At 55.0% G+C, this 70,448-nt stretch overlaps 1 protein-coding gene across 1 annotated transcript; it reads right to left on the bottom strand.

Moving 5' to 3' along the window:
• Positions 1-13,404: 13,404 nt before the first annotated feature.
• Positions 13,405-62,345, bottom strand: EFNB1 (ephrin B1). The gene is made up of 5 exons (XM_041485068.1): positions 62,126-62,345; positions 33,152-33,429; positions 19,887-19,979; positions 18,814-18,942; positions 13,405-17,861 (listed from the first exon to the last, which is right to left on the bottom strand). Exons 1-5 carry the CDS (start codon positions 62,239-62,241, stop codon positions 17,473-17,475), a joined length of 1,005 nt encoding a protein of 334 aa, XP_041341002.1. The 5' UTR covers positions 62,242-62,345; the 3' UTR covers positions 13,405-17,472.
• Between the last annotated feature and the right edge of the window lie 8,103 nt (positions 62,346-70,448).

Here is a 70,448-nt window from a genome sequence, read left to right as displayed (position 1 = left end):
GCGCCTGCAGCAGCCCAGGCTCAGCAGGGTCAGGTCCAAAGTTGCTCTGAGCATTCACTGCCCTAGTTCTGCTCTGCACATTTATCTCATTTGCAGCTGGGCAGCTGATCCAAATGTGAATGTACCCAAAACGGCCAGTTCAGCATCCCTGCTCCCTGCAATGGGGCTTTTCCTCGTGCCTGTGCTGCAGAGCAAGGGATTGGAGCTAACAGAGGGCTGGGGAAGGCCCAGGCAGAGATAAAACACTATTAAAAAATCCAAATGATCTAAATGTTAAGGGAGGAAAAACTTAATATATTAAATGTAAATCTATTTTTGTTACATCTGTTCAGATCCTTTAAGGAGCTTTAGGACAGCTGTTCCTATATCCCATTTAATCTTGATGTTATTGTAATGAGCTAAGGCTTGGGGGCTGAGCTGATTGTCTCTCCAGGCGAATTCCTGAGCACCAGTGAAAACGCTGCTGCCAGCCTGGAGCCACTTCCCCAGCTCCCATCCCAGGGATGGTGGGGTTTTTCCAGGCCAGGAGGGGCTTTGCCAGCCAGCAGCGCAGGGGGCACAGTGGGGACACTCCAGGCCTGGCTGATGGAAGTGGGGACCCCCCACCAGCACCTGGGGCTGAGCTCCAGCCCCACTCCTGCTCCTGCAGGCAGGGAGGGGAGGGCAAGGAAAGGAAAGCAGAGCTGCAGCCGGGTGCCTGTCCCAGCCTGCACACCCTGCACACCCTGGGGGGCCAGGCTGAGCCCCCCACCCTCCAGGCTCCCCTCCTTCCATCCTTCCTTCCATCCCTCCCTTGTTCTGTCGCCCCTCCTGGGCCAGGCTGCGGCCGCTCCTCCGATTTCCTTGTCCCGAGTTGTCACGTCCCCCTTTGCTCCTCAGCTCTTCCCCCACTTTGCTGGCAGAGTTATTCCTCTGACATGAGAGGCTTTGTTTTTAATTTCCTAAATTACAGCATAATTTAGGCTAATTATTGCTTTGTCCCTCTGATCTTATTAAACCTTTAATCCCTCGGTGATTCCCCACCCAGAGCAAAGTCTGCTTTTCTCACATTCATTCCTGCTCTGGGTCTGCTCTTGCCTCTTGCCCGGGGCAGCCTCACCTCCCAAACCGGCTGCCGATGCCCTGGATATTCCCTCCCTGTCTCCCTGTCCCTCCAGTGCCATGGGAAGCCCTTCCAGAGGCAGGGAGAGGCTTGGCATGAGGGCAGGAACCCCTCAGGAGGGCTGTGCCCCCCTAGGCCGGCCGATATTCCTGGCACTGTAGTTTTAAACCTCCCTGGCTTTTTTCCTGCAGGACGATGTCCCGCTGCCTTTTGATCCCGGGCTCTTTGGGGTGGCGCATCCCGCTGAGCTCCATGGAGACCTCACTCCTCCCAGGGGTCAAAGCCAGGCTGGACAGGGCTTGCTCCAGTGGAAGGTGTCCCGTGGCAGGGGGGGGAATGAGATGAGTTTTAAAGTCCCTTCAAACCAAAACCATTCTGAGATTCTATGATGGGCAACCCCATTTCCACCGTGGCAAGTCTACAAACAACCTTTAATAACCCCTTCCTGCCCCCCACCCAATCATTACTGACTTCCCAAAGTCTGGAAGGCTCCTGTGGGCACCATCTTCCCAAGCTACCCAAGGTTTTTCCATTCTGGGATGTGCAGAGAGTGTCACCCATCCGTGGGCACCTGAGCCACTGCTTCCCAAGGAACAAGCCATGGGACAAGGGAAACAGCCTTAAGCTGTGCCAGGGGAGGTTTAGCTGGATATTGGAAAATTCTGTCATGGAAAGTGTTGTCAGGGCCTGCCACAGGCTGCCCAGAGCAATGGGGGACGTAAGAGACCAGGGGGTGTGGCACTTGGGGACACAATCAGTGGTGGCCTTGGCAGCACCAGGGAATGGTTGGACTCGAGGATCTCAGGGAGCTTTTCCCTCAGGTGACCCCCAGCTGGATCCAGCCAAGGCGCCAGCACGGAATGCTCACCTTCATTTGCTTGGGCAAAACAGATGATGGAAATTTACTTTTTATAGCTACAAAGTTGAAGGATTTTCTGACCACAGGCTGCAAAAATCCCCTTAATGAAGCCCCAGAGCTCTCCAGGGCTTTGGGAAGAGCTCTGGCCCCTGGCCCCCCTTCTCCACTTGAAGTATTGTTTCTGTCTCGAGTCTCCTGCCAAGAATCTCTTCAGCTCTGCAGCTGGATTTGATACAGGGGTGGGGAGAGGAGCTTAATCACAGCACTAAAGAGAGAAGCAGTTCTGGGGGAGTCTTTCAAGGAGCAGAGTTGAAAGAGTCCCTGAGAGCGAAGGGGGCTCCCACTTGCACTGCCCAAACAGGGGAAAAACCCACCCCAGAATGGCCAAACAAAACCTCGCCCAGGCTTTGCTGGCCCTAATTCCCTGCAGCCCCTGGATTAAAAGCAGGCCATTAGAGCAGCTGTGGGAAGGGCTGAGGGCAGCCCTGCCCGTGGCACTGAGATGATGGTGGTAAATCACAGCCCCGCCGAGGCTCCTGTGCCTGGCCAGGAGCCCAAATCCCAGCTGGATGCGAGAGGCACCGCTGCAGCCCCCAGCCCTGGGAGAAGGCACAGCCACGGCCCCCTTCCAACATCCGTGGCCTGAGAGGATCAGGAGGAGGGTGGGGAAGTGCAGGGATCAGCTGGGACTGAGTGGTGGAAGCAGGACAGGGATGCTGTGACCTGGTTTTGAGGACTGAGCTGCTGCTGGGGCTCCGGAGAGAGCTGGAGCACTGCTGGCTTCCCACCTCCTGCTCACCTGGATGGGGCTTGGAGAATCTGGGATTCTGGGAGGGTCCCTGCCATGGCAGGGGGTGGAATGGGATGAGCTTTAAGGTCCCTCCCAATCCAAACTATTCCAGGATTCTACAGTTCTATGCCCTGGCATTGCCCAGTGCCCAGACAAAAGCTGCTGCCCAGAACTGCAGGATGGGATGGGGAACTCTGCTCCCTCCCCACAGCATGCCTGGCACTGGTAATGATTTTCAGCTGAAATGAGCTCCAGCTTTGGTGCTGCCATCACCCAGGGCCAGCAGCACCCAATCCCCAGAGAATCTGGGTCAGAACCCCTTTTCCTGCCCCCAAAATCTCTGAGAGACCAGGGCTGCCTTTCCCACAGCCACAATGTCCCTCTCTCCCCGTCCTGTGCAGCCCCTCCTGAGTTTTCTCTGTGTCCATCCTGCCCTGAGGGTACCAGGAGGGATCCATGCCAGCATCCTGCTCTGGCACCCTCCATCCTGGGAGCAGGAGCCCAGCAGCAGCAGGAGGGCAGGCTCAGAGGGTGACAGCAGAGCAGCACGTGGCTCTCCCACGTCCATTGTTGTGCCCCGGGAAGGATGTGACACCTTTGCAGCTTGCAAAAGCTGAGGAGGAACATGTTCCCTGTGGTCCCTGTGATGGGATTGCCACTGCCCCCCACAGGGGGATGTTGGGGGCTCGATGGCTGCGCTCTGAGAGTGTCACAGCTCCTCTTCTCCCAGGATGAGCAGAATCCCAGGGGGCCCCAAAGGGAGAGGACAGTCCGAGGAGGGAGAGGACAGTGCAGGGGCTCAGCCCCAGATCAATAGTAATAGTAATAGTAATAGTAATAGTAATAGTAATAGTAATAGTAATAGTAATAGTAATAATATTAATATTAATATTAATATTAATATTAATATTAATATTAATATTAATATTAATGATGATAATAATAATAATGATAATAATAATAATTAACAACTCCTTGCCTCAGGCATAGAAGGAAGTGCCTGTTGGATGCCACCAGCTGTGACTTCCAGATTTGCTCCATGGAGCTGCAGGGATCAGAGGAGAGGCTGAGATTCCCAGCAACCCTGAGTACAGTGAGCACAGAGCTGCGGGAGGTGAAGGAGCTGCCACATTTCCCAGGGCTGCTCCAGGTCTCTCACTCTCCTCACCACACGCTGCAGGCCTGGTGGGATCTGAGATTTGCCATGAAAGCTCCCAGCTGGATCTTCCCAGGACTCAGAACCCACAGGAGTGGCGGGTCCTTGATGCTCCAGCTGGGAGCTGGACCCACTGACAGATGGATGCACCCCATGGCCCAGATGGGGAGCACGGCACGAGGTGTCCATGTGGGAGCATCCTGCTCCTCACCTCGCCCAGGAATGTCAGCAGAGGTGGGGTGCCCCTGTCCTGGGACATGATTATTCCCCCTTCCCAGTGTCAAGAGGACCCAGCCCCCTCCCCCAACCCCTGTGCATGTGCAAGACATCCCAGGTGGGCAGCCAGGATCCAGCCCTCTCCAAACCAGGCTGATTCCCGTCGTCTTCCAGGTGGCCGAGCCACCAGCCAAGGAGGATGCTGAGATCTGCAGGACCCTTCTGCTCTTCCCGGAAGGAACCCGCAGCCTCCCACCAGGCCCGAGCATTTGGAGGCCGTGGAGGAGGAGGGCTGTGGGGGCTCTCCATGCCTGGTGCCATCCCCCTGTCCCCACCGTGGGGGACACAGCCCCTTCCCGTCCCCTGCCAGCTGATGGCTTGTCCCGTGGCCAGCGGGATGGGGCTGCCTCCAATGAATGTTTCATGCCAAGTCCAAGCAGGCATTGAGGATCTTCAGCTGGCCGTGAGCACCCCCCTCACCATTCCAGCTCCCTGCCCCCCGCTCCCTGCCTGCCGCCAGCCTGGGGTGGGAGGATGTGGGGACAGGGAGGATGGAAATGGCTACAAACACTTCCCTGGACCTGGAATGGCTTGGAGGTATCTCTATCCCAGTCTGGGGGGTGGTCCCTGCCTGGCTTGGGGTCTCTCCGGACCGGAGCTGTGCCAGGGCTCCAACATTCCAGGAGCAGGGACAATAGCGAGGAAGAGCCGGCTCTGCTGGCGCCGCGGATCCTGGGCTGCAGGACTCGCCACCCACGGCACAAAAGCAATTAAAAGTTGCACACAGAGGCCACAGTGAAGAATGAGGACACGTAGCTGTGTCACCACCGCTCCGTTCACGCCTGTCACACCAGCCCAGCCGGTCCCGGGGGACGCAGCCAGCACAGGGATGCCGGGGAGCTGCTGCTCCAGCAGGGCCAGGATTTGGGAAGCTGTGAGAAGCAGGGAAAAGGAGGAGTTTTGCACAAGCAAAACTTCCTCCCCCACCATCCTCTCCCTCAGCCACGGCTCGCTGCTCCCAGCCCATAAGGCCAGTGACCGGCAGCGCATCCGCAGTGACCGGCACAGCATCCCCATGGAAAACCCCACGGAGCGGAGCAGGAAGCGGAGCAGCCGGGCAGGATGAGGCAGGGGGGTGTCCGTGGGGGGGTCCCGGTGCCCGCAGCCCCCAGCACAGCCCATTGTGTAACGTGGCTGGGCCGTCAGGACGCATCTCGTCACCGGCGCGGCCGCGGAGCCGCAGGGGCGGCTGCCAGGATTCATCAGGAGCGCTGGCGGTGCCCGAGCCGGGCACGGCGTGGGCAGGGACACACGGGGGGAAGGGGAGCAGGGGATGAGCCTCAGCTCACACGGGAACCCCCCGTTTGCTCCCCATGGAGGATCACCCACCGCCCAGCTGGGTATCCACACAGAATTCTGGAATTACTTAGCTTGGAAAAGATCTCGGAGATCTTCCAGAGCGCCCTGAGGAGAGGGTGAGCGAGTGGTGGAGCAGGACACATCCATAGGGATCCCCTTCCCATGGCTCCCATGGCCTCCCCTTGGCTTTGCTGCTACAAAATCCTCCCAGCCTGGGCACACAAACCCTAAAAAACCTAAAAAACCCTCCAGCGCACACCCCAAAAACAACCCACCACCCCACAAAGGTCCATCCATGGGAAGTGACACCCCAAATCCCTCTTCCTTCTGGTGGGTAATGGGAAAGTTCTGGAGAAAAACCCACTGCAACAAGAGGTGTGAAAATAACAGATTTGGGGTTTCCTTCAGCAAGCAAATAATAACAAAACCCAAATCATTTCAAGGATCCCAGAACAAACAAGAAACACCACAAAAGCAAACGCCGTGGTCTGCACGAGGGTAAACAAACAATCCTACGTTAAATACAGCCAGAGAAAAGGCCAAGTTTGTTTGGGAAGGCAGAGTTAGGTTGGAAAAAATGTTTTTAGAAGTGCTCCCTATGGCTTCACCTGATCTCCCAGTTCTGACTCCAAAGGCAAAGCCAAAATATTTGATTTAAAAAATGTTGAAGTGAGACATTTTTATATTTTTAAAAATCCATTCTTTTGGCCACGAACCCAGAATGAATGAATAGTCCAGGCCAGTCCAAAACTGCATATTTTTGTTGAGCACAGCATTAATCGGACACGTTTCACCCCACTCTGGTAGAAACAAAGCCACCGCGGCAGAGCCAATCCCAGGTTTGGTGCTGGAGCTGGGGAGCAGGGCATGGGACACTGGGCAGGACCAGCATGCCCAGAGGACACTGTGAAATGGGAAATGTTAATTACGTGACTTCTAGGGCTAAACCATTCCTTTAAAAGCCTGCTGGAGGGGAAGGAATGGTTTCCCCATTTTGCAGATGGAGGGTGAGAGCCAAGCTCCCGCAGCACCCCCCAGCTCCGGGGTGAGCTGGGAGCATTCCCAGCTGCCTGCTCCTGCTCCTGGCAGGATGGATCCCACGCGGCTGAGGAGGCTTTACTGTACCAGCATCCCCTGACACTGGAGACAGGAGGGGCTCCACAGCCCAGGTGCCCATCCTGGCTGGAAAACCCCGCCGGCAGTGGGAGCAGCCCCGGTGCCAGGTGAGGATGATCCAGAGGGGCTCCAGAGCAGATCCTGCCGTGCTCCAGCTCCGTCCTCCCCGCCCGTCCTGCCAGGGCTGCGGGGCCTCCCCCGGCTGCGGCCACTCTCCGTGCTTGGCTGCACTCCCTGAAAGGGCCTTTCTCTCCCATTCAGGGCAGGATTCGCCCGCCCGTCCCTCCCGCCGCTCTCCCACAGCCAGCGGTGCCGCGGGAAGAGCAGAGGGAGCAGGGGATGTGGCAGGGCTGGAGCATCTCATGGATCATCCTATGGAGCATGCCATGGATCATCCTATGGAGCATCCCACAGATCACCCCATGGAGCATCTCATGGATCATCCTATGGAGCATCCCACAGATCACCCCATGGAGCATCTCATGGATCATCCTATGGAGCATCCCACAGATCACCCCATGGAGCATCTCATGGATCATCCTATGGAGCATCCCACAGATCACCCCATGGAGCATCTCATGGATCATCCTATGGAGCATCCCACAGATCACCCCATGGAGCATCTCATGGATCATCCCATGGATCATTCATGGATCGTCCCATGGATCATCCCATGGAGCATCACATGAATCACCCCATGGAGCATCTCTTGGAGCATCCCATGGAGAATCTCCAGGCAGAGCACACCCAAGACCCACTGCTGCTCCTGGAGAGCCCTTTTTTGGCTCCTGCCAAGCTCCCTGCCCATCCCCAGCTGAATGAGGGGGTTCCAACATCCAAATGGCATTCCTGGTGGGAATTCCTGCATTCCCCTCACCTGCAGAGGGGTTCTGTGCCTGGAAATCCACCTCCAGCAGCTGGGATCACCGGGAAGGTGCTAAACTGACTCTGAGAAATGCTGCAGGATTTTCTTCACTGAAAGTGTGGTCAGGCCCTGGAACAGGTTGCCCAGGGAAGTGATGGAATCACCATCCCTGGAAGTGTTCAAAAACATGTGGAAATGTCACCTGGGGATGCAGCAGTGCTGGGAGAATGGTTCCACGATCCCAGCGGGATTTTCCCACCTTAATGATTCTGTGATCCTATGATAAGACATGGAATAAAATCCCCACCCCCAGGCTTCTCTGCCTCTGCCTGAGCTGTGAGAGAGCTGTTCACAGCCTGGGATTTCCTGGGATTCGGGATGAGCCCCTCGGCCCCGCTGTCCCTGCACCGCCCACCCCACGGCTCCCAGCCCTCTGCACCCCCCAAGGACACCCAGGCTCATCTTTCCCGTTTATGAGGAGCTAATTACCCCTCTGTTGGTTTTGAGAAGGATCGCGGGATGTTTGGAGGCTCAGCCTTCCTTAACCCTTTCCCCCCAGGCTGGGACGGCTTTCCGGGTGACCCGGGGGGGCACAGACACTGCGCCTTTGTTCGGCTGCTCCGGCTGCCGGGATATCGGGATATCGCCTTACGAGCCGAGCGCTCCGGCCCCACTCCCGCGTCCAAGAGCAGCAAAGCCCGGCCGGCACCGGGATTATTGCTGGAAGCCCAGGGAGGGCGAGGAGAGGTGTCAGGCTCTGACTCAGGGATGCACACCCCAGCAGGACCCACCTCTGCCTGCTCAGAGCTGCCTTCTCCCGCTGGGATGAGGCTCAGCCCTTCCCGTCCATCCCCTGGGAAAACTTTTCTCCTGTCCCCTCAACCCTCGCTGTGATCCAGCTGCAGATCCCGCCAGCCTGGCCCTGCAAAGTCCATAATTAATGGCCAATCCCATTTTACATCAAGCAGTGGGAAGCCACAGTTCATCCTGCATCCTCCTCACAAGCTGCTCTCTCGCTTCCAGCCAGGACAAATTCATGGATGCAGGATGGGAGCTGCCATCCTTCCAAGATCCTGCAGCCGTGGCACTGGAGCGAGCTGGGCATTGGCACAGCTGCAGTTTGGGGGGCACCAGGGGGTCCCACGGGGACAGCAGCCATGGGAGCTCTCCACCCCATTTTTCCAAGGGCAGCTTTCCCTTCTGGGACTGGGGCAGCAGGAAAGCTCCTTTGCTGATGCAAAGGGAAATAACCCCACAAGCAGCTACCTCTGTGCTCCTGGCTGCAGGTTCACCCACTGGTTCATCTCCCCAGATATTCCCTGTATCCCTCCCCACCTCCATCTGCACCAGGAGAGGCCCATCTCCAGCTGGGGCACCCCTGGGCACCCTGGGAAGCCCTTTGCCTGCTGCTGGGCACGACTGGCACCCCACAGCACCCCATCCCCGGCTTCAGGGATGGTCCCACCCCAGCTCTCAGCAGGATTCAGGGCTTTCTCCACCCCTCTCCAGACACCAGCTGGGCCACGTCCCCACCTGAGCTCCCCCAGCCCCCAGGTGGAGGAGAGCAGAGCCCCCCTCCCAGCCCTTTGGAGTCTCCAGCTCGCTTTTCCTTCTGGCTCAGCTTCCCTACAAAGACCCCAGAGCCACAGCCAGAGCCAATTTCCAGCAGGAACCTGGCGCTGGGCTCGCTGGGGAGGATTACACCAGGCTGCAGGAATTAGGAGGGAGCTCGGCTGAAACCGAAGCCTCGCTCGGCCCTTCCCAGCCAGGGCAGGTCCAAGGCTGGAGGCAATCCTGGGATGGGAACAGGAGCTGCAGGAGGGGAGCAGCAGCCCAGCTTGTCCTGGCTCTGCCCAAATCCCATCCCTGAGCTCTGGGTGCTGGCCCTGGGACACAGGAGGTGACAAAGGCTCAGCCACATCCCGCCATGGGGAGGGGTGAAGCGATGGGAGCCTGGATCACACTTCCCCCTGGACACATCCACCCTGCAGTCACGGTGTCCTTATTCCCTGGGCCCTGGGGAGCAGGGCAGAAGCACAGAGTGACCAGTGAAATGGGGCAACCTCCCAGCCACATCCTGGGCTGGCTCAGAGGAGGGAGAACCCCTCACAGGGTCCTGGGATTAGTGAGAGGCAGAAAAAGCCACATCGGGATCCCAGGATTGCTGAAAGCAGGACAAGCCCCTGTCAGACTCCCGGGATTGGAGAGAGGCAGAACACCCCAACACTAGTGGGATCCTGGGTTGGCTCAGCAGCAGCTCTCAGGGTGGCCACAGCACTGATATTTCCCATTTTTCTCTCGTCCTCCATCCAAAACAAAAGGAAAAGCTCTGTGTTTCCTTCAGACCCCCTTCCAGCAGCTGGGGGACCCTCTCCAAGGGTTGTGTTTCAGGAACATTAAAACCTTGCACATAATTAACTGATGTTTGCTGTAGAGCCGTGTTCATTCCTTCTTAACGAACCAAAACCTACAGGATTTATCCTGAAGCTCCCTGTTTTATTGGGACAAACTTTCCTCCTCATCCCCCCATGGCTTCCTAGCACTCTCCTTTGCCTTTTCCAGCCCTGGGACCCCTCCAGCCCAGCCCTTTCCTCATGGTTATCCCAGCAGGTTGCTGGCAAAGGAGGGAGGTCATTCACGGGAGCCCCTGCACATCCCGGCTGGCTGGGATATGACCAGGGAAGAGCCTTTTCAGGATGCTGGAAGCGCTGCCAGGGGAAAAAGGCTGCAACCATCCCTGCTGGCTCTGGGCCTGCCTGCGGAGGAAAAACCTTGGCAGCGCGTGACGCTTTTCTCCGAGCACTTGAGCTCTGCTGGGTCCAACTGCGGGGCCTTTGTGCGAGCGGCGCCGGGCCCGCTCCACCCGGATCTGCTCTGCCTCGGGCACAGATGGCTGCCCTGGCACAGGGATGGGGCTGGCAGTGGCACAGGAACACAGGGAGAGCGCTGGAGCCCGACCCGCTGCCTTGCCAGCACCAGCTGTGCTCTTTTCCTCCTTCTCCTCACCCTTCTCCTCCTCTCATCCCAGTCTGACACAGAGACCACTGTCCACATTGCCACCTCCATCCCATCCTCTGCATGTCCCCGTCCCATCCCATCCCATCCCATCCCATCCCATCCCATCCCTGTGACAAACAGCCCCCCAGTGCATTCCCGTTATTGCTGTTATTACGGAGCCCACGGGACTCGTTGCATTCCACGACAGCCTAATGGATCTTCCAGGCTCCTCTCCCTGGAAACCAGGTGCAGGCGAGCCAGGGGATGCGGCAGAAAGCCTGGCTGTGGGAAAAGCCCAGCGCCTCAACCAGGAAAACCTGTTAGTTATTTTGGATACACTGTAGGGAAAACGAGGATAAACTTCCCAATCCTGGTGGCCGCAGCTGGTCCAGCCAAGGTTTATGAACAGGAATTGCTGTTATCCAGCCTCTTCCAGGATGGGGGGGTTCAGATGCTCCCCTTGGAGTGGAAATGCCAGAGGAGGAGGCTGAGTGTGCTGGGAAGGGTGGATGAGGCCAGAAATGGACTGCAGCAATGGGAGAACGGGGTGTGATATTGGAAAGGAAACCTGGGATATGTTGTCCTGCTCACCCTCAGCCTCACTGAGATCCAGAGAATACAGCCAAGGCTGGGAAGAGCAGAGGCTGGGGGCACTGGTGCTCCAGCTCCTTCCCTGCTGCCTCCCAGGGCCAGCTCATCCATGGATGGGCAGCAGCAACTGCAGCTCAGGGCCTTGTGGGGAGTGGGAAGCTCCAGGGATGGCAATGCCTTGGCAGTGCTGGGATTAGGAGGGAGAGGATGAGTGGAACAGGGAGAGCACCCTGTCAGCACCAGTGCCACCAGCACAGCCCCAGCACTGAGCCAGTGTTCAGGGAATCCTGGGGCTGTCCCTGCCTTGTGCTCCCCCTCTCCAGAGCTCACCCTGAGCCCCACAGCAGCCCCAATGTCCCTTCTCCAGCTGAGCCTGATCTCAGATTGGAGCTGGAAGTGCTGCAGATCCATCATTCCCTGCTCACCTTCCTCCAAGGGGCTTTGAGCTTCCCATCCCTTAACCAGGTCATACAGGTGCTTCCCATATGGGCTCCCCTTCCATGGGGGTTCCACCCTGGCCATGACACACAGTGGCACCGCTCCTGCACATGGGGTGACCCCGGCATCCTGATTCCCAAAATGCTCCTGCACCAGAGATATGGCAACCCCCGGTATCCCAATCCCTCCAAATGCTCCTGCACCAGGGACATGGTTACCCCCAGTATCCTGATTCCCAAAATGCTCCTGCACGAGGGACATGGTTACCCCCAGCATCCCAATCCCCCCAAACGCTCCAGCTCTGCCGGCCTGGCAGCCGCCCCACTCCCGAGTGGGATCCGGCCAAGGGCGAGTTAATAAACTCGACAAAAAGCTCCTTTATGTGAAATAATTAAAATAACTCCTCCAATCCTGATGGACATCCAAAACCATTGGCAGCTCTGCAGCTTTAATGAACTTTCCAGATCCAGAGGCTCCCGGGTAGGATCCTGCTGATCCCTCACTGCCAGCCGGCCCCTGGGAGCGGAGCGGAGACACCACTCAGCCTCGGCTTCCATGTCCCCGTGGGCACTGGCAGCAGGGTTTGGTGTCCTCTCCCACCACAGACAGGGACAAGGGTGCTCCCAACCAAACCTTTCCCAGCACAGGGACTACTGCAGGATCTCACACAGGAGGAGAAGCAGCTCCAGCACATCCCTGTCCTATGGAGCCCCTCTGCAGCTGCCTTGGACACACACGGAGCACCAGGAGTGACCCCGCAGGGCTCGCAGGCTCTGCAGCCCCCAGCCTGTGCTGGTCCCACCCAGAGCAGCCCCAGAGCCAGGGGGACCCTCCCGCTCCCAGCCGGGGGTGGGTTCCAGGAACCTGTTAAAGCACTTTTCCCTCTGCTGGCAGGTCCCAGCACGTTTGGCACTTCCAGTTCTCCCTGCAGGCATCAGGGCCCAGCGAAGCTGTTTGGAATTAAAAGCCTTATTTCATTCCCACTGGGATCAAAGCATGCAGAGAGGGAGGATTTTCAAACCAGCAAACCACATTTGAGCCCAGCTGGTGCACCCCAGGGCCCCCCTATCCCGACCCCCATCCCAGCATTCCCTGCTCTCTCCAGCAGGCTCTTGGCATGGTCCCGGAGGTTCTGCTTGAGCCCAAACAGCTCCAAACTATCCCACTGTGTTCCATGTCCAAGGCTCACCTCACCCCTCCAGGTTGGGTGAGTTTTCTCCAGCCTCTCTTGTCAGTGCCTCGGCCCCAGTTTAACTCTGAGATCCCAAAAACCAGACTCATTCCTCCCATACCCCTGCGGTCATCCCAGAATCCAGCACCCCCAATTCCTGACAGGACAACCTGGACTGGGACAGGTGTGGTTTGCACCAGGCAGGAACTTCCATGACTCCATCCTCTCCTAAAGCAACTCCAGGGTGAGGAGGAGCCAGCCTCACTCCCTTCCTGTGTTTCCCTGTGCCTGTCTGGTGGAGGCTCATTCCTGTCAGGAGTGGGACATCCCTGTCCTGTGCCACCAGCAGCTTCCAGGCTCTGCCAGCTCCAGAACACAGGAGCAGCCCTTCAAACATGAGGGGAATCCAGTGGTCTCCAGGAGCCTCCAGCTGCAGGCACAGAACCATGGAAACAGAAAATCATTTGGAGTGGAAAAGACCTTTAAGATCACAAGGTCCAACCGTATCTATGGAGTGCCCAACCATATCCATCCATATCCAACCCTGAGTTCATCCAATCCTGAATCCATGCTGTAAATATTGAACAACAATCTCCAAATTTCTCCTGACCAAACCAAACCCACCAGGTCCTTCCAGGACCAGCCAGTGAGGATCTGCCCCAGCCAACTCTTTCCAGATCTCTTCAGCTCAGGCTGCAGTTTCAAACCCAGGGCAGGAATAAAGCACACGGGAGACAGCCAGGATTCCATAGGAAAAAAACCCTTTTATTTAACAATATATCAGGTTCCATCACGGCTCCATGGAGTTCAGCTGCCACAGAGCTGTTACCGATGCCAATGATATGCTACTGGGCGGGAGAGCTGGGAGAAGGCGAAAGGAATCAAAACCAGGAACATGACACGAAGAAAGAAAATCTGCGGCGCCGGGAGCGCGGCCGAGGGGATCCCGGCACCGCCGGAGCCCCACCGGGAGCCGAGGAGGATCAACCAGCATGGGGATGCCAAGGCTGGAGCCAGGATGCGCTCTGCAGCCGAGGAGGTGCCAGCACAGAGGGGTCTGGTTCCCTCTGTGCCCGGTTCCCCGCACGGTGCCCAACCACTCCTGCTCGGCCCAAGCCCCATCCCGAGTGCCCCGCACCAGGACCGCATCCAGGCTCCAGCTCCGTATCCACCCTTGGCTAAGGGCAGTGGAGGGTGGACAGGGAAAATCCGGCAGCCTGGCTGCTCTGGCAGAGGCACAGGGGTGGGGCAGCGGCAGCCCCGGCTGGTTGATGGCAGGGCCAGGCCCCTCGGGACAGGGACGGTGCGGATGTGACGCTGTGGGATGTGGAGGTGGCACAGCTCTGAAATGTGGGAGCGCGGTAAGGACGTGCCGGGGCGCGGCGCTGCCGGGATGGAGAGAGGGATGTCCATCCCTGCTCCAGCACCTCTGGAACCTCCCAGAAAGCCTCTGTCAATATAATGCAGGTTCACAGCCCAGCTCCTGGGAGCAACTGGGAGAACTGGGGGCTCCCTGATGCCTTCCAGCTGCCCACGACAAGTGCCACGTGACACCAGAGATGGCTCCAGGCGTGGCCACCACCCCTGGGCAGGGACCCTGCACTGAGGTGGGCATGGCTGAGGAGAAGCCAGCCCAGCCCTGGCACCAAGAAGAGATGGGGCCATGGTGAGCTGGCAGTTGGCAACCAAAATAGGCAAACACAAAACGGGAGAGTTGGGAAAGGGATCTGCACCAGGAGCAGCTCCACAGGCCCGGAAAAGCAGAGCAGGATCTCAGGATGTTGCATTGAGTTCTGTATCCCCAAGTCAGGGATTTTTTGGTTAAAGATAAGAAAGCAGATAAATTTGATGTCCCTTTAGATCACCACGTCTCTGCCCATGGCCAGGACAGGGCTCAGAGCTCTGAGACTCAATGGGAATGAGCCACAGATTCTGGAATGGAATAGAATCCCAGATTCCTGCCTCACTCTCTGCTTGGAGCCCATCTGATCCTGCATTATATCGAGGGCAGGTCCCCAGTCCCGATCCCGGCAGTTCCCACACTCCAGCACAGCCCACAGGCTCCAGGCTGAGCTCTATGACAATGTTTTACACCCGTTCTTGTGGTTAAAATTTCTTTTTTTTTCATCTTTTTTTTTTAAGTTCTCATTTGTTTTTCTAAGAAAAAGCAACCAGAAAATAATTCGGAGTTTATACAAAACATCTTTACATTATTTCTTCCAAAAAAGACTAGTATTTACACAAACAAAAGGAAGGGGGGGAGGAAACAAAAAAATAAAAAAAAAATTAAAAAGGAAAAAATCAACCAAATTTCAATGCTTTCCAAGAAAAGAACCCGAGGGACACACTCTGATCCAGGACCCAGCAGCCCGAGGTGCTCAGCAAAAACCAAGAGTTCTGATTTCACCCTTTCTTCACATATTTACAATGTTTTGCAGCTGTTCCCAGCAGCAGGAGTGGGACTGATGGAGACCTCAGCTGGGGACAGCCACCATGAGAAGCCACCAGCACTGTCAGATCACTTTTGGTACAATCTGTGGCCAGACTCTGTCCCTTCTCCACCAAAACCAAACCAAAACTACATTGTCCCCTCACTTCCCCCTCCACTCCAGTCACTATTCCTAACAGATTCCACTGTCACTGTCACCATCACCACTGCCACCACCACCCAGCCAGGGCTCTTCCCACTTCGGGAAACAGAGGCTAAGGTTTGGCAGAGGGAAGAGGGAAAGGGGATTTTTTTAAGACACAATTCTCTGGGATTTCCCCATCGGGGAATGGGGGTCCTGGTGGGGGCGGCTCCCAGGCCAGGATGGGCAGTGGATCCCACAGAGGAGAGAGGGATGGAAGGTGCTACACGGGGGAAGCAGTGCTGGGATGGGGAATAGTGGGGAGCACCCACCGGGGTGCATCTCTCCCGAGGGAAGCAGCCGGTTTGGGGCCCTGGAAGCAGAACCACCTCAGGATGCCAAGGGCAGGAGGGGAGCTGGGACACCTCGCTCCGCTCAGGCCCAAATTCCTGCCCTAAACCCAACAACGTGACACCACAGGATGCTCCCATCCCGCTCTGGGCCAAACCCCAGCGCAGCCGTCGGGCCACCAGATCCCTCCAAGTCACCAGATCCTCCCAGGCCACGGGCCCCGTCCCTGCTCTGCCCCCGCCCCCGCCCGCTCCTTGTCAAGGCACTTTAGCAGAGCAGCTCCCTCGCTCTTTGGGCACTTCCTAAGGCGGGATTCGGGGCCCTGGGGACAGGCGGGAACAGCCCAGGCGGGAACAGCCCCGCCGGCCCCACTCCTGCTCCCTGAGCAAAAGCAGCTACTGCTGGAAGGAAAAGAACGTGAGGAAGGGGGGACAGCCCGAGGACAGGCAGTGACAGGGCACTGCCAGCCCTGCCGGGCTCACTGGCATCACTGGCTCCTCCCGGGAAGAGGAAGCTGGGAATGATCCCACCAGACAGGCTCAACCCCTCCCAGTTTTGGGCGGGAGATGGGCAAGGCAAGGGCAGGGGAGCCCGGGCTGTGGGACCCCCGGGAGGTGGCAGGACAGGGAATGCTCCTGCACCAGGAGCAGGGCAGGGAACAGGCACAGTGGGGCTGGTCCCCAAAGCAGGTCCCACCGAGGGGAACTGGATCCTTCAGGTAAACCAGGAGGGTGGAAAAGCCTTTGGCTCAGCTCCCAACCAAGCCAAGCCTGCTGCTCCAGCCTCTTGGGGGCTTCCAATCCCGAGCATCAGCCTCCTCCTTACACTCCTGGCGCAAGCTGGAAGTTGGGAACCTTTGTTTTCCAGTTTTCCTTTCCAAGGACAATCACCTGCAGTATGCCCAGCCTGGGAGGGGGCTGCAGCTTACCCCTGCCACCCCTACTTTGCTTCCAGCAGGCTCAGCCACAGCCCAATGGAAAGCCAAAGACTTTTTTCCACAGTGGGATGCTCCAGAGGGGTTGGGAAGAGCTGCCAGGCCACGGCTGCTCTGCGTGGGGCAGGAGCAGTGTCCAGCCCCTCGTGCACTGAACGCTTGAGACAGGGTGGAGATAGAAATTTTTTTTCTTTCTTTCTTTTTATAAAGAGACTAAAACAAGAGTCAACAGCTACGAACACAAAAGTTTCCAGGGGCAGTGGGGGGAGCGGGATCTGCCCCGTGGCCGGCAGGATGATGTGCTGGAAGGAGGTGATGGCTGTGCCCAGAGGTGGCGGGCCAGAGTCCCACCCGGAATTCACAAAAATAAAAATGTTACAAAAAAATTAAAATAATTATAATAATAATAATAATAGTAGTAGTAGTAAATCGGGTTTGCCAGCTTCCTCCCTGCACAGTTGTCTGCATCTTGGCACCATGGCAAAGCATCCTCCTCCTCCTCCTCATCCCCCTGTGCGCTCGCTGCTCCTGGGACCGAGGCCCCGGCGTCGCTCCAGGCTCCGGGACCCTGCGGCGCTGGCGGGCACTTCCCACAGGGCCGGAGGGGTGACGCGGGGAAATCCCAAACCACAAAGGGGAGGTGGAGTCTCCGGGTTTGCCAGCGGTGTCCCGAGCACAGAAAGGCACTGCGCCCGCCCCCCACGGCCGGCCACAGTCTGGAGAAGAAGAGGAGGAGGCTGAAGGCTCACCCTCAGAGTCTCGGGATTACAAAAGCTGAGAACTACAAAACTAAATACAAAGGGGAGAATCAGCACGTGAGCGTTGAGCCCTCCGCTCCCCGGCGCCGCTCCCGGCGCTGCCCGCGCCGTGCCGGGGGACGTTTCGCTTCCTCCCTGCGGCGCCAGCCCCGCGCCCGGCGCTCCCGCGCTGCTGCATCGGCCGTTCCCAGGCTGCTCCTCACACCTTGTAGTAAATGTTGGCTGGGCTCTGCGGGGGCATCTCCTGCACGATGTAGACGGGGTGCCCGTAGTCCCCGCTCACCTTCTCGTAGTGCGGGCAGTAGTTGTTCTCTGTAGTCCGTAAGGGGATGATGATGTCGCTGGGCTCTGAGCCCGCGTTCCCGCTGCATTTGGGGCTGGCCAAGGTGCTAAGGGACAAGGCTGCGGCTCGCTGCTGTGTGTGCTTCCGGTGCCGCTTGCGGATCTTGATCAGGAGCACAACAAGGAAGATGATGATGAGGATGAAGATGACGCAGCCGGCGCCGATGGCCGCGAACACGGCCACCTTGGAGCTCAGGAAGCCATCGCTGGGACCTTGGGTCTCCTGGCCGTCCTGGTTGACGGAGCCTGCAAGGCAAGGGGAGATGGGTCAGAGAGGCTGCCACATCTGTGCTCTGTCCATGCATGGATCACACCTGTGGAGCAGGAGGGTGAGTTGCTCATTGGAGCCCCTCTCTGCCCCCCAAACTCAGCATAACATTCTCCTGCCGTACTCCCAAGGAGGGGAGCCCCTCACCTCCAAGGGGATGGCACTTGCTGCTCACCTTCCCACCCTAGTCAAACCCACACATCCCTGGGAAGGACTGGGCAGGACTGGCAGGAGCCCCAAGCATCCACAGAGAGGGCACCACCTGGCCTGTTCCCCATCCTGCACCACTGCTCCCCTTCCCATCTCCCAGGCTATGGAGCAGAGTGTTGATCGTGCCCAGGTGACACTATTCCAGACCTGGGGAGCCATCGCTGTTCACAGCAGACCAGGATACCCTGGTGAACGTGGGCCCTGACACCCAGAGCCCCCTCGTCTCCAATTACTGACCCCTGGGCTGGGGCAGCCGCAGACCCTGCAAGGGCAGTGCTCAGAGGCTGATCCAGACAGGAAGAAAAGAAAAACTTCCCAGCTTCATCTGATTCCACTTTGCTCTCAGAGGGGTCAGGAACTCAGGAAACCACCTTCAAAGGGCTCTCACACTCAAGGACCTCACCTCCTCCAAGCCCTCTCAGATGTGCTGTGAGGAACACATGAGAGGAGGAGGAGGAGGAAGAGTGCTGAAACAGCACTTCTCTGCCAAGCTCTGCCAGGAGCTGGAGAAACAAATCCGAGCTGCTCTGCAGCCTGGGCTTGGGACAGCAGCAGGACAGCAGAGACGAACACAGCACTTAAGGCAAGCCCATCCAGAGCCCGGATCCGGAGAGTCTGGTATCCCTGGGATCTGCGCAACAAGCTTAACTTGGAGGTCCTTCACTGGCCCCAGGACAGGCAGAGCCCCATCTCTCTCCTGGGGATCCCTGGAATACCCACCTGGTTTGCCAGGCTCCTCCACCGCCGGGACCTTGCTGCGCGGGCTCTGCGTGACGACCTTCAGGGTGTCATCCGACTCCTTGCTCGGGCGACTCGTCGTCAGCTGCTCTGGGATTACTGCGTTGGGATCTGGGAAAGGGGAGGGCAGGGATGGATGAGAAGCCTTGGTCCAACCTGGAAGGCAGCTGCTTGTTCCCCCCCTAAAGAAGTGCCCCCAGTTGTCAGGCACTCCCATGGGGCACAGGAGCACTGGGAGACGCCGAGAGCAACAGAGCAAGGCTGAGCTGCTCCAGGGCTTGTGGGAAGCAGGTCCCCACCCTAATTCCCTGGTTTGCTGTTTTCAGAGCTCCCGTGCGTGGGCTGGGACAGGTTTCTTGCTCGGGCAACAGGAGGAAAGGAAGGGAAGGGCAGGCAGGAGGCCAAGGCTGCAGCAGAGCTTTGCCTGTTTATTATAAATATTGGCCCCAACGTGCAAACACAATAATGAGAAGCAGAATCAGGAGCTGCGCATCCGAGATGGAGCCGAAATGAGACCGGGGCATCGCTGGGGCTGGGAAGCAGCTTGGGATGGAGGTGGTGGGGAGCAGGAACTCCAGGAGAAGAGTATGTTAGTGATATCCCTGATGTCCCACTGCCACCAGAGTCCTCAGCGCTTGGTGGCCTCCAGAGCTGAGATACACCAAGCCCAATTCCTGATGCCTGGCCAGCTACAATCCCCCACTGGACACCAAGGAAGTCACAGGAGCACTGCCTGTGCCAGCCCTCCCGAGACACTTGCAGGGCTCATGGGTCCTGTGTAGAGCTCACTTCCCACTGGGATGCGGCCCATGAGGTAACTGGGAACAATCGCTCCCTTTCAATGCCAGTGCTCTGCACATGCGCCATGTTGGCAGGAGAAAAAAGGCAGGAAGAAAGATCCCAAAAATGGAATTCTGTTGAACTAACCCAGGAGTGCTCCCAGGAGCAGCTGGCCTGGCCTCAGTTTCCCTGGAATCTTGAACTCCCACATCCCCCAGAGGAGCAGGGACCCTGGTTCAGGGAGCAGCAAGACCCCAGGGAACAGGAGGACTCACCCTGCCCCACTTTCATGACAATCTTCATGGAGCGTGTCTGGCAGACCCCTCCTTCCCGGTTCTCCAGACCATCCAGCGTGCCGTTGGAAGTGGCTGCAAAAAAAGAGAGGGAATGTTAGACAGGTTCCTAGGAGCTGGAAGGGCACTGCTGGGCAGCTCTCTGCTGTTCTCTGGCACTACTGTGCAGGTCCACACTGTCCCCTGGCACTACCAAGGAGGTCCCAGCTATCCCCTGGCACCTCCTACCCCAGGGATTCACTCCTGACCCCCCATTACAGCCACATCCTCACACTCCAGTCTGGAGCCCTCCAAATTCCCAGCTCCTGCCCATTCCAAATCTGCCTGCAGCAGTGAGGACATGATCCCTGCAGCTTCCTCTCACTGCCACATCCACACAAGTGAGCCATTCTCCATGCCTGCACCCTCCTCCCCCTTTAATTCCTGGATAATTTCCTTTGCTCCTGGTGCAGAATGGGAACACTTGCATATGCACAGTTTAAATTATACATCTCTAATTACACCCTGTGCCTCGGTGAAGAATGTAAACTCAGAGCCCCAGTGGACTCCAGGGGCTCTAATTGCAGGGCAGAAGTCACTTAAATTCACATTAACTTTTTGCTGGAGCTGGCACGGAGTTTTCAGCCCTTGTGTCCCATGGGAGCACAGGGAAGATTCCCCCCTCCTCCAGCCCTCTGCAGGGCTCAGGGCAGGGGGGACACAAGAGAAATAAACCCAATCACAAAGATTTCAGGATTAAGCACCTAAATGGCAGATTCTGCTACATAGACTAAAAAAACTGGTTTCTGACCCCACCAGACCCCCACAGTGGCCACTGTCCCTGGCATGGAGATGGATCTGCCCAGGGATCAGGACAGTTCCCACCCATCACCTCCCTCTCTCACGGCAAACACAAAGCATCCCAGTGCTCCACCAAATCTAACCACAGGGATCAATTCATCCAGGGAAGCAGGGAAACCAGCAACAGCTTGGGGAAGGAAATGCAATGGAGAATCATGGAGTCCAGGGATAATTTTCCAGACACAAGGCAGGACTTGGCCAGCATAGTGCAGCTAACACCTCCCAGAGCCTCAAGGCCAAAGCTCAGGCCTGGCGTTTCACATTCCCAGTGCAGCCCAATTCCTGCCTCCATCCAAAAAGCAGGTCTGGGAGGGCAGGTGACTGACAGAAATTTGGGATGAATCCACTGGACCCTGCTGAGTGTTGGTGAGGGGACAGGAAGAAGCTGGAGTACAGAGCAATGTGTTTCCACATTCCCCTTCCCACAGCAGGAGGCTGGGTGCCTCCATGAGCCTCCACGCTGGGATAAACTGGAAAGCACACCCAGATCCCTCCAGGAAGCAGGCTCCGAGTCCATCAGCTCCTTCCAAACACCTCTGTGCAATCAAGGCTCTTGCCTGAAACCTCAACAAATGTTTTCCTAATCAGAAAGTCCTTGGGCCATTTGCTGAGTTATCACCTCTCCTGCAGCAGGGTCCCCCCTGCCAGCGGCTCCTGGGATGGAGCTGTGCATCCAGCTGGGATGGAGCATCCAGCTGGGATGGAGCATCCAGCTGGGATCTGCTGGCAGCCCTTCCAACAGCAGCACTGTCAGCACCAAGCCCCACGCAAATGCCTGGGAATGTGGAGAAACGCCCCCGACAGCCTGCACGAGTTCTCTGGAATCCAAACAGGATGGACCTGAGCTCAGCCTCCCCATAAAAACACACCGGGAGGGAACTCCAGCAGAAAGCTCGGCAGCCCAGTTCTCCCAGGCTGGAGGCGCCGGTCTGGGGGTGAAATCAGCAGGTACATCCCAGCTCACAGCCCTGAAACAGCTCCTTGAATAGTTTCCCAGCTTCCCAGCTCCATGCCATGGGTTGTTGCATCTCGAAGAGACTCATCCATCCAGGGAGAAGGTGGCAGTCTGTAAAAACCAGTCCCTGTGAGGCCTCACGAAGCCTGATTTATAAATAATTAACTAATTATAACAAAATGTGGTAACAAGCAAGCGTGGTTCAAGTGGGGGAAACCAGAAGACCCCACAAAGGCAGCAGTTCCTCCAAATAATTATGAAGACATTCCATCCACATACAACAAAAAATAATACAGGTCCAAAGAGGACAGAGGGCGCAGCTGGAGCCACAGGGATGGACAAAGGGATACAGCTGAGCATCCTTCTTCCCACCCCACACTTGGACACAAAGTTTCTTCTTGTTCTAGCCACTGAAATTGTGAGGGAGAAAGTAGCTTTGAGAGGGAACCATGTGGAAAAATGAAGCAGTTACTTGAGGGAACAAAAAAAGGGAAAAACATTTGTAAAACCCACAGTGATGGTCTTGGAATGGCCTCTGGAAAAAAGGACATGAGCTTCCACATTCCGTGTAAATCCACAACAGGCCGGAGAGAAGCTGGATGCTCCATGCAGCTGGTTGGGCTTCCAAAAGTCAAAATCTTAAATCCCCATATCCATCCAAATGGTGCACAGTCCAGAGAATTTGATGTGAACATGTAGGGCAGGGAGATGTGAGAGCAGCAGGTCCCTGATCCATTGGGAAAGGCTCCTCCAGTGCAATTCCCTGTGAAGCTCGGCAATGAAGAGCTGCTCCTCCCGCTCTGTTTCCTGCTTCCCAGCGGAAAAAGCTCCAGCAGAAGGCTCCAGGCTCAGCTCAGCCCAGCTCCAATGGATCCAGACTGGGATCCTGGTGGCATCTGATGGATTCCTCAGGTGCCTGTGCCACTCACTGCCACGGTTAGGGTGAGCTGTGGTGACACCACCAATGCTGAGCTGTCGATGGAATCCAGAGTCAGCAACCCACAGAGGAAAATGTTAAATCCACAGGCATGGCTGCAGGGAAGCTGGGAGAGCCCCGAGCTGCAGAGAGGCAGCTGCAGGGCAGGAGCAGGAGGCAGAGCTGTGACACAATGAAGGAAGCCAGGCAGGGAGCTGGGAATACCCATGGAATAGGAAATGGCAGGTCTCAAACAACAACACTGTCACCTCCCCATGCCACACCAGCAAGGCTCAATCCAGCCAGACACAGCAACACCGAGCACACAGGAGCATTTTCCTGCCTTATTCCATTTTGGATGGATTCACAGGTTGGCTGTAGGACTGAGAGAGCAAAAATAACCTCTGGCCAGTGACTTCCAAAGGCTGACTTCCAAAGGCTGCTCCCAGCCCAGAGAGCCATCAGATGCCTCTGCCCTAATGGAGCATTAAGCCCTGGGCTGCTGAGTGATGAGGATTTAACAGTGATACCATTAACCATGTAATTGCTTGTCAATTTAGAGGAGATGCTCAGCCACCATGGAAGCCAGGCAGGACCTCCACTCCTGGAATCCCACACGCCCATCCAGCCCAGTGACACACACCATGGAGCTGGGACAGATGGCTGAGATCCCCAACAACCCCTTGGTTCCATCTCCAAGCCAGCAATGCCATGTGCTGTCCCTGCTGCCTCCCCAGCGCCAGCACTCGGTGTCACCAGAGCTTTTCTCCCTCCCTTAAAAATATTTCAAAGGAGAACTCGGGTTTTGGCAGATGGGAGACGCTGGAAGTAATACCTGGCAAGAGATGAAGGCAAGGGTCTCTTAAATGGTCAGCCTTGGCCAGAGTGAGATGTTTGGTTTCTCTGCTGGATTCCCTCTAGCAGGGCTGCGTTATGATTTGGGCCCCAAAGCACAATTAATGTGCTGAGACTGTAGCGAATCCAAGTCTCCTTCCTTTTATTGCTCTTAATCACTCTTCCATCTGTGCAGCTCAGCCCTGCTCCAGCCCCAGCCAGGCACGGTGTGGCCGCAGCCCGGCCGCCATCCCCAGCACCCCCCTCGCCCCCAGACCTGCACAAGATTCGTGTTTCCATCACTTCAGGAGAGGCAGCAACATCCCACCAGTGCCCCACAGCCTGACCCCGATCCTGCCAGAACCACGGGGGCAAGGGGCAGCTTGCAGAGCAGCCTCAGCCCAGCCTGGACAGCCCTGGGCTGAAAGCCCCTCCTGGCACAGGTGGAGCCCCTACAGGTCACCCTGGAGATGTGCCTCCCACATCTCTGATGTGCTCGGACACTGCCAGAGATCCCTGCAGGAATCCACAAGCAGACCACAATTCAAATACAATCTCAGCTCCTGCCACCTCCCCTCTCCAGATCTTTCAAGCTGTTTTACAGCACCGTGGTATCGACACAGAAGTGCTGCACTGGGGCACAACCCACCACGGGCACTAAGCTCCTTCCTCCCCATCCCAAGCAGGGCTGCCACCCCAGGGGACACGGAGCCACTTCCAGGTCACAGAGCAGAGGCAGCCGCCTGCTCCACTGCACACCAACTCCCTGGGGCCTCCGGGGAGCACGGCTTGGTTACAGCCCCTGCTCCTCCTCCTCCTGCTCCTCCCAGGCATCAGGGCCACGCAGCCCCGGCTCAGAGCATCCCGTTATTGGTACTATTAATATTAATATCAGTGTCACTTCCTAGCCAGCCCCACTGTGGGGACAGAGTCCCCCACCCTGCACACATCCCCCAGCCCCTCTCCTGAGCTCCAGCACACTGGCTGGAGCTGCTGCCAGCGCCAGGGCAGGGGCTGTGCGGAGGGAGCACACCCCATGCTGTCACACTGCCAGCGGGGCCGGCAGCCGCCTTCCAGCCCTCTCCCAGCCTTCTCCCAGCCTTGCTGAGGCAGCTGCGCCGGGAAGGGGCCCTGCAGCCCCTGAAATGGCTGTGTGAGCCAGCCCGGCCCTGTCCCGTCCCCGCACAGCGCAGGAGGTGCAAGGCTTGGGTTTCACAGCCACTCCTGCCAGCTCCAGAGCTGCTCCAGAGCTGCTCCAGCCACACAGTCCGGCGTGGAGAGAGAAGGGCCATGGGGCTGCTCCACGGGCAGCTGTGGAGCTCTCCTCCCTGGCATCAGGGCACTGCCAGGCCCAGGCCCATGCCATGAAGCCAGCTGGGATTGCTGTGTCCCTCCCCACAGCTGTACAGGGCAGGTGAGGAGCCTGTGGCTGCAGCAGCTGGGAATGTGACCATCCCACCCCACACTCCCTGCTCCAGCAAACACAGTGGGAAAATCCCCAGTTCCAATGCACTGCTGGAAATAGGAATGAAAACCATCACATGGGGTTTGTCTGTGATGGGGTTTGGCTTTCCCTGGCCAGGGTCAGCACTCCCAAAATCAAATTAAAGGGTTAAATTAGCCTTATAGAGAGCAGAGGGACAAACACAGTTAGAGCTGGAAGAAGGGAGGACACCACCCACCACACTCATCCTCACCACCTACAGTTCCATTCTCTTCCATTATTTCCTGGGGCAAAAGGAGAGCAGGCAAACACTGAAGTATCCACTGGAAAAAGACACTTTACCCAAGTAATGCTTAAGTGAAAAGCTAATTTCCCATTAAAACAGCTTTCTGGTGGAAAATTATAACCAGCTCTAATTAGTGTCATAATTAAGAGTCACTGCTGGATTGCAGGGAACCTCATCCAGGCTGGAAAGCACATCTTGGCTGCAGGACCACAGCTTGGTGACTCACTCGAGTCCTTTATCATCAACACTGTCTGTGTGGATGAGCTGCGGAAACTCCCAGTGTCCATCCTGCTTTCTGCCCAGCACAGGAGGACCACATCCCTAAATAAACCCTTTGTCTTCAGTTCTGTCCATCCCTTCCAAAGAAAGAGCACATCATTGGGAGAGGAAGGTGATTTGTGCAGTCTCTGTGGTCGCCCCCAAGCAACTGGAGACAGGTCAGGAGGAAAGTGCCACATAATTCCCCACCTCATGCTCTGCCAGAGTCATTTGTAAGCCCTGCTGGGAGCAGGAGGGGAGGAAACCACTTACTGCCTTTTAACAGGGTGTAAATCTCTCCTGTTAGGCAGCAAAACCTCTGGGAGCTGACTGAGAAATCTTTTGGGAAAGGGATGGAGACAGACAGTGCCATCCCCCAGCTGTAAGCCCACCTGAGCTCGGCTTCCATCCGCACTCCCAGGGGCTCAGAGAAAACTTCAGGTGACCAGAGACAGAGAGGCTGACAGAGGGATAGATTCATGTGCAGATCTTCCGGAAGCTCCAGGTAGAGCTCACGGAGCCAAGGAGGTGCCAGGTAGTGGGGAGGGACAGCCCTGGTGCTATGGGACAGCCAGAAGGAAACCCCACTGCAATTACAGGCAAGCTTTGCATAACCACCAGGAACTTCTGGGACTGGGGAGGTGACATTGGTGAAACTCCTGGCCCAGAACTGCAAATAATCCCCTGCCTGCAAGAGGAGCCAGTCCAGGCACTGCTCCCACCATGACCATGCACCTACCATAGGCTGGCTCACAGTAGGATCACCTGTGGCTTCCAGTGCTGCACCCCACAACAACTGGAGCAGGAGATGATCCATTGCTCTTGGGGATTGCATGACAGGACCTCAGGAACTGGTCTGCTCCATGCAGACACCAGTGCATGGACCAAATAGTATCCAGCAACACGCTGAGTTACAGGGTTTGGAAATTTCCAATAAACCCCTGACTCTCCAGGCAAGGATTTTCCTCCTTGCTGAGTAATGGATGGAGGAAGGGGACTCTCTACCCCCAAATCAGAGCTGATCCCACTGCAGCCACCCCCAGATTCCACTGCTCCTGCAGCCCCCTCTCCATGAGGTGCGTAACTCCCACTCCACACTGCCAGGTGAGATCAAAGAGCTCAGGAATTACACAGCAGCAGCAAAAACATCAATTCCAGGGCAAAGAGACTTCGAATGGAGGATGACTCCAATCCTCCCTGGAAAGGTGACCTGCTGAAGGTGCCACACGCCACCCAGGCTGGCCTGGCTGAAGGGTAGATAGACACAGATCCTTAGAAATTAAGGATGGAAAAGGGTGGCATGTCACAATTCATTAATGTCAGACTCTCTGCACCCTGCACGTCTCAGGATCCAAGTGTGATGGTGCTTCCTGGAGTGCCCAGTGAGCTCTTGGTCTGACAGACAGCACCCACCATCACCAGCATCCACCACCACATCCCAGCACCTACCATTACAGACCCCTCCACACCAGTCTGGAGCTGCAGTGATGCCAACAAGCCTCTTCCCAGCACCACAGGAGCAGTGGATTGCAATAGGGACCCCAGGAGAAAAGCCCAGGGAGAGCATCTTGATGTTATGGTCATTTTAAAAAATATGCCAAGGAAGTAACTGTCTGCACTTATCCATGCACAGTTCCCAGCCACACCAGCATGCCAGGATTTGTTTCAATTCCTCATCAAGCTGGAAATTCTTTCTGCCTTAAGAGTCTCCTACTCAACATTTAATCCAAAAGCATCCAAGTTTAATCATTTTCAGTGTCCCAGAGGAACACTGACCAGTGGTGACCACCACTGAAGAGCCAGGTCCACCACAATCCATGCAGCTGCAGCTCCAGGAGATGCCCTGGGATTTGTTGCAGACATGGCAAGAGGAGCAGGGGCTGGAAGAGCCAGGATGAGGAAAGAGAAAATGGGATGCACCAAAAAACCTGCTCTGGTGTGAGCCTCCCACCACAGCTGCCAAGAGACCCTTTTTGGGGGGGACAAGCAGATTCCCAGTGTCCCAGGAACAGGAGGGCAGAGCAGAAGAGCAGGATCAGGCAGGTGATGCAGGGGGAGATGTCATCTCTTCACTGCCATCACCCCTGCCATCTCTACTGTCACCTCAAGTGTTCAGGAGCACTGAGGAGTTAAACATGTTTTGTTTTCTCCTAATGGGTCGTGACAATGTTAAAGGGGTCGTGACAATGCTAGAGATGCTCCTGCAAATCATTTCTCCTGGGGAAGAGCATCCTGGGATGCAGCCAGCCCAATTTCCCAGGCAGACAGCACCCAGTGCCCAGCTCCAGAGCCCTGTGCTGTGCCAGGGCTGTAGGCAGAGCTGGGCTGCCCAGCAGCCAGGGAGATGAGCGGGCATGGGGACCCCTGGGTGGGTGGTTATGGCAGGCAGGGACCCCTGGGCGGGGGTTTGTGGCAGGCAGGGCCCCCCTGGCCCCAGAGCAGATCAAAGCACGGGGTATTTACCTCCCGGCCGGGCCCGGGACACCGGCCCTTTCTGAGGGGGCTTTTCATCCCTATTAGGGCCATGAAAGGCTGAGCCATGAGATCAGCTGCCAGGGGCTGTCCGGGGACAGCGCTGAGCCGAAAAGATCAGGAGGGAGGAGGAGAAGAGAAAAGAGGCAGAGGCTTAAGGGACAGGGCTCAACAAAATCACATTTACTGTGGTCACGCTCTTCAGACAAGCCTGCAAGACAAGGAACCGCATGTTGTCTAAGGGCCATTATTTGGGTTTGACATGGCCAGGGCCCGGGCTTTGAAGTCGGGAGCAGGACACCGTTAGAGCCGTTTGTGTCCGGCCAGCGGCTCCCACGCGGCATCACCATCCCTGCCAGCGGCTCCCAGCGGGATGGCGATGGGAATGGAGCAGCAAAGCCCCAAAACCAGATGGATGCCACCAGGCTGGCTCTGCTTGGCCCGGGTGTGTCGCAAGCCAGGCCCCTTTGGGTGAAGAATGAGGAAGCCGCTTAATTGGAGTTTTATCAGCAGAAGTTCACAGCTCCCATCATGGCATCAAACGGCCCTTGGGCTTTCAACTCCCCTCCACCAAACAAGCTGTGGGAAGGAGCATGAGGAGTACATGAAAGTGGCCACATTCAAATGGCATCAGCAAAGAGCTGGCAGGCTGACAAAGCCCCCCCTGGCACAGCCCCCAGCCCAAGGAACCAGGGAGGGAATTATCAAATCCCAAGGAATGCAGGAAGGAGTGCGAGCAGCTCCGCACACATGCACTGGCACAGGCTGAAGGCTTCCCAAACCAACGGAAGCTAGAGGAGCACAGCCAGAAAAGCGAGTATGGCAACGTGTCCCAGAAAAGCTCCTGAGGAGGAAGGATGATCCTGGCAGCTGGCAGGGTATAGGTGACCCCCTTCCTCATGCTGAGCTGCAGGAAAACGCTGACGGAGCGTGGCCCGGGGACGAAGCCACATCGCAGCAGCAGCGATGGTTTACAACAAATAACTCTTGCCAGGTTAAGACTAATTGCATCTAAAAACAGAAATGCAAGACAAGGGCTTTAACACAACACTCAGGGTAATAGATCCGCTCTCACTGCATCCTGCTGCCAAGAAGTGTTGGATTGGATTACGGACATTATTACATCAAAAATGGATTGAAGGGCTTAAGGACTCACAATAAACAGCAAATGCGTCGGATTTATGAGGAAACATCTACTAGGACCTTGCTTTTCCTTCAGCATTGTCATCAAACAAGGACTCTGTGCTTTAAAGAGGCTCATGGGACAGGTTGGACACTGAGGTAGAACACCTGGAAGAACACCTCAGCACCAGCACCACCACATCTGAACAGCTGCTGGGAGTGCACCCCGAGGCTGAGGTCTCCACACCCCACTGAACACAGAAGGGGCTTCCAGGACCACCACCAGCTCCAAAATCCAGAGAAGAAACTGGGAACTATGGAAGTCCAACCAGTTCATCCCCTGCCATGAGCAAAGACACCTTCCACTAAACCAGGTTGCTGTAAGACCTATCCAACCTGGCCTTGAACACTTCCAGGGATGGGACATTCCAGGAATGGACTAGGTGACATTTAACAGTTCCTTCTAACCCAAACTTTCTTTGATTCTCTCATCCAGAGCTCTGGGATAGCAGGGAGCCACTCCAGGAGCTCCTCCTCACGTCACCCTGCTGCCAGGACACCGGGATTAATGGATCTCTATCCAGGCACCTCATTACCAGAGATAGTAAAACTGGAGCAAGTTCAAAGAGGAGCAGCAAACGCAATTAGGAGCTGGAGTGAATTAGGAGGGGAGGTGGAGGGAGCTGAACCTGCAGGGCTGGATAAGCCATGGTGGGGCTGGAGCTGCCCACGACATCCCGGGATTGCAGGCACCAGGCAGGGGGGAGGCTATTCTGGTGGGAAGTATTTTGAAAGGAGGGGACAGGACACTGGGGACAGGGAATCACACCCAGACACCAAAGGCAAGCAGGGAAACACGCAGGAGGACCAGGGATGGAAGACACCACAGCACATCATGACATAAAACACACAATTACTAAATTCCCAGCTCCTTCACCCTCTCAGCACTTCATCCTGGGGATGGTGCCCATGTCCTGCTGGAGTCCCACATGCCCCCCCAGACTCTGTCTCCAGCGTAGACCTGCAGGCAGATGCTGCTGCATCTTGTTCATTATGGAAAGCCTCAGGAATAAGCATCACCTTTCCTTATCCATCCCCAGGAGCAAAGATGCTTTTAAGGAAAGCCTGGAGCTGGTGTGGAGGGGGTCAGCGTGAGGCTCCAGAGAGGACGGGGACAGGGAACAGCAGCTTTCAAAAGCCTTTTCATTGCTAAGCCGAGGGCTGGGGCCATGTCCCTCCATGATAAAAGTGTCCCTAAACAAGGCTTGGCATATCCAAAGTAATGGCAAGGAGTAGTCCTGAATAGGAGGGACCCTGGGAAGCCCCTCAGCTCCGGTGAGGAGGTTTTCCAGCTGCTGGGGAAGGTGGGGGATGAGTGGCACACGCCCTGCTCCCCTCGGCTCCAGCATTGCTTCCCCAGCTTAGAAATGAAAAGGGAGAAAAAAACCCTTTTGTGTGTCCAGGCAAAGCTTGGGGAAAGGGAGGGGAGAAAAATTGGGGGGGAAAAAAAAAGACAACATGTGGGTGGTCTGCTCAGGAGACTTTTGACTTTGTTTTTTTGGCTATTTTATTTCTTGGCAGAAAGAACTCCTGGGGCTGCTCAGCAGAGGGTATGGCCAGATCACAGGAGCATCCTCAGCCCACCCAGGGGCCAAAGTTCAGCTGGCAGCTCCCAGCTCCGAGGGGTTTCGCATCAAAGCTTGGAGGAGTCAAGAGAAATTAAAGTCAGAAACGGTCCAAGGCAGGGGCAGAGGGCACTGCCGGCCCCCTGAGGAGAGAGGGGGCACCCCACAGGGATAGTCCAAGCACCCCGCTCACTGTATCCCTATACAGCCTGAAACTGGGAACAAGAGGATAAATAGGATTTTATATTAAAAAAAAAGTTTAAAAGGCTCAGCCCAACATCCAACGGGACACACAGCCGGGATTTCCCAACCTGGGCTACACCGTTTGCAAAATCCCGGCTGCGTGTCCCGTCGGATCCGCAGCGAGCCGGAGCCAGTCACCTGCAGTGACCCAGGTGTGCTGGCAGCCTTGGAGGGGAGCTGGCATCGGCTCAAAGCTGCGGGGGCCCCGCGGGAGCCGCGTTTGGAGTCGGCAATGCACCGGCGGCCGCTTGTGAAAGCACCTCCCAAAGCTCCGGGAGGTTGATTTTCACTTCAGTTTTCGTGTGAAATGCAAAACAGCTCCTTAAAATTTGGGTAATTCAGAGGCTGGTAAATCCTTCTGCCTCCACCTTCCTGATGGTTACCATAAGAGGGATCCCATATTTCTTCTTCCTGGTGCTTTGTTCACCTCCTGAGTTCATTTTGGGGAACCTATTTGTCTTTGAGGGCTCTTTGCAGCCTGAGAGTCCCACAGGCTGCAGCTCAGAGGACCCCAATTTCAGCCCTCATTAGCTTGATGACTATGTCAGTGCTTGAACTTGACCCCCAAACACAGAGGAGCCACTGACCAAGTGCTTCAAGATGCTTGGCTGACCCAAGCCCGGCACTTTGGCTTCTCTTCCAAGTTTTTGCCCACTGCAGGCAAAGCTTGTATTTAATCAAGCTTTCCAATAGCTGAAGGATGGCACAAAGGCTGAACTTTGCCATCCCAGAGCCAGGCTGGTGCAGCTGTGGTAAGGGAGATGGGAGCCTACATGGGAGTTGTGCCAGGGGTTTTGGCATCCCTAGCCCATCTGGGGCATCTGGGCTGGAACCAGGGTATCCTGCCCACAATGGCTTCAAAGCTGGTGCCTCTCAAGTGACATAGAACAGACATCCCCATGTCTCGACAGTGACAGTGACAGTGACAGCTCTGGAAGAGCCTGGCCCTGCCACAGTGACTCAGCCCTGCAGAGCCCACAGTCGCTGCCAGCACCGAGCCGAGCTGGCTCTGCAGGTTGTGGTGCCAGGTCATCACTGCTGTCACCCCTCCTGTTAGGAGAACTTCCCTGGCTGACCATGCAGGAGCCACTTTGGCATCTCCACGGCCACACAGGGAACAGAGCCCCCCACGAGCCCCTGTCACCACCCGGCAAAATTTGCCATGACAGAAGTGATGAGGGCTCAAGGCTGACCTGCCAGAGCCAGGCCCGGCTGCTTCCTCTGCATCAGGTTTATTCCAAATTATTCTGCAGCAAGATTCCAACAACCCCAGCCAGGTTTGCTGGGGACATCCAGACCAACACTCTCACCACAGAACCATGCTACAGCACAGCCTCCCTGTCTCCACTGCCCGCCATGGCCTTGCTGCCCCCTCCCAAAGATTCCAGGCTAAAAATACCCTGCTTCCAGCCGGGAACACACCGCTCCCACGGCCGGCAGCTCGCTCCCACACAGGCAGTGACCCCTGTGCCAGCCGCTCGCCGCAGAGCTCACGGCACGCAGCGAGGGGAGCTGAGCCGTGGCCGCCGTGCCCTTTGCAGTGCACCCAGCCAGGCAGAGACAGCCAGGCTGAGGAGGAGGGGAGGGGACAAAGACAGAGCTGGCAGTGCTGCCCAGACATGGCTGAGCTCCCCCTTCATCCGCACCAGAGCAGGCAAAAGGGGATATATTTCTGTGCAGCAATCCCCTGCATGCACAGACCACAGGCCCCAAGAAAATTCCAGCCTCCTCTCACTCCCCTTCATAAAATGCCATGGTGCACCAAGACACAAACAGAACAAGTCAGTGTACAGAATTTTTCAGCCACTTCGATCATATCACACACTGGACACCACCAGCACTTCCCGGTGCTGGGGCTGCTCTTGGAGGCAACACCCAGGAATAAGGACAAGCATCACCATTCCTCTTTCTCCCCAGCCCCAAAAGAAAACGCCGTGACACTTCCAGCAAAGATGGCAGCAAAAAATAGGCTCCAGGCATGACAGTGCTCCAGGGCTGACCCCAGATGGGGATGTGCTCCTGCTCCCAGCCATGAGCAGGGCAGGGGACACAGCAGAGCAGCCAGATAGGGACTGGTGACCCACTCGGCCAGTGACACATTCCTCCCCCTGCTCCCATCCAGCGGGACATATTTTCCGTCCGTGTCAGCTCTCTGCACCAGCCAAGTCACACACAAGCGCCTGGTGACACTCTCCAGGCGCCCGAGCCCTCCCGAGCCAGGGCTGGCAGCGAGGAAGAGGAGGGCGACTCACATGTGATGAAGTAATCCTGCTGCCGCTTGAATTCCAGGCCCATGTAGTTGGGGCTGAACTCCTGGAACTTGATGGTGAAGCGGATCTCCTGCTCGGGCCGGTTGCACGTCACCAGCACGTTGGGGTCCATGACAGTGCTGCAGGCATCTGCCTGCTCCTTCCTCACCAGGTACAGCTTGTAGTACTCGTAAGGCTTGGACGGCTCCGCCTTGGGGCAGATAATGTCCAGTTTATCCCCAATCTCTGGGTAGATGACCAGCCCCTTCCCAGTCATGAACCTGGAAGAGAGGAAGGTAAGAGGTTACCACGTGCTGAAGCAGAAGCCACACTAGCCCAGCCCACCCCACTCTGACACCATTTTTGCACTTCAGCTCTGCTGCTCCCCCTCTGTAAGAGACAGGTTTTGACACAGAAAACAAATTCTCCTCTTCCCTCACCATCCCAGTCTGTGCATGGAGCCAGCACAGGCTCCTGCTGACAATATCAGGGCTGGCTTGGGTCAGTCCCACTCGCCAGCCATGATAAGGGTACCGGCACCCTTCCCGGCCCCAAGCCTGGCATCCAACCGGGAATGAGTCTTCCCACAAAGGGCTGAGAGACGCCACGGCTCTGCCCGACGGCCAGGCAAGGAGCTTCCTGCAGGGACAGGCAATAATTAGGCATAGGGAGAAGTCCTGACAATGGGGTGAAGGGAGGGATCCCGTCCACGCCCCAGCTCCCTGAGGAATTCCTGTCCTTAAATGGAAGGGAAGGAAGCATCCTGCAGGACAACTTCTACTGAGCCAGGCTCAACAGCGTGCCCAGGAGCGTGGGAGGACCGGATGGAGAGGAGCAAGGAGGGAGGAAAGCTATTCGGGGCTGGAAGGCAGGGCATTGGGAAGGGTAGGAAGGCAAGATGCTGATAATTAACATTCGGATCTCGTTATGGTGGGGCAAGGCACTGATTAGGTTTTTTTCAGCGTGAAGGAGAGGATTAGGGCAGCAAGGAGGGAAGAAGCAGATCATCTACTTTGATGTAGGCAACTAAAAGCATTCCTGATGGGAGATAAGGTGGGAATGGATTTTCCTGCAGAGTTATCTCTGCTGCAACTCCCTCACGTAATCTGGGCACGGCAAACGCAAAGTGAGCACTTTGCCAGGGCTGCATGGCCGTGCTTCCCCTTCCGCTGTCAGACACAGCCCATCCCTGCCCCAGCCCACCCCGGAGATTGCATGGGGCCAGGATACCTTCTCCCCCAGCCAGCTGCTCCGGCTGGAGCTGCAGGCTTCGTGGAAGGAAGATCAAACACACAAGACCAACCTGCTTTGTGGCTCCATGCAAGTCTTAGCAAGAAGCCACAGAGCTGGAACCAGCACCAGGCCTTTGGCTGCAGGAGCCTAGGAGATCCACAGGCTGGGCTGGAGCAGGCAGGCAGAGCCAAAGCCCACGCACCACCAAGTGCCCTTGGCACAGGCTCTGGAGCTCAGTGCCAGCTGTAGCAGCAGGGCAGACAAGCAGACATCATCTGCACCTCACTTGCAGCTTGCCAGGTCAGAGGAGCATCCCAGGCACCCAGAGCACGGCACAGGGATGGCAGGCACAGCCCCATCAAGGAGCTGGATTTAGAGGGGTTATGGGTCCATCCTCCCTGTCTGGCTGCAGCTCCACCACATCAGCTCCAGTAGTACCCAAAGCAGCACAACAGGGCAGTTGGGATCATCCCAACCCTAGCACCAGTGGCACACCAGTGAGGTTGCAGGGAGTTTTGTACAAGTCGTAATTCAGGCAGAAGGTGACCAGGAAACAGTGGGAAACTTGGCCCCTGGAGGGTCTTTAGGGACGCAGGTGGGATGCAGAGCCCGCCTCCGTCCCGGCATTGCCGGCAGGTGAGCCATGCTTTGCTTCAAACTACCAAGTAGGTCACCTGGCCAGTGGCCAGCACGCACTTCCAAAGGCTTGGGAGCGATAAAGGTTTCCCCACCCACGGCCAGAGCCCTGACGCAAGGCTGGAGCGGGAGCAGGAGGCAGGAGCAGCCCCTGTCCCTCCCTCCCCGCCCGGCCGCAGACACGCAGCGCAAGTGAACACTTGCACGGGTTCCCACCCCGAGAGGCAGCTGGATCCCACACTCCTTTCTCCACGGTTGGGCTGAGTCAGAGGCTTCCTGGCACAGGACTCTGGAGTGACTCAAGCTCCCTCCTCCAGCTCCTGCCAGCTCCCTCCTGCCCAGAAGATGCCAAACAGGAAGCCACAAACAAGTCAAGCAGATGTCTTGCACCGCCGGAGCAGGAGGAGAAGGCTCCTATCCACCCTCATCTCCATACCAGGAGGACCTATCACACCTCTGTGGCCAAAACCTTGGCCAGCACCTGCAAACCAACTGGTCCCTGGGCCACCAGCCTGTTGGGATCAGGCCAAATGGATTTGTAAGCAGGGGAGGGGCCACGAAGAAACCGAGGGAGCTGAGAACCTCCCAGTACCACATCCTGCTGGCACCTCTTCATCTCAGGAACTTCAGGACCAAGGTCTACCTTAGGTTTATGTAAGGATAAAACAAGGAGGCAAATCCTTTCCACGAACGCTCAGTCTCAGCTCCAGAAGCACACAGCTGCTGTCTGGGAATTAGCTCAACATCTTCTGGATCCACGCAAACGCGGAGCAAGACAAATCCACCTCCCTGTGCGTGGAGCTTTTGCGCTGCTCCCTCCAACCGCTGTTCCCCACCAGCCACAGTCCCACCTGCACACAGACTGTTCTCCCTTTGTCCTCCAGTTTTCCTCATTTTTCTTCTCCTCCATTTCCCCTCTTCTCTAACAGCAGGGCCGTTTCCAGATGACAGACTGGGCAGCACAGGAGAGGAGATAAACCTGAGGCATGTATCTTGAACCCCTTAAACAGCTCTTCCAGCTTTTCACCACACACAGAGACCTTTATTTCTCCCAAAAATTCTGCTTTGTCACAAGAACAGCTTGTGATGATCGTCCTAGGGAAGACCAACAATAGCTCCCACTATGCCAGAGGCTGGTTCTCTGGGAAATTCTCCTTTAAAATACACAGTGAAAAGCAACATTTATCACAAGAAAAGGAGAGGAAAAAAACGTCCAAAAATTGTCACATGCTGCCTGAACACAGGATTTCAGCCAGTACTGGAGACAAGGTATTTTAGTTCCAAGGGATGGTTGAAGACAAAAAGGAATTACACTCTTGACTTGTCTTCACAAGGACATGTCTTCAGATTTATCTTAACCCGGAGGAGCGAACAGAGCAACTCTTAAATTAATAGGGAAATCATTGTGCCCTCAGAGCACCCACTGTAATTTCAGGGAGGGAAGGGGGAATCTGCTGTTCCTCTGGAAAATACAGCTTGATTTCCCTGTTTTATGGTGGGAAGGGAAAAAAAAAAAAGAGAAAAAGTGAAACTTAGCTCAACCTTAAGGCTGAAACAACTCTCAGCATTAAGAATCACTCTCCTCTACCTTGCCCACCATGCAGGAGGAAGAGGATAATGGCTCCAGCTTTATTCCTACCCCATCCCTGAAATGTCCAAGATCAAGCTGGATAGGGCTTGGAGCAATGTGGCATAGTGGAAGGTGTCCCTGTCCATGGCAGAGGGTGGAACTGGATGAGCTTTAAGGTCCCTTCCAACCCAAACTGATCTGGGATCCTGTGATTGGCACCATCACCAGTTCACAGGTAACATCCCAGCATCATTCTTCCTGGTGTCCAAGGGGATGGAAAGGATTAACTACAGCCGCTAAAGCTTAAAACAAGTATTTTTTTGCCAGCTGAGCAGGTGGAGAGGGCTTGCAGCTTCATCCCTTAAAGCCCCTGAGGTGATTTTTGGGTGGCATCCGTGGCTGCCCACCTGCAGAGCCCGGGAACCATCCCGGCCATCCCAGGCAGGCATCCCCATCCCCAGCGCCACTGCAGGCCCCCAGCTCCCGGCCCCGCAGGTTCCTTGGGAGCGATCAGGTGGCAGCGTCCAATTTCCTCATTGTTTCGGGAGGTGTTTTCTGATGGGAAAGGTGAAAAGGGGATTTGTGAGCCTTGTAAACCGATTCCTCTGAGTTGGGTAAACAACGGGAGCTCTGTTGGCAGCAGGATGCCGGGATGCCGGAGCAGGGAGATGGGATTAAAGTGCAGCCTCTCCCGTGCCCTGAGTTGGGGGGCTGCTGGTGGGGTCCCCAATCCCTTACAGAGACCCCCTCACTTCCTCTTGGGGGTCCAAAATACAGGATCTGATGGAGTGACTGGGGGGCTACAGGTGGGACCTGCTGGAAGAGCCATGGACTCAGTCAGGACCCAGTGTCACAGGCATCCCAGAGAGGGTTTGCTGGGACAGGAGGAAGAACACAAACTAAGGAGGAAAACCAAGCAAGTTGGCCAGAACAAGATCAGGAGTTATACTGGGAATGATACCCCACTCCTCCACATCCCCCTCCCATGCAGGCACCTCTCCTCCACATGGGCACACATGGATAGATGTGGATGAGCCACCACATTCCCAGCAATCCCACAGATGCAAGTGTCCTGTAGATAAGTCATCTGGAACCTTAAAATCCAACAGTCCCTCACCTCTTTGTTAGAAAAGACAAAAAAAGTGGCTTAAAAATACAATTTTTTAAAAGAATGGGTTGACACATTTTCCAACTGCTCTCTCCCAGGATCCAGGCACTTCTTGCACCACATCAACCACAAAACCTCTGGGGCAGCATCACCTTTCCCCACATCTACAGCATACGATGCCCCTCACCTGATTTCAGGCTTGGCAGAAACAGAACAACATTTCCCAAGAACCTTCTCCTTGGAGAAGATGTTCTAAAGCCGATGCTGACATACATATAAGATGACATATGCTAAATGCTGTTTGCTTCAAAGAAATCCAAAAATAACTGGATCTTATATGGAGTACGTGTATGTCTGGCAGGGAAGGCTGACAGTGCCCGGCAGAGCGAGACCTGCAGGAGCTGGGAGGTTTTCCTGGTGTCTGGGCAGCTGAAGCCCCCATGGGCCCAGCTCTTCACACCAACAGAGCATGTGAGTCCTTCCAGACGGATCACAGCTCTCACCCACCAGGAATCTCCTCAGGGAAGGGATGGGAAAGGGTCAGATCCAGTAAAAAAGCCAAAGCTCCGAGTTCAAACTGGGTGTGGGATCCTGAAAAACACTCCTGAACCCTGCAATTTGCTGGTGCCCAGCCACACACAAATCCAATCCTCCCCTCTCTGCCTCACTCGTCCAAGCTTCCCTGGGACACAGCAGCCATGCCCAGGCGCTGGTGGGGACTCTCTGCCACGGGCCAGAAGAATCAGTCCTGTCCCCACAGCTGTTTTCCAGACCCCAATGTCGCAGAGCCACATTACATTCCTGCCATTGCAGCGTCCCTGCACAGCTCATCCAAAGCTCCCTTAGTGACACCCAGCCACCTCTGCCCTTGCCTAAACCTGTATTTTCGTCAAGAAAGAGAATTAAGAGGTCAGTAGTAAAAACTCGAACCTAATTTAAGTGAAGTGGAACGTCACAGGTCAAACAACATTAACAGACAGGGACAACCACATGGTCCTCAGGGAGCTTGAGCTGAGAACATCAGTCACCCCCTGTGACAGGGAGAGGTTCTCCTGCTGACACCAGGTTTCAGTGAGACAGAGCAGCCCTCACCCACCTCACTTCACATCTCCAGAGCGGATGGCAATCAAGCCAGTGGAATTACACCTAATCCCAAAGGCCCACCTGACTGATCCCAGCACACCACCAACATCCACAGTCCTTCCCCAAAGTGCTGCCAGCACACAGAGGCACAGCCCCTTTCTCCTATTTGACTCCCCATTCAGCTCTTGGGAACAAAGATACTCCGTGGAAGGAAGTTAATTACAAGTGGAATGAAAAGGTTCCTCCCTCTGTATCTGTCGCCTTCTCGCTCGTCCATCGCACCGCTCATCACCACAAGAGGGTAAATAGGAGCACACGAACCCCCACGCTCTCAGATCCCACTCCTTTCATGTGCTCCTCTATTATTAGTCTCCTTTAGAACAGCCTGCCATCTTTTTTCCCCCTGCTAATCTATGGATAATTATTTTCCTTGCCCTTCAGCAGCCCTCTTCTATTTCTGCTCTATCCTTTTGGAGCCGAGGTGGCCACACAGAACTAGCAATTCCAGGTATCTGAAAGCAGCTCATATCTCCTCCACTCCTTTGGTCTCCACTGTTCAAGGAGATATTTTTCACCTTCCAGCCCCCACCAGCTCCTCACCATCCCTGGGAGAGGGAACAGCCTCTGCTGAGCCCCTCCAGGGCCGTCCCATCCAGTCCCCCTCCCAGATACACTCTAAGGCACTTTTTTTTCCCTCATCTCGGGTTTAATGAGGCCCATTCAACCCTCCCAAAGACAAAAGGCCCTTCTCGTTTCCAAACGGATTTACACGACGCATCAGTGAGGCATAAACGGGTCTCCATGGCAACGCTCACCGACCCCCCCCCAGCTCTGGGATGCCATTTTCCAACTCTACTGCTCCCCAAAACCCTTTTGTTGCTTCTCTGCCAGCTGGGAGGCTCCTTGCAAGCTGGTAACCCCCCACCTCACACGCCTGGGTACCAGGGGTGACATTTTTTGAGGTGAAGTTACGAAATGCCCAAGCCAGTGTCCCCTGGCACAGACACCCTGGAAAGCTCCGCACTGTGACTGACTCCAGGTCATGGACAAGCCAGGGCTGGGACTGAGAGGAAGGGATGGACCAAGGGCAAGGGAAAACAAACCCAAACTGCCCCTCTCTGCCCAGAAAGGGGGGTGATGCCCAAGGCAGTGTGGTCTGTCCATGCTCAACACCAGCCCCAGTCACAGCGCGGCTCCCAGCACCTCTCCACAGGGAAACCACTGGCTCTGGGGATTCCCATGGCCTTGGCAATGGCCAAGAGGCCACTCCAGTGCTTCACACAGAGGTTTGGCAAACACTGCACCATAACTCTCCCCAGGCAGCCTCAAACACCAAAGGTTGAGAGAGCACCTTGCTTACATTGAGCAGCCCTGGAAGCAGGGAAGGTGAGATTCAGGGAATGTGGGATGCAGGGAATGTCTCACTGTAGCACCCTGAGCTTTGTTCACATATTGCAGTCACTGCCATAGCTCTGAAGACCAAGCCATTACCCAGCATCTGGGGAACACACCAGAGAGCCCACTTTTTCAGAAAAACACCCACCACTGCTGGGTTTCTCAAGCAGAAGTCAGGAGCACAATCCTGGTTTCAACTGCAAACCTGCAGCTTGTGGACAGGTCTGCTTCCCCCTCCTGCAGTCCAGACCCCTTCTCCTACCACTAGCCAAGAGCAGAGGAGGGTTCCAGCCATCAGGATGCTGGGAGAACAGGTCAGCAGGCTTCAGGAAAGCTGGCATGGATACTGTGGGATGCCAGCCACACCTCAGCACCCACAGAGAGCAGCTGCCACCACAGCTGGTGACATCCCTGGCCCCAGTGACTCAGCCCTCCTGTGCCACAGCAGGGCTGCAGGAAGGGCTTTCTCCCTGAGCTATCCCTATAATTACAGCATGGCCAGGGAGAATATTCAAGTGCCAGACTCCCCACGAGCTCCAAGGAGGATGACAGATCACCACCACCGAAGGCAGCACCCACAAATGGAGAATGTTCTCCTTTGTCCTATTGTGGGCTCAGCCAGGAAGTATCCTGATGCCAGTCCATCACTTCCAGGAACAGCTGCTGACCACTCTCATGCCCCAAGGAAGAGGAAGAAGAGAAGGGGGAGGAGAGGGAAGGCTCCCAGCCCTCACAGCAGCCGGGCCTGCCATGAGCAGCCATGTACTGCTCCATCCTCCCAAGTCCGCACATACTCCATGCACCCGGACACTGCACCCGAAAGATCTCAATGCAAACCTAGCAAGGGGGAAAACAAAACCTGCTGCTAATTGAGGGATTTTGGAGTCGATTTAATTAGGGCCAGAGCACTGGCGCAGGCTGCTGCTGCCACCTGCAGCACTCTCCACAGCCGCTGGCGTGGGCTCGGGGGACCCCAAGCTCCCGCCCACGCCTGCCTGGGGTCCAGACAGGGAATGAGGAACACCAGGAGTCCTGCAGGCTCACCCCCATCACACACCCACCCCCCAAACCCGTTATTTCCCAGCACAATAACCACCTCCAGCAGCGACGGAACCAAGGGCTTGGCCAAAAATAAAGAGGAAGAAAAGCCATATTTTCTCCCTGGAGTCGGATCGTCCCGATCTCCCCTCGGAGGAATCAAGAGGGGCCGAGTTATCTAATTAATGCTGGCAGAAGCGGGAGGCCGAGGGCTGGGGGATGGCGGCGGCCCACAAAGGCGGCGTGGGGAGCGGTCTCCCCGCCGCCGCCGCCGGCATCCCCCGGCAATGGGGCCCCACGCTGGGAGTGAGGTAAGAGGGGATTCAAAGGGGGGTTTGTCAGGGGTTTTGTTTTTGGAAACGGGGGAGGGGAAAGGGACAGGGCTTGACAAGAGCTGACAGACAACTGAACAAAACCATAAGGGCCATGAATGGCAACACGGCGCTTTAATTGGCGTAGGAATGGAGAGAGAAGTGAGACAATGAGGCTGGGCGGCGGCAGCAGTGGGCACTCACCTTCTCCTACCCGCACCCCAGTCCCTACCCCAACAGAGGTTGGCAGCTGGAGGCTGCACCGTGACCCCCATGCCAAAAAACACCACCTAAAACCCACAGGGAGAACACGAAGGCAGAACGACAGAGCCCAGCACACGTCAGGCATCACAAAACCCTGACGGCACCAGGAGCGGCACAGTCCCAGCCCCGGGATGCTGCAGACATTAAATGATCCATCGGAAGCAGCTCATGTTCCCGCTCGGCTCGGTGTGTTTTCCGGCTTCGGTTTGGCCACTCGTGCCCTGGCTACAGCCCCGCTCATCCGGAGGACGGGGGGCCAGGAGGGGGAGAGAGGGAGAGGCAGGTTAAAAGGGAACACGGTTGGATCAGCGGGGTTCCCACTCCTTCCCTGACCCCTCCGAAATAAAACGGAGGAGATTTCGTCTCCCGGTCCAAAGCAAAGAATTACTTTGGCAGGGGCTGCGGCGGCGGCCGGGCGCCCACTTGGAAGGGAAAGCAGCAGGAATATGCCCAAGGAGCCCAAGACAATCCCTCCCCGCCAAGCCCCGCTCATTCTCATGCAGATCAACCCCAGTCGGGACAGAACTGAGGCAAATTGCAGGCCCCCCTCCCCAGAGCAGGGCTGGGGGCACAGGGAAGGGCGGGTGGGGGGCTCAGCACATCAGACCTGACAGAAACCTTGGTGTTCTCCAAGATCCCCCCTCTTCTCACCTCTCATTTTTCAAGCTCAGTTGGGAAAAAAAGAACAGAAAGCTAAGAGCCAAGAGCTGAAGTTACAGCTGGTAGTTGGGCCTTAGGAGGGAAGGAGCCCCTTCCTTCCTGATGCCCCACATAACCCTGCACCCCACACACACAGTTTGCAGGCAGGAGTCTCAAAACTCTCCATGGGACAGTAACTGGGTGCTCCTGCATTCCAACGGGCACAAGAGGGCTCCCCAAATCCCTCAGCTTCCCACTTCACTGGCCACCTCCAAAGCAAGGGAGAGGAGCCACCAGCCTCCCCATTTTTCTGAGAAATGCCACAAAAATAAAGCCCACACATGTCCTGAGGAACAGTAGAAACCACAAGGTCTTCTGGATTTCTCCTGCCTCCTAGAAGCCCCTCTCTGTGTCTCAGGGCTCAGGTTTCCATCCCTCTGAGGGCTGGGAGGCAGCTCCAGAGCACCCACCCAGGTCCCTGGGGCTCTGGCTCAGCCCGGGGATGCAATGCTGCGGTTTGAAGGATTAATCCCAATGTTAGGAACTGGGCAGGGAGGAGCAAACCCTGCGGAGGGTTCCCCATCCCAGCTGTGGGATGCCCTGCCCTGCCCTGACAGGTCTCCCGGGTTTCGCCAGCCCTGCCAGCCCCTGGTCCCAGAGGAGCAGCGTCACCCCCACCGCGCCGCCCTGACTCACACCGGGCCCCTTTGATCCCCCGGCTCCCGGAGTGGCCAAACGAGTTCTGGCATTCCAGCTCTGGCTCCCGTCTGGAAGCACCATCTTCCCAGGCAGCTGCAAATCACCAGCCCTCAGCCCCGGCGTCATTACTGAGAACTTGTTCTGCTGCCACCGGCACTGGGGGTTATTAAGAGCTTCCCAACCCCCATCCCAAAACAGGCCATGTGCACATCTGCCCACAGCTGCCCAGCTAGAAGGGACCCTGATGACCATCCAGTTCCAATCCTGTCATGGGCAGGGACACCTTCCACCAGCCCAGGTTGCTCCAAGCCCTGTCCAAGCTGGCCTTGGACACTTCCAGGGATCCTGGGGCAGCCACAGGTTCTCTGAGCAACCTATGACAGGGCCTCCCCACCCTCACAGGGAAGAATTTCTTTCCAATATCCCATCTAACCCTGCCCTATGGCAAGTGGGAAGCCATTCTCCCTTGTCCTGTCTCTCATCTAAAATCCCTCTCCAGCTATCCTACAGACCCTTTAAGCACTGGAAGGGGTTCCAAGGTCTCCCTGGAGCCTTCCCTTCTCCAAGCTGAACCAGGTCACCCCATGTTCCTCCCTCCCACACCAATCCCACCACCAGCTCACTGCACTCAGCTGCCCCAGACCTTTGGCCCGGCTCCACGGGGGTGGATGGGGCTGGGTTAGGTCCGGCAGAAAAAGCTGAAGATGAGTCACAGGACCTCAAAAGTTCATTTGTTCTCTCCTCTCTTGTCCTCCTGCACATAACTGAGCGATCACCAAAGCCTGGAGAGCCAGCTCTGCAGGGAAGCTGGATCCAGTCTCCTCCTCCAGTCCTGCTCTGGATGTCACTCAGCAGGGCAGAAACTGCCCCTTTCTCCCCAGACCTGTTCCCAGTGCTGCCCACACCCCTCTTTACTGCAAGTGGAAAAACAGCCCGAATTTTCTCCACGTCTGCACCAAAAAGACCCTCCTAAAGGTTTCACCACTGGAAAGAGTTAGGACATTCTTGTGCTCCTCCTCAGCAGCCCTTCCACTGCTCCCAGTTTACCCAGCTGAAGGCTGATGGGAAGAGCAGCAGCTGAGGGAGGGGCCAGGAGAGAGGCCAGCACAGCACAGGAGTGTCAGGTTTTAATCCCTCCTCCAGTACAAAGAGATCTGGCTTGTACTTGCTTTTATTTTTAGGCCAGATTTACATGTACAGCTGAACTTCAATCCAACGTACAACTTCCATCTGGGAATGGGAGAGGAGAGGAACCAGAACCCAGCCAGAGATCTCGGGACTGGTGCTCCTTTCCATCTCCAAGGATGTCACCAGACTCCGCCAGGACACACGGCTCCCACTCCCAGAGGGAGCTTTCACAAGGCACTAAGCAAAGCTCATGTTTAAACCTAAAAATAACCCAGCCCTTGGGCCTGGGGAGGAGGAGGAGGAGGGCAGAGCACCCAGCCTGGCCCGCTCCAGCGCCAGCAGTTTCCAATTGCCTGCGGACGGGGAGTGTTCCCAATCCTCCCCCCAGACAAAATCCTCTGCCTTGCCACCCACACTCATGGAAGAAAACTGGCGTGAGCCACAGGAGAGACCAAAGTCTCCCCCAGCCACATCCTGCCCCCCTGCTTTGCTGCCAGATGCGATCCCCCAGAGCCTTGTCCCAAGATCCCGCTAGCTGCAGCATTCCCAGCAGCGCTCCTTGCTCCACACAGTGTGTGCCACCGGGGTGGGGCCACGTCCCAGCCATGCCACCACGCTGGGAGCCTGAGAGGGCTGATGCCACCAATGCAACAGGAGTTCATTCCAAGGCTGGTGTCTGTCTGTCCTGCTGAGGCAGAGCCAGTCCCCAGTCCCCAAAAAACAGCAATCCTCAAACCCACCGGAGCTGTGAGAGCAGAGACCAACCCCCACCTTGGAGCGATGGTTTTGGGTGCCCCCTAGAAGAGGGGGTCCTTCATCCTGGCTTGGGAAAACCCCAAGTGAGCAGCACCAGTGTTGTTGTGGGTCCTCCCTGTCCTGCCCTGCAGCCCCTGGCAGGACTCACCCACACAAATCCCTCACCAGACTCCAAATCTCCTCCCTGACCCTCAGCTCTTCCATCCCGCCCTGCAGCTGCCAGCCCCAGGCAGGATTCAACCCACAAACCCCACGGTGGACTCCAAATCTCCTCCCGGACCTCCAGCTCCTCCATCCCTTTCCTGCTTCCCTCTCCCAGAAAAGCCCTACATGGGGCTCTAGCTACCAACTATCCCACTTCACTCCAACTCCCTCAATCCATTTAAGTCTTTTTTTGTATGTAAGGTGTTTTTTTCTTTGCCTTTCTCTTTTTTTAACTTATTAAGGAGAAAGTTCAAACCGTTGGCAGTGTCTGCGACGCACTAATTTGGAACTTAGTGCGGTGTCGACATTGCATTAAGTATTTCTGTCAACCATGAGGACACACCATGTCTGTGTAAGAAATTACACCAGCAATTATAGCTAAAGAGGCATGTAAAATTTTTTAAAAAAAATTAATGTATTCAGAAATGATAACTGACATTCTTATTAGGATTAATCTAATTTTAGTAGACTCATTTATATCCTGCCTCTGGATAAAAAATGAGTTTCAATTTTAAAACCTGGATAAAAAGTGGCATTTTTTAAAAAAGTACTTTTAGAAGTCACCCTGCATGATTAAGCGGGATGATAATGCGAGGAAGCTTAACAAAAAGCTGTGCCATTAAAGGAGATATTTGTTAAACAAAACAGAAGCAGAGATATTTATCAAGCCCAGCAGATTATTCCAGGGTAACTCTGGACTTGGCACTGCTGGATGTTGCTTGCGGTGGCAAGTTAATGCAGAGAAAATTGGGAATGGCAGATAACGGGGAAGGGGCAGGAGTTTTGGGGGGTGCATCCTGCAGCAGCACCAGGGAATGGCAGCACTGAGGAGAGCCATCCATAGGCTGGATGAATCCATGCCCCATTGGGCGTGGACAGGCATAAGGCAAAACACAGACTGGGGAAAAAAACCCTGAGAAAAGTGAGTCAGTTCAACATATCCAAAAAAGGGGAACACCAAGGTCCTTCCCAAGGTTTGCTGAACACCAAGTGGGGCTGGGCCCGTTCCAGCATGGCCCAGCCCCACTCCATGGCACTGCCTTAGATGGGCTGCTGGTACAAAACGTGCCCCTGGCCTCAAGCTCTAGTGCTGGTTTAATTCCATGGCAATGGGTGCTTTGATTGACACAGGTTCTGACAGGGCACAGGAAAGTTTCTTCTCCCTGCACCAGCCCACCACACACTTCCTGCTACATCCATGTCCAGCAACACTTCACTGACCCACAAGATGAGGAACCAGCCAAGAGGCCTCCTCCAAGCTCACCTGTTGCTCCATGTCCCCACATCCACATCCCCCATGTGTCCATGACCAGAACATCCCATGGGACACTGATGAGATCCCAGCCATGGGACACTGATGAGATCCCAGCCATCCCAAGGCGCAAGACACAGAGGCAGGAGGGCACAGGTAGCCTGCATGGCCAGGATGGGAGCTGCAGCACCCGCAGGGCTGGTCTCCTTCCTCTCACCCACATCCCCCATTACAAGGGAATTAAGCATGGAAGCAAAGCACCAAAAGATTTAAGAATATGTGGAAAGAGTCAAAAGACGAAGAGGAAAAAAATCCCAGGCTGATTATTTTATTTTCTCCTGACAGTTTGAGCCACAATGGCCAATAAATCCCAATTACGGATTTTAAAAATGCTTCCTGCAGACACTTAGACCATCAAGGCAATTCTGGGCTCCCATAACTCCTGGTTTATGATGGTCATACATGTCAGTTTTCCACAGAGCCCAGCATTTCAATAAAATGACCATAAACCTAGATTAGAGATTAAAGGACTGACTCAGAAGTTGTCAGAGGAAGAAACAAGTTCCCCTGCAATTGCTTTGCCATTTTTACCGACCAACAGTTTGGCTTTTTGATGGGTTTATGCCAGCAGTAAATTTTGGGCTGCTGACAGCTCGGTGTGTGAGACAAGTGAAGGCAGCAGCAGGGAGGTGCGGGGAGGACACGAGCCCGGCCCCGGGCTCAGGCGACAACGCGGAGATGAGAAGTGACAGGACTCCTCCTGGGCTCCCCAGCCGGCATGGGAACACGGATGCTGGCTCCCACTGACCTTCCTGGCCCCCCCTCCCAGCCCCCCGACCTGTCAGACTTCTCTCCAGGGAGCAGCTCTGTCCTCGTTTCTCCTCCTCCCACCTTGGCTGGGTCAGGAGCTGCCAACACATAGGAAGGTGACCCCCCCCCAGGGGCTCCCCACTGCCAGCACAGGGGAGGTGACCCCCCCCAAGGGCTCCCTGTGGCCAGGCCGGACCAGGGACCCCGGGGATGATGCACAGGGAAGCATCCCAAGGCCACCACCAGCAGCTGCCTCTCTCCTCAGCCTGTCTCAGCAGCAGCAACAGCTCAAGGGAGACGCCTTTGAAAGGATAAACGGCAAGCGTTTGTTGTGCTCCCGTTTCCTGGATGAATGCGCTGCTTCCTTTTACTAAGTGCTCTCTTAGGAGAAGGAAAAGGGAAAAATAAAACAGCAGCAGAAAGGAAGGATGACTCACGTTGAGGCCACATCTCCACCAACACGCGAGAGCTGCGAGACGGTGCCAAGGACAAAGGCCGGGATCAAAAGCATGGGAGAGGATCAAACACGCGCCCTCCCCAAGCAGGGGGAAGGTTTCAGGGAGCTGCCCGGGGGGAGGAAGGTGGGATAGAGCCAGGCCCTCCCGGCCGCCCATGGGCTGCAAGCAGCCATCTCCTTTTCCTGAGCTTCAGCCACTGCTTTCACCATCTGAACAGGAGCTCCGGTTGTTGGAGCTCAGTTAAGACACGCACACAGGGCTCCATACCAGGACATGGGCAGCGATGGGGACAGAGAGCACCAGAAGGAACCGTGGCTGCACTCAGCAGGAGGTGAAAAAATGCCCTTTTCCTGGGGAAATGAAAGAGCTGAGCCCGGAGCTCAGCATGCCGAAGGGGGCCGGTGCCCTTTCTGCCGGTGTCTCTCAAAGTCTATCAAAAAGTCCCATTTACATCAAAATGCCCTTCCAGACATGCTTCGATTTTACTTTTCCCCTTTCATCTCCGTCCCCCTCCCGCCCCACCTCGCAGCCCCATTGTCCTCGCAGCACCAGGAGCGGGCCGAGCGCGCTGCCAGGGGGAAGGAACAGGAGAGAAAGAAAAGAGCTGGAAACTAAGAGAGAAGCCGGAATCGCTCCTGGTCCTGCTCCAGCAGGAGCTGTGACCCCATCTCCTCCCGCCTGCTCGGCGCGGGTCGTGTCCCCTCCGAGGGGACGGGGACTCGCCGTCCCAGCCTCCGCTGTCGCCCGGGGCTCTGCTCAGGCTCCGGTGGCCACAGATGGTTTCAGTGAGCTTCAACAAAAGCCCCGAGCAAGGGCTGCAGGAGCCACCATCCTGCTGTCCCCGGCCAAGCAGCACTGCACACCCTGCTCCCAGCACCGAGGACACTGGTGGCACTGGGAAACCCTGACACAGCACTCTGGTCTTGGTCATGACTGCACAGCCCAAATGGCAACAAAGTGGATCGAGCATAAATGCTTCACTCTGCAGATGAGTCTTTAAAATGCCAGGGGAGCTGGAACACGTCCACAGGTGCCAGTGCCAGACTCTGCTCTGCCCCAGCCCTGTCCCACCTGTCCTCCTCCAGCAATTTGCATTTACTGAGCTGTTTCCTCCCCCAACCCTGGCCCCAGCAGTGCCACATCCTTCCCTCACTTTTCCAAGCCCCTTAAAAGCAGAAGTGCTTTCTCCCCAGCCTGCCGGATGGACACGCAAGCCCAAGACTGAAATCTGCTCCAGGTTCCAAGTGCAAATGAGGTTTAAGTGCAGTTTAACCCAGTAAAGCCCAGCACTAGCAGTGCACAATCCCAATGCTGTTCACCAGGCTTTGTCCACCTTGCCTGACACAGAGCTTTTCCAGTCCTCCTGTCCTATTGTCAGCATCTATTTTTAACCCCCAGCATTATTTCTCCCTGCGTGACTTTAGACACTCTCTGGGGACGAGGTGGAATTGCTGAGCTGGTTCCAGGCAAAGTGACTCAACTCTCACCTTCAGAAGCCACACAGGAATCAGAGGAGAAGTAAATTTTCCTCCATTCACATTTTCCTTTCTTTTTCCCTCCAAGCTCTGTCTGGGGCTGAAAGCAAGGAAAGCAGCAGGGAGGTAAAGTCTGTGTCCATCAGTGAGGACATGCGGCAATGCCATTTTCCTCCCTTTTCCTCCCTGGTACCTTTATAATCAGCTGGATTTATCTTGGGAAAAATCCTGCATCAACTGCTGGTGTATATGAAGGTTAGAATGTTAACCTTAACACAGGTGTTATGAGTGGAGCTCTGAGCTGCCAGGCACAGGGAATCTCATGGAGAGAGGCAGAAGGGAGGGAGCAGCATTCCCCTCGCGGGGCCCTGGGCCGAGCGCCGGTGCCGACGCTTCATTGCTCCCTTTGAGCTGGTCTTGCCGGCGCCGCAGAGCAGTAATTAAGGAGAAGGTCAGCAGCGAAGCCCTTCAAGAATCTGTCCCTTCAGGGGAGTATCCAAACAACCCCACCATTTGCTACCTTCTAATTCCTAAAGCACACAAGCCCAATGCCAATCCAACGCCAACCCAACGCCGAGCACTCGAAGATGCCTCACGGAATAGGGATGCGTGCACTGCGTCAGCCAGATGTTGACATTATTCGGCATTAAGAGCCAATAAATAATCATTAATGCTGCTGCAGCAACCAGGCTCTCTGCAAGAAAGCCCAGATGCCAAAAACGCCGTGTTTATGGCACAAGAGGAGGCAGGATCTGCGAGAGCCGCCTGCTGTGCACAATGCAGCCAGCGCTGCCAATTCCAGCGTGCATCCCGGTCCCTCAGCACTCGGCACTCCTCCTGAAGCCCCAGCTCAGGAGCTGGCAGAACTGGGAGAGCCCCTGCAAGCCAACCTGCTTCCACAGCCACACAGGATCACACTGGCCACCAGAAGCTCGGGTGACATGAGGAGTTGCTGCATTCCGAGCTGTCTGACACTGCTCCAGCCAGCCCTGTTTTTTGGGATGACTCCCTGGTTTCGCTCACTGGAGCTGGCAGGACGCTGGAACACACACAGCCCCGGAGACAAGGGAAGGCAGCATCTGGAAGCAATTATCCTAGCACTCTTGTATCTGTCACCCACTCCTTTTGTAAGGAACCGTTCCCAGTATCAGCAATCTCTCTGTCATAAACCAGGAAAGGATTTCACCCCTCATCCGAATGAGGCAGTGGAGACTTTCCCGATGGAGAGCAGGGTGGGCAAGGTTCCTCCTGCCAGGTCACAGAAGAACTGGGCACAGCAGGGACAGGCACCTGCAGGCACCTTCAGGAAGAAGGCCACTCAGATAAGAATACAACAATACTGTATTTAATCCTTTGCCTGTGCCCTGGTATGATGCTGCAGCACTTTCAACACTATACTTCTGAGTTTGACACCCCAAAAACCTCCAACTGTTTTACAGGCATGGATGAACTTCTGGGAGCTCTGTGGGATGGTCCCCATGCCTCCAACGCTCCCCGTGCAATTCCATCCTCAAACCATGTGCTCCATCCTAAGCGAACACGCCTCCAGCCTCAAACCATGTGTTTCCATCCTCAACCCACATGCCTCCATCCTCAAAGAGGAAAAACAAGGAGGAACAGGCCTTGCCTAGGCGAGCAGGAGCCAGGAGGATCCCACAACCCTTCCCCACCACCCTGAACACCCCCTCCCCAGGCTAGGTAGTCCCTGCATTCTCCCTGGCATTGTCCTCATCCCACACCATGCTCAGGGACAACACGTAGCTTGCATCCCAAAAGGAAAATCCAGCCAAGAAAGGCTGGCCGATGGGCACCAGGACTTTTTCAGCTGGCTGGCACATCCAGAAAATCGCCAGCGGCTCAAACAGGGGCACCCTCCCCCCACCTCCCCAAGCCCACAAACTCCACATGCAGCAGAGGGAGGTGGCTCACGAAGACTTTCGTGCCTCTCTTGGATGTTATGAAAGCAGGCAGGGAGCATGAAACTGCCTGCCGTGGGTGGGAGCACCCAGGGCTATATGGAGAGCCCGGAGGATTCCTCCGTGGTCTGGGAAAGCACGTGGCTCCCCCGCCCCGCACACACCCTCGCAGGGTGGGTTTTTCTTCTGGAGAGACTGGGTGAGCACAAATACCCAGCACAGCCCCACATGAAGGGGGTAATTAGGGAACAGCACCCAGCACTCACCAAGTCAGAGCAGAGATCAAAAGCAGAACTGAGCATTAAACCTCACCAGGATCAGGAGCTGCTCCTGGGAATGGACTCCTGTAGGACACCCCCCACCAATCCCTGCATCTCAGAACCACTCACTGCAGGTAGGGAATGCCAAGCCAAGGCAATACAAGCAGGCTTTCCTCCATCCCCTACTCCCAGCAAGTCTTCCTGTAGCTCAGGAAAGTGAAATAAAAAGAAGGAAAATAGGTAAAAGCTGTTCTACTGCCATTAAATGAGCAGCAGGCATGAAGCTCCAAAAGACAGAGCAGTGGGAGAAGGCTGGGAGTCCAGGAAGCACAAGGTACCCTCCTCTCCCCTTTCCCCTCCCTCCACTGCTTTGCCAGGATGTTGCTGCCTCAATTATTTCAGCAATTAGTTGAGCCCAGGCACAACTAATGGGGGGGGCAGTGGAGGAGTGGCACAAGGAAAGGGGGTTGCAGGAAAAAGGGGGCACAAACTGGCTGGGATGCACAGCCAGATACCGGCCTCATAAAATGTCCATGAAAGAAGAATAATACAAATCTTAAACCCAAACACAGCTGAAGGGGAAATTCCAGCTGCCTCCAGCCCTTCACACCTCCAAGCGCCTTCCTGAAACCCCAATCCAGCCAGGCCTCCTTGGCCCAGGGAGAGGGAAGGGGGCTGTGCATCCCCAATGGCACCAGGACAGCCTTTCCCACCTCCTGGGGAAGCATCTCCTCCTCCTCCTCCTCACATGCTGCGAAGGAAGCTGGAAACAATGGGATGCACCAGTGCCAGCTCCAGCAGGGATGGACACTCATGGACCACCCACCTGACTGCCCATGGACAAGGGACAGGCTGGGAGGGACAGCCTAGAGCAGGGGGCACAGGCAGCTGCCAAAATCCCCTCCCTTGCTTGGTGTGAGGGGCAGCTCCCTGTCCTGGTGACATGGGGGGAACACGAGAGGGACACGGGGAATTCAGCAACTGCAGGCTGTGGTCACTGAGGGAGGGGGTGTGCAGAGCTTCCCCATCTTCCCCCACCCCAGCTCTTCCCACAGGAGAGGGGCTGCTGGCTGAGCTATGGGCCAGACTTTCCCTTACAAAAATAACATTTCTTTTTTTTTTTTTTTTAATTTCTTCTTTTGAAATAATTGACTAATTGGCCGAGCCCCAGGTCCGTGCTGGGAGTGGATCCCAGGTCTGCTCTTGCATAAAGCGTTTATTAAAGACATCACAGGAGGACAGAGAGGAGAGGAGGGGAGGGGGGCCAGGCAGAGCCCAGCAGGCCGGGGCGGTGCCCAGAGCACGCTGGAAATTTCCCATCGCACCCAGAGGGAGGAAGCCCAAAAATTAATCCTGATCATCCCCCGCAGCACAGCTCTGCCCTGAGCAGGGCCTGACTCAGCCGGGATGGGCATCTCCCGGGGCGGGCATCACCCAGGATAGGCAGCACCCAAGGAGGGCATCCCAGTCCCAGCACCCTCAGAGCGGGGCTGTGAGTACGTGAAAGGGAGGGGGTCCCCCTCCTCTCCTCCCTTTAATCCCCAGCCCCAAAGCAGAGCCCTTTCAGGGGAAAGTGTAATGCAATACCTGGAAAATTTCTCCCACCCGTTCCCCGCTGTCGGCTGCCAAATTTAAAACATATTTGCTGCCTGGCCTTGAAGAAACGTAACCTGCTGCCCAATTCCAACACGTTCATTCTTTGGGGGGCAACGAAAAAATTCACAGAGCCGCTGGTGGCTCCTCTGCTTACACCCCACAGCCCTCGGGGCTGGGAGCTGCCAAAAAGCTGCCTGGGAGCCTCCGCCAGCACACACCAGAACGCCAGGAAAGAACAGGAGGGAGGGAGTCCTTGCACAGCAAGAGGTTTTTGAGTCAAGGTCCACAAGCCCTGAGAACCAGCTGAGGGTGCTGACAAAAGCCCGTGGAATATGCAACGCTGAGCGCAGTACAAAACCCTGGGGAATAGGCAGGGACCTGCAGGGAGAGGATCGCCATTGAGAAAGGGAGCCACCCCATCTCCCCTCACAAGTGGAGAACCGAGGGAGCAGGTGGATGCACACGCAGCCCCATCCCTCATCCCACCACCCCAGCTCCTCACAAGGAGGAATTTTCTGGCAGGCCAGCGTTTCGAGGGGAGGCTGGAGCAGTGGGAAGGGGCTGGGGGAGGGCACAATGTGTTTAGCAGACTGAGCGATCCGACAGGGCCCATTAAAGGAAACAATTTGTAATACAATAATTATTATGTCGTTTCTCTGGCCTCTTTCCTAAGCCTCCCTTTAAACAGTTTGAGGCTTGAGGGGCCTCTAGAAAGCAGAAATCTGTGGGGTGAGGGTGCTCCAATATCTACATGTGCCAGGATGAGGAAGATGGGATGGACACATGGAACAGACACTTGCTTGAAGCTCTCCATGAAATGGGAGCTCATCCTGGTTTGCTCACAATCCTTGAAGAACACATGGAACAAAGAGGAACTGCTGCTCCCCAACTGCAGGGGATCATCAGGAGATAAGGGTTCTCTCTGGGAACACCACTGGATGTGGATCCATACTTGCTCTAACCTGGAGCGAGGCTGGGCCCCGCGGCCACTCCAGCTCGGCTTTTCTGCTCTGAAGTTCTCGGCCACACATCTGAAGAAAGCGGCAGTAGCGAACAACAGAGCGAGAGCAAGCAACACAAATCCCCGGGATAATGAGCCCGGAGGAGGGAGACGGTGGGCTCTGTCTGAGGAGGGAGCAGTGCTTTTATTGGAGAGGCCTAAAAGGGCTATAAATCCTCAGATTCAAAGGCAAACTCAAGCTCTTTCAAGTCGGAGGAAGGCCTGGGATGTGTCAGCTGGGAGGACTAACCACACCGCGTCCCCTGCTGAAGTGGCCTCTTCAGCAAAGCCGCGGAGCAGCCCGGGATATTACACCCAGATCCTTTCCATATGCTCCCGGCCGGCCGCAGGCAGGGCACCACGGCATCACTGCCGGTACTGGGAGCCGCCCGACCCCCCACACAGGAACACCCAGCCTTAATGGGGGTGCCTTTGTGCCCATTCCCCTTCCAAACCCCACTGAGGATTTGCCCCCTGAAATCCCAGTGGGAGTAGGGGGCTGTGTCCCTCCCTCTCGCGTTTGGCTGCGATACTACAGCAAGCCCAGACAAAGAGCACGAAGCCCAGCACCAGCGCATCCCTGCATCCCTCCACATCCCGAGGCTGCCAGCCCTGCCTGCCAACCCGCACACCAGGCCGTGCTCCCACGTTTCAGAAATCCATTAAAAGGGAAAAATCGGTGGCAAAGAGGAGACGGCGCCGAGCCTCAGCCCTGCGCGAGTAACCGCAGACGCTGCCCAGCCTAATGAGAAGGAAAACACGGACACAGTCTGGGATCAATGGGAATGGTGTAAGGGGGTTTATAGCTCATAAGCCATGAAAAGGCACTTTGCTTTTCCCAAAGTGTCTACTTGGAAGAGGTGGGATGGCAAAAGCCAGGCAGGGCAGCTGGTACACAGGGCTGGGCTCATCCTGGTAGGATGCCAGGGGCAAGGAAAGGGATTGCTGGGAAGTGGGATGTTCCTGTCCCATCACTAGCAGTGACGCAACCCTGGCTGCCATCAAAACCAGCCAGGACCCCCAACTAGGGAGGGCACCCACTCCAGGGCTTTGAACTTCCCAAACTCCAGCCTTAAGGTGCTGGGACAGAAGGAGCTGGGACAGCTTGTGCAGTGTCTCCCACGTACCCCACCCTGGCACCTCCATGCTGGCACCAGCAAGGGCCAATCCATGTTAAACCAGGTGACTCCAGGCTTCTCACCACAGCCCAGCCCCAGCAGACATGACACACGTGGATCTCTGTGCAGGCACAGCACCACAGAGGGATAGAGCCTTTGAAAAACAGCAAGGGGAGCCCACGGCTGGACACCAACCAAACCCCTGGCTCTGCCCTCACAAAGCCCCCCTGGAAAAGCCCTGTCCCATGGCCTCAGAAAGGGCAAGCAGCCCACCTGGGAAGGGCCGGCTGCGGGTAGGAAAAGGTTATTCCCGAGCAGGCGAGCAGGGTTATAAATAGCTGGCATTTTTGAAGTGCAGCTGCTCAGCTCAGCTCGGCCGGGGCAGCACTGCCACGCCGGCACCTGAGCCGGCTCGGATCCCGCCCAGGGGCTCCGGCAGGGAGAGCTCACAGAGAAGCCACTGCTCACTGCAACACCACGAGGAACCCCCCAAACCTGTCCCCTCATCCTCCAGGGCCCCCGAGCCGCGCTCCGGGGATTGCCCGCAGCCTCGCTCCAGCTCCAGCAGAACCTGCTCCACGGAAGGGCAGGGGCCAGGAAAACCCCACTGTGCACAAATCCAGCCTCACCAAGCAGAACGTTTAGCCCTGGCTTGTCCAACTCCTCTGGGACCAAGCCTGGACAGGCTGGAGGAGCCAGGAGTGCCAGGACTCCAAGGCTCAGCAGGGAGCAGAGCACTGGGGCTCCAACCAGGGATGGGATCCTGAGACTCCATGAGCCCAGCACCACTGCTCCAACCAGACACAGGATCCCAAGGCTCCAGCACAGACATGATCTGATGCTCCAACTGGAGATGAAATCCAGAGGATCCAGCAGAGCCCTGAGCAGATCAGCAGGGTTCAGCCACAGATGGGACCCCAAAGCTCCAGCACAGCCACGAGCTGGTGATCCAACCCACAAGGGACAAGAAAACCCCTCCCGAAGGACACCGGGACTGTACCAACCCTCTCCACAAGCAGGAGGACCAGCACCACCTCCCTCCTGCTCTCCAGAGCAGGATTCTCTGCCGCACCACCCGACCGAGAGCAAGGGATGGGAAGGGGAAAAGCATTGGGAAACAGCAGCAAGGAGCTGGGCTCTCTGTCAGTCCTGCACAACAAAAGCCCCACAGCCCGGCCGCGCATTCCTGCCCAGATGTGACGCCGTGATAGCGCCGAGTGAGTCCTGCTCCTGCTCCCTGATCCCAGCAATCATTAATTAGAGACAGAACGGAATCAGCTTTGTTTCTCCCCACCCTATTCCAGCTGCCAGACTCCAAGTAGCATGTGCTACTGATCGCTCCAAGATGTTTTCCCACTGGAGTCCAGCGCTCCTTGGGCAGACAGACTTCTCAGCAGCACGGCCACTGCTGTGCCAAGGACAGGGTGCCTTGCCACAGGGTCAGCGAGCACAAAGCTATGGGAAAGCTGGGGGGAAGCTGGGACATACAAATCCTACAGGGAAACAAGGGATCATCCCCACTGCTAAGCCTCTGGTTTATAGGGGACAATCCAAAAAGCTCCTGAAGGACGTCATGCAAGGGACTACTCGTGCGTTCCGGCTGTTTGCGACACCCATGATCCCTAAAAACAGGGACAGGGCTTGGGGGGAACCCTGAGCCCCCAGTGAAGCTGTTTGGGGGGGAACCCCTAAATACCTCGTGAAGATGCTCAGAGGGACCCCCAGCCCACGTGGCCACACCACTAAGGGCACAGGCAGGTCCTGCCCTGCCACATACAGCCTCTTTGCAATAAGGATTCAAGGGAACAGCTTAGACTCCAAAGCAACACAGGAGCTCAGGTGCAGCGGAGGAAAGCAGCCCCTGCCAGACTCCTGCCAGCCCTTCCCGGTCAGAACTGGCATGGAAGCCCCATGGAAGCCCCGTCCAGCCCCACTGCCAGGCAGATCCAAGGAGCTGCAGCAGCTGTTTTGCTCCGGAGAAAGCTCCGGCTCCTTTTACAATCAATCAGCCACCCCATCACGGCTCTTTTTTTCTTTTAAAGGAAGCAGTTAAATCCATTTTATGGAATCCAGTGGTATTTACCCTGCTACTGCAAGAGCCGCAGCCCTGCCTTCCCTTTTTTTTTAATTTAAGTTAATGAAGTCATTCCCAAACGACCTGCAAGGAGCCCTGGGTGCTCCTTTCCCCCTGGCACAGGCAGAGGGAGAATGCCTCGGGTGAAATGTGGGATGGAAAGGCCAAGGTGCACATGGGGGGGCCACGGGATTCTTGATGGGAACACAGAATCATAAATCCTGGAACGGTTTAGGCTGGGAGGGGACCTTAAAGCCCATCCAGCCCCACACCCTGCCATGGGCAGCGACACCTTCCACTAGCCCAGGTTGCTCCAAGCCCTGTCCAACCTGGCCTCGGACACATTCAGGGATGGGGCAGCCACAGCTTCTCTGGGTACCCTGTGCCAGGGCCTCCCCACCCTCCCAGCCAAGAGGTGCAGCGGAGGAAAGCAGCCCCTGCCAGACTCCTGCCAGCGCTTCCCGGTCAGAACTGGCATGGAAGCCCCATGGAAGCCCCGTCCAGCCCCACTGCCAGGCAGATCCAAGGAGCTGCAGCAGCTGTTTTGCTCCGGAGAAAGCTCCGGCTCCTTTTACAATCAATCAGCCACCCCATCACGGCTCTTTTTTTCTTTTAAAGGAAGCAGTTAAATCCATTTTATGGAATCCAGTGGTATTTACCCTGCTACTGCAAGAGCCGCAGCCCTGCCTTCCCTTTTTTTTTAATTTAAGTTAATGAAGTCATTCCCAAACGACCTGCAAGGAGCCCTGGGTGCTCCTTTCCCCCTGGCACAGGCAGAGGGAGAATGCCTCGGGTGAAATGTGGGATGGAAAGGCCAAGGTGCACATGGGGGGGCCACAGTATTCTTGATGGGAACACAGAATCATAAATCCTGGAACGGTTTAGGCTGGGAGGGGACCTTAAAGCCCATCCAGCCCCACACCCTGCCATGGGCAGCGACACCTTCCACTAGCCCAGGTTGCTCCAAGCCCTGTCCAACCTGGCCCCGGACACATTCAGGGATGGGGCAGCCACAGCTTCTCTGGGCAACCTGTGCCAGGGCCTCCCCACCCTCCCAGCCAAGAGTTTCTTCCCAATATCCAACCTAAACTTCCCATCTTTTTAATTTAACTCCATTCTCCACCTCTCAGCCTCAGGAAGGGGGAGTGTCCACAAGTCAGAAACTACTTTTAATTAAAAATAAGCAGCAAGTTTTCCCTATTGCCTAAATCCTGACATCGCGAAGCGCCTCCTGCGCCCACGGCTCCCGTAATTCCATTCCATCTGCTCCGACAAGTGCGAGCCCCCTGCTCCAGAGCTCCAGGCCAGCCTTTCCCCTCGGAAACAGCCTTCCCGCAAGCACTTTGTCCCTCGTAAAACGGCATTAAAAGAGGCAAAGATCTGCCAGGCTTCAACCCCAGCGCTGACAGAATTCCATGGGACACCATCATGTCATTAAAGGCAGAATAAAAATACCACAAAGGATTAGACTTTTGTCTGGATTTTTTTCCCCTCTTTCCCTCACCTTTTTTTTTTTTTTTTCCCTTAAATAAATGCATTTATTTGGTTTTTAACAAGTTTGGAACTAAGCAAAACTTTCTGGAAGGGGAAGAGGGAAAGCAGAGGCGAAAGGAGGCGTTCTCCGGAGCCGCGTGGATGATGTGTCCCATTTCCCCCACCTCCTTATTAAAATACTTTCTGGGGAGGCGAATTCCAGCCTGAAATGAATTTTCCAAACCATATTTTATTAGGAATGTTTCCCTTTAACGGTCGGTACAGGAGCCCACCAGGGTCAATATTTCTCCCAAATTACAGCCGAGGGAGTTGAGAAAGGATTTAGCCAGAATTCCTCTGGCAATTCCCGGCTGTCCAAGGAGAGCACGCTCCCACTGCCCCCCAGCTGTGCAGCAAAGGGGACGAGTAAATCCCAGAAGCACTTTCCCCAAAGCCCCCCTTGGACACGATGGAATAAATTAAAGCCACATTGCCTCTCCAAGCCCCCTTCCAAAGGGCTCTGCAGGCATCCCAAGGAAAGCACACTCAGAGGGTGAGCTCATCCCAAGTACAGGTTTGAGACAATTATCACTTTTTCCAACAAAACCGTTCCTAGGCCTATTTTTTTCCCTTTCAAGACCCAGCATCCTCAGAGTGGGAAGTGGGCGATGATTTCACCGCTGGCTTTGGGACACACACCCAGGAGCCGACCTGGGCTTCCCAACCCAGCTCACAGCTTAAGCCTGACTTAACCCAATTAGGAAATCATTCCATCTATCGGATGTGTTATCAGCATCCCTCTGATAACACCAGGAGCCCCAGACTTGCTCGTGGAGCTGGAGACCACAGCTCCCAGCTGCCCAGAAAGGGCAGGAAAATATTTTCCTTATTTACAGCAATTGTGCTGAGGCTGGCTGGGCCCGGAGCACCACGCTTGCTCCTCGGATTCGTTGGAAAATTCCACTTAGCTGTGTTATTTTTAAAGGCTTTAGCTCTCTTTACTCTAAAAACAAGAGTTAAAGCTCAGCAGAATGGGATGGGGGCTGGCACAGCCCCGGCACTGCCCCAGGAAGGGGCTTGGAAGCCCAAGTACAGTGGCGAGGGGTTTTTATGGATCTATCTGGAACATAACCCCAATCCAACCAAGAGCATGAGTTTTCCTCCAGCTGGAGCCGGACTTTGCCCAGCACACCAATCCCCTGACTGGTTTCCTCAACTGGGTTTGCTGGGAGCAGCCGTGAGGAGGCTCTGCCCGATGCCACGCAGCCGGCAAAGCTCGGAGCTGGGAAAGAATACGACGGATCCCGGACACGAGGATCCGGGGTTGCTCTGCTGGGGCACAGACTGGAAGGATCTGAGTGGGATCACAGCCGAGCCCTGGAAGTCCCCACTGAGGCAAAACACTTCCATGGGTTCTGCCCGTGCATGTCCCAGCAGAGCCATTTCTGGGTGGAAACGCCGACGTTTCGGGTGCTTCTCACTCTCTCCTGTCCCTGCGGGGATACAGAGATGGGGAAGCACCCACAGGAGCAGCCCCACACGGGAATGCACATTCCCAGAAAGCTGGGTCAGGGCAGACAACCTCTGAGCTCTAAATCCATGGACAACCGAGAGCAGACAACCCCCGAACTCCAAATTCCCAGAGAATGGAGAGTGGGCAACTACCGAGCTCCAAAGCGGGGTAGAACTGAGGGTGGCAAAGCACCAAGCTCCAAACTGGGGGTGGAAAAGCACCGAGCTCCAAACTGGGGGAGAACCAAGGGCAGACAAACACTAAGTTCTGAATTTGGAGAGAACAGAGAGTGGGCAACCAACGAGCTCCAAACTGGGAGAAAACTGGAAGCAGGCAAACTCGGATCTCTGACTGGGGGGAAACCAAGGGTGGACAACCTCAATCCCTGAATTCAGAGGGAACTGAGAGTGGGCAACCACCGAGATCTGAACTGGGGAAAAACCAAATCTGGACAATCTCTGAGTTCTGAACTAGGCATGAACCAAAGGCAGAAACTGCTGAGCCCCAAAAACTGGGAGCAGAAAACCACCAAGCTCCCAGTTCGGGAAAACCAAAGAACCCCTCAAGCTCCCCGTGAGCACCCCACCAGGGAGGGACATCTCCAAGGCCACCACTCCAGGGCTCAGAGGGAAGTCCTGGAGTGTCACCCCTGTGCCAGCCAATGGCCACGGCCTCCTCCCAGTCCTCAGGAGCTTAAGGAAAACCCATGAAAAGGAAGGGAAGAAGGGTGACATGGCATCCTCCACCACCAAGCCGGAGCCGCTTCCACCTCCAGCTGCCTTTTCGCAAATAAAATCTCTATTTTCTGGAAACAATTTGCTTGCCCCTCACCAAGCTCACGAATCCAGCGGGGCAATTCCTGAGGGAAAACGCTCTCTCTGCTCCCAGCCAACTGCCACAACTCCCAAAGAAAGGAAAGGAAAAACACACCGAGGAGAACGAAGTGCCGGAGCCGCCGTCCCGGTGCTTCCAGAGCTGGGGACACGCAAAGTGTGCCTGAAAAGTTCCTTTTTCCCCACCAAGAAATCAAGGGAATAAACATTTGGTTGGAATACATGTCCAGGCAGGAATGTTGTCCAAATTGTTTCGGTTCTTTCCAACCCTCAAAAACTCTTTGGATTATTTTTGGGTTATTTTTTACCTTGCGAAGTGTGGTGGGGAGGAAAAAAAAAAAAGCAGCAGGCTAAAAGCAGGAATTTTCTGAAGGGAGAAAGGAGTAAGATAAATAAACATTCTATGATCTACAAGATAAAGCTGAGCAAGGGCCACCGACCCATCCTGACCACCAGCCCCGGCGTAGGGGCGACCAAACACCCCCCACTCCTCCTCCTCCTCGCCCTTCATATTGTTCCTGCACGGCAGCCGCGTCCACATCCACAGATTTATATAAAAATGTATAAATTTATAGAATTTAGGTGGCTCTACAGGCGGAGCAGCCCCACCGCCCGCTTTGTTCGGACCCAGCCCGAGGTGGGGGCGGAACGAATCCCCTCGCCTTCCTCCGCGGCTGATTTCGGATGACAAAACCCAGGGAAAAAATAAAAATAATAATAATAATAAAAAAAAAGGTAATAAATCCAAACGCTGGAGGCAAGCAGCGATCCGGGAAAAAAAAAAAAAAAAAAAAAAAATAAAAAAATTAAAAATCAAGAAACAAAACGCGGTTTTCAAAAATAAAAATGGATTTCAAGAGAGAAAAAGCTGCGAGAAGTGGAAGCATAGTTAAAATCGGGGGGAAAAAAGGGAAGAAGGTTTTTTTTTGGTACGAAAAGCAGCGCGGCGCCGCGGGTCCGTCCTCAGCCGGGGGTCGCTCCGTCCGCCGCCCGCAGCCTCCAGGCGCGATTTTACCTTAAAAACCTCGCTGTTTCCATTAAATCCGCATTTAGAACGCGGTTTCGGTGCCTTTTTCCCCGCGGGGGGTGCGAGGCGCGTCCCTCCCGACCCCCCCCCTTCTCTCGCCGCACGTACTTGGGGTTCGCGGAGCTCCACGACACCGGCTCCAGGCTCTTGGCGAGCGGCGCGGCGAGGCGGCACAGGGCCAGCAGGACACCCAGCAGCCACCGCCCGCCGCGGGGCCGCGCCATCGTCCCTCGGCGGCGGGACGGGCCGGGCGTCAGGCGCCCATCACGCTCCGCCGCCGCCGCCTCCTCCCGCTCCGCTCCCCACCCGCCGCCTCCGCCCGCCCCGCACCGACTGAGGCGCCGCCCGCCGCGGCAGCCGCTCTACCCCTCCGCGCAGGCAGCGGCGCGGACAGCCCGGACGAGCGGCCAATGGCTGAGCGGAGCGGGGGGGGCCTTGAGGGAGGGCACGCCCATTGTGGGTTCTTAAGGGGAGCGCGGTGGATTTTTGCTTTTTTTATGCCCCCCCTCGTTGCCGGCCGTTGCCAGCGGGTTACCGGGGGGAGGGCGAAGAGGCGACAGCATTGGGGACGAGCTGGCAGAGCGCCGGTATGGGCGAAGCACCGGCCCGTCCCCACGCCGTCGAGCCCGTCAGCCCCCCCGCTGCGCGCCGCGCTTGGCCTCGCCCTCTATTCAGCCGCGATCCTACAGCGCCCCCTAGCGGCCGCCGCCGGCTGTGTCCGAACCGGAATATTCCCAAAAATCCCGGGGCTGGCCGCGCGTGGGACGGATCCGCACCGCGCTGGGACTTTGTTTTCCAGCGGATTGGAGGATATTTAGTGTTTTTAATTAAAAAAAATTGATTACGATTTTCTAATTTTATTTTATTTTATTTTTTCCAGCGTTTTTCAAAAGTTTTGTTCATTTTTTCCCATTTTTTTAAGGATATTTTCCGCTTCTTTGATGTTTTGGAGGGTCTCTGAAAAATTTAAAAATGTTTTTTGCTTTTTTCAAAGGGTTTTTTAACGATCTTTAACTATTTTGGTGCTTTTTTCCGAGGGTTTTTTAAAATATTTTACTTTTTTGGGACTTTTTGATGGTTTTTCGGTTTTTTAAACTTTTTTTCTGGTCTTTAGAAGATTTCTCAATTATTTTTACTTTTCTGAGGTTTCTAAAAGTAATTTCTAACTTTTTTTTTACTTTGGCTAAAGATTTTTTTGAAACTTCTGGACTTTTTTGAGCATTTAAAAATATTTTATTCTTTTACCAGTTTTTTTTTAATTTTGGGGGGATTTTTTAATTTTAATTTTTCCCCCAATTTTTGATACTTTTTTTAATGTAGTTTTTCAGTTTTCTGATTTTTTTTTTTTTTTTTTTTTTTTTTTTTTTTTTTTTTTTTTTTGTTTTTTGCCCTTTTTTTTTTTTTTTTTTTTTTTTTTTTTTTTTTTTTTTTTTTTTTTTTTTTTTTTTTTTTTTTTTTTTTTAGTATGTTGAAGTTTTTGGCATTTTTATTTTCTTTTTAATTCTTTGGAGGGGTTTTTTTTCCATGGTTTTCACATTTTTTTAAAGCCTCTTAAATCTTGATCTTTAATTTTTTTTTTTCTTTGGTGTTTTAGGGGTTTTTTAGGTTTGGAAGATTTGGGATGGGTTTTGAGGGTCTTTTTTAGATTTTAATTTTTTTCCCACGTTTTCTTGATTTTTTAAGTCTTCTGAACTTTTTTTAAAACTTTTTTTTTAATTGTTTTTCATTTTCAGAATTGTTTGGAACTTTTCTTTCTTAATTTTTTTAACTTTTTAAAAATTTATTTGATTTTTGGGGGGTTTTGAGTTTTTTTTTAAATTTTATTTAAAGTGGGTTTTTTATTTCTGTGGCAATTTTTTAATATGTTCTGGACTTTTTGGACTTTTTGTAATTTTTTTTTTTTTTATTTGGTCCATGAGGAGGGAGGAGCCAAAATCCAGAATTAATTTACTTCCTATTAAGAAAATCTTTGGAGTCACTTCACTTTCTGTTACAAGAACAATAATAAATCCCTTTGGAGTTGCTTTAATTTCTATTAATAAAACAAAAACAAAATAAAATAAAACCCCCTCCTGAGTCTGTTCACTTTTTATTAAGGAAATTTTTTTAAAAACCCTCAAGTCAGTTCCTTTCTGTTACAAAAATAAACCAACAAATTTTGGTGTCGCTTTCATTTGTGTTGAGAAAATTGAAAAACAAACAAAAAAGTCACTCTGGAGTACAAAAATAAACCAACCCCCCCCCCCCGAGTCCCTTCAGTTTTTATTAAAATAATTCAAATTAAAGCTCAAAAATTCCAAAAAATGGAGTCACTTACGTTTCTATTGAGAAAATTATAAAAAATTATACAGTCAGGGTCAGATTGGCTCCATATTAATAACATTTATTAAAATTGGAGGTTTTAAGTGTGATTTTTCCAAATTTTCCATGAAAACCCCAATTTGGGGGTGGCACGTGGGCTGTGGGGCTCCCTGGGCACAGGGAGCAGCGGGATTTGGGCTCTTGGAGCCATCCCGATCCAAAGGAGAGGGAAATACCTGAGGAACGAGGAGAAAAACATCCAAAAATGTGAATTTTTATATGTTTGAGCACCTGGTTGTGTCCTGGGAGAGGGGCCTTGGATTCCAGTCCTCACTCTGCCCGTTCCCTGCCCAGTCCAGGCTCTTCCCTGCCTGTTCCTGGGCTATTCCCTGCCTGTTCCTGGGCTTCCCTGCCCATTCCCTGTCTGTTCCCTGCCCACTCCCTCTCTCCCTGCCCATTCCCTCTCTCCCTGCCCATTCCCTGCCCATTCCTTCTCTTCCTGCCCATTCCCACTCTCTCTGCCCATTACCTACACATTCCCTGCCCATTCTGTGCCCGTTCCCACTCTCCCTGCCCGTTCCCTGCCCATTCCCTCTCTCCCTGCCAGTTCCCTGCCCGTTCCTGCTCTCCTGCCCATTCCTGCTCTCCTGCCCATTCCCTGCCCGTTCCCTGCCCATTCCCGCTCTCCCTGCCCGTTCCCTGCCCGTTCCGTGCCCGTTCCCGCTCTCCCTGCCCGTTCCGTGCCCGTTCCCGCTCTCCTGCCCCTCCATCCCCGCCGCCTCCATCAGCCCCGTTGCCATGGTGATGCCGCTCTCCCGGCTCCGGCTCCGGTGGGGCTCGGGAGCCCGGGAATCCTTTGGAAAGGAGGAGGATGCTGCCCCCGCAGCTCCCCTGTGCCCAACCCCTCCACCCCAGCCAGGAGGGCACAGGATCCCTGCAGGATGGCTTTGGGAACACTTTGGGATCAGCCCCCGTGGCCTCGCCCCAGTTTGGTGCCGTGGGGGGATGTGGATCCTTGGGATGAGGGCAAGGAGCAGGTGAGGCAGGACCGGGCCAGCCAGGCACGAGCTTCCAAAGGTCACCTCTTTATGGAGAGCTCCAGGGCACAGCCACACCTGGCACGCCAGGAAAATCCCGGGTTGTGGCAACACCAAACACTCGCAAGGTGGGAGAGGCCCCGTGGAACGGGAGCAGGTCTCGCCCAGGGCAGTGGGACACCTTGGAGGGGTGGGAGCATGGGAAAACTCCTTCCCAGCCCTCCTGGTGTTGTCCCAGCCCAAGGAACTGGAGCACCTGGTTTTCCCACCCAGCCACAGGAAGGAATTGATGGTGACCAACCAGGGCGATTCCTTGGATGGTTCAGGAATAAAAAACCCCAATCAATTAAATGGGAAATGGTTCCCTGCCTCATGTGCACCGATGACACCGGGGTCTGGGCTGGGCTCCAGGTGGGAGAAGGAAGGGATCCATGTCCTGGGGGGCTGAGCCAGGGGGCTCTGAGCAGGTCCAGGGCACCACAAACCCCATCCATGCCTAAAACTCCAGACATGGTGGATGATCCTTGTGCTTCCACAAGCAGTTACTTGGATTTCCACCTCCCTTCCCCTTTCCTGGGGCTGGCATGGACATTCCCATGTGGATGTCACAAGTTTTGGGGGACTCAGGTCCCACACAGCTCCATCCTGGGGTGCTGCTCCAGGCTCCCACTCCATGAGGGATCCAAGAGCCACCCACAGACCCGGTGCTCCCCAGAGTCCTCACCTACAAATGGTGAGGGACAAGAAAGGAATTGTTGAATTCCCAAATTCTTCACCTTTTTGGGGCCCAGGAGCTGCCTTGTCCCCAATCCATGCCCCCTTCCCCCAATTCCTGCTGTGCCCTTCCCACACCGTGTGGATTCTGGACTCTTGGCTTCCCTCTCCTCTCTCTTCACTTTGAAACATCAGTAAAGCATTTTTGGGTATAATCGGGGTGATTTCCCCCTACCTGCTCTATTCTAAAAGGACTGGACTGGTGACACCCGGCATCATTCCCAAAATTCCCGGCTCTCCCACCTCCCTCCCTGCTGGCAGAGTCTCTCCGAGCCCAATCAGCCCCTCATCAAGTGATGAGCTGCAGCCCAATGTATTCCACAGCCACTTCACATTTAAATTACCTGAGACCCTGCCCATCTGAGGAAAAAAAAAATAAAAGAAAGAAAAAAAAAAGAAAAATAAAAGAAAAATAAAAAGAAAAAAAAAAGAAAAAAGGAGAGACATGGGATAAAACAAAGGAAGGGGAAAAAAAATAAAAAGAGAAATTCGGCTGAACACCAGGAAAAAGTGCTTAGTGCAGAAATCCGGGGGATGGTTCCCCCAGGAAAGCGCTGGAGTTATTTAAAACTCACCTAAATAAAACATCGGTGGGGAATAAACTTCTCTCATCCCACAGGCGCCGTGGGACCAGGGAGATATTCCCCCTAAGTGTTTTCCAGGATGAAAGGGATGAGATCCCACCGGGCTGGCACGTGTATCCCCAACACCCTGGCAGAGGCACAGCCCCTCTCCCTGGAAAGTGCTTTTCCAAGGAGCCCTGCAGAGATGGGACCAAAATTCGTGATTAACCCAAATCTCTATAAAACAATAAACAAAAACAATACAAAAAAAAAAAAAAAAAACCAAAAAAAACCCAAAAAAACAAAAACCCCCCAAAAAAAAAAAAAAAAAAAAAAAAAGGATTTTAATTTTTTTTTTTTTTTTTTTATGGCATGCATGGAGACATCCAAAGAGCCTTACACCCATGGAATAACAGCCAGCCAGGCAGGATGGGTGCCAGGGAAGCAGAGAAATCAGAGCATCAAAACCAGCAATGAGGGTGATGTCAAGGATTCGCCTTTCCCGTGATTTATCCCATCATTCCCGCGCTCAGGCTCCGGGAATCTTGCACCTTCTGCAGATGTTCTCTCTGATTAAAATGATGCAACATTTTTGCTGGCTGTGTCATAGGATTTCAATTTTAAAAAAGCCCCATTTTCCACCTGGAAATCCGGACGCTTCCCACCTGCCCCAAGGGGAGAGGGAAAGGGGGAGCTGGGAGTGTTTAATCCATGGGGAAAGGATAGAGCAGGGAAATGCAGCAGCACGAGGCCGTGGGGCTCCAGAGGAACATTTTATGGGGCTGAGAAGTCGCTGCATAATAGGCTGGGGAAGGAAGTATTAAAATCTTTAACCGGTTTTCAGAGCCGCGATAATTAAGGTGTTGCAAGCTACAATTGCCTGGAAAAAAAAAAAAATCCAAAGGCAGGGAATAAGATTTTTATCGCTTGCAGAAGTGGCCACTCATGGATTTGGGGTTTGAAAAAAAAAATATATATATAAAGAAAAAGAATAAAACTCTGCAAGAAAGGGGAAAATTCAAAGGTGGCTGAAAAGGGGCTGGGCTGGAGATGGAAAGTGGGAGCTGGGGGAGCAGCTGTCGGCGCTGGGAAGTTAGGGAAGCATTGTCTGGAGTCCAGCACTTTAATCATGAGCTTTAATGGAACTGGAGTAGAGGTTTAATCCTAAACATCCTCACTGGAGCAGCTCCTTTTCCTCCGGACCTCTGGGAAGGGAGGAATATTGGCTTTAGTGAATGAGGCCACAGAAATGGGTGAGAGAGGCTGAATTCCCTCCTGGCTCTGCCCTCCTGCTGCTCTCTGGGACAGGACACATCATTCCCCATCTCCAGCAAATCCATGACTTGGGCTGTGCCCTGGGAAAGACAAAGGGAGAGGGAAGGAACAGCAAAAACCACAAGAAAAATCCCTGGCAGGCAGCTGGTGCCACCCTAAACATGGAGAGAGGGCAACAGAGGGGTCCTGAGCATCCTGGTATTCCCAGAAAACCAAGCAATGCATCCCAAAAACCCCACCAGAAGTGAATCAGCTCACTCTTGCAAGAACAAAGGTGAGGAGTGAGACGTGCTGGCGAGCTGCCTTTAGCTCTTTGTCCATTATTGTTGAAAATATCAGGAAAATGTCTCAAATTGGCTGGAGAAGGAGCAGCCCTGAGCAGCACAGTGGGAGATTACAAGAGGAATATGGTGGGAAAAGAAACATCTACAAATATTTATTAACGTGTGTGTGTATATATATATATATATATATATGTGTGTGTGTGTGTGTGTGTGTGTGATTTTGTAGATAGATTTGTGGGTATATATGTGTTAGTATATATGGATTTTAGGTATTTATATGTGATATAGGAAGGTTTGTATTTTAATATATTATATATGCATATTTTATATACGTTCATATATGTTTTTATATATATATATATGTATGTATATATATGTATATATATGAGGTAGCAATATATCCACCCATGCAGAGCTTGCTGGAGGAGGCGGGAATATCCAAGGGGACACTGCCGAGGTCATTCCTTAACATCTCCCTTAATGACCTGCAAAAGGCACCACCAGCTCGTTAATGACCTGGCAGCGAAGATAAGCAGCTTGTCGCTGGAATTCCCGCTGAAATTCCCGCCGCTATCCCGGTGTGCGGGGCCGCCCGTCCTTCCACAGGCAGGGAGACATGAAAGGGGCCTGAACAGCCAGAAAGGAGCTCAGGAAACGCCATGGTTTTGTTCGCCGGGGGAAAAAAAATAAATTTAATCGGGTCTATCTGGGGCGAGTGATTAAAAAGTTGTTGGAGCGGGAGAGCGGCGGCGGCACCTCGGGAAAATCCGAGGGGTTTAATATGCAGCTATGCCGGAGCTCTCCTCATCCACCTCTCCCAGGGAAAGCACAAAGTGCATTTTCAGGTCACCGAGCCAGAGAAAGAAGGAGAAGCCCCAAAAAGGAGCAGAAGCTGCAGGAATGCTGTGTAAGCTGAGATTTTCAAACACATGGATCTGTTTTCTTTGGAGCGGCAGCGGCCGGGGGAAGTCGCAACTGCAGACAAAGCTCCCGCAGGGCTGGAACGCCACAGGAAAAGCGCTGGAGGGTGGCAGAGGAGCAGGAGGTGGCCTGGGGCTGTGTCCTACCCCAGGGGGAGTGCCGGCAGCCCGAGGCTGTGCCGGCTGCCGATGGATGTGCCCGAGGCATCGCCGCTCCCGGGGCTGCTCCAGCACCTGCCGGGGTGCAAAATCCGAGTGCTGCTGTCCCCAGGATCAGATCTGCTGTCCCCAGAGCCAGACCCGCTATTCCCAAGGCCGGATCTTCCTCTCCCAGTGCCACACCTGCCCTCCCCAGGGCCAGGCCTGCCATCCCTATGATGAGACCATCCACTTCCAGTGTTGCAATTTCCATCCTCAGTGTCACAACTTCCATCCCCAGGGTCAAACTCACCATCCTCGGGGTCAGACCTGCCATTCCCAGGGTCACAACTCCCATCTAAATGTCAAACCTGTTCCCCAGTGCCACACCTTCCATTCCCAGTGCCAGTCCTGCCATCCTTAGGGTCAGACCTGCCATTCCCAGGGTCACAACTCCCATCTAAATGTCAAACCTGTTCCCCAGTGCCACACCTTCCATTCCCAGTGCCAGTCCTGCCATCCTTAGGGTCAGACCTGCCATTCCCAGGGTCACACCTGCCTCCTCCAGTGTCCCATCTCCCATCCCAAGGGTCACACCTGATACCCAGCGCCAGATCTTCCATTCCCAGTGCCAGGGCTCATCCCCAGTGTCCCACCTGCCATCCCCAGTGTCCCACGTGCCATGCCCAGGATCAGAGCCAGTACCCGGGTGTGACAGCAGGTTCCTGCCAGCTGTCTGCAGAGGTTGGGGAATGCTGTCCGTGGCCATACAGGCACGGTGCTGCTGGAAGAGAGACTGGAGCGAGAGGGGTTGGATGGGCTGAGCCCTTCTCCAGCTCCCAGGCGGCGGGCAGCCCCGGGGCAGGGTCCCGCGGAGCTCCCGGCTCGTCCCCACCCCGTGCCCCGAACCAGCCGGTGATCTCACGTGAATGAGCTCAGAGCTGGCTGCGTCCTGCCAGCATTTACATGGGAGGCTCCAGAGAGTCTGTGTGTACTCACAAGCCTCCCGCCGAGAGCCACAGCTCTCCCCGAGGGGAGGAGGAGCGGGGCTCCCTTTCCTGCTTCCCCACCCTGCCCTGCCAGCTCCGGCTCCTGGCAGCCCGCCTGCTCCGGGCGGCCCACGCTGCTTCCCGGGCGGC

Source organism: Pyrgilauda ruficollis, unplaced genomic scaffold (assembly GCF_017590135.1).
Source record: "Pyrgilauda ruficollis isolate IOZ18807 unplaced genomic scaffold, ASM1759013v1 scaffold7, whole genome shotgun sequence".
Taxonomy (NCBI): Eukaryota; Metazoa; Chordata; class Aves; order Passeriformes; family Passeridae; genus Pyrgilauda; species Pyrgilauda ruficollis.
Note: the sequence above shows the minus strand (reverse complement) of the source record. Positions and strands in the feature narration are given on the sequence as shown.

Bases quoted from the DNA above. Each gene is read 5' to 3' on its own strand.
- EFNB1 (XM_041485068.1), bottom strand. From the start codon at position 62,241: ATGGCGCGGCCCCGCGGCGGGCGGTGGCTGCTGGGTGTCCTGCTGGCC. The intron at 33,430-62,125 runs GTACGTGCGGCG...CCTCTCTTCCAG, and splicing joins TGGAGCTCCGCGAACCCCAA to GTTCATGACTGGGAAGGGGC. The intron at 17,862-18,813 runs GTGGGTATTCCA...CTTGCCTTGCAG, and splicing joins GGAGGAGCCTGGCAAACCAG to GCTCCGTCAACCAGGACGGC.